This window comes from Staurois parvus, unplaced genomic scaffold, assembly GCF_062004578.1.
Source record: "Staurois parvus isolate SC_StPar_1 unplaced genomic scaffold, SC_StPar_1.0 ptg000221l, whole genome shotgun sequence".
NCBI lineage: Eukaryota > Metazoa > Chordata > Amphibia > Anura > Ranidae > Staurois > Staurois parvus.
In genome coordinates, this window is record NW_028318017.1 from 383527 (window position 1) to 455615 (window position 72089).

The window sequence follows — 72089 nt, forward strand, 5'->3', positions numbered from 1 at the left end:
TTGTTACTGAGGGCCACAGAACCGTTACTTAGGGCCACAGAATTGTTACTCAGGGACACAGAATTGTTACTGAGGGCCACAGAACTGTTACTTAGGGCCACAGAATTGTTACTCGGACAGACACAGAATTGTTACTCAGGGACACAGAATTGTTACTGAGGGCCACAGAACCGTTACTTAGGGCCAGATAAACGTTAATCAGGGACACAGAATTGTTACTGAGGGCCACAGAACCGTTACTTAGGGCCACATAAACGTTACTCAGGGACACAGAATTGTTACTGAGGGCCACAGAACCGTTACTTAGGGCCACAGAATTGTTACTCAGGGACACAGAATTGTTACTGAGGACCACAGAACTGTTACTTAAGGCCACAGAATTGTTACTCGGACAGACACAGAATTGTTACTCAGGGACACAGAATTGTTACTGAGGGCCACATAACCGTTACTTAGGGCCACAGAATTGTTACTCAGGGACAGACACAGAATTGTTACTCAGGGACACAGAATTGTTACTCAGGGACACAGAATCGTTGAATTAAAGAGTATGTCAGACAACACACAGAGGAGTGGCAGAGGAGGCAATGTTTTAGGAGCGAGCAGACGTGGCAGCAGAGGAAGGGGTCGAGGCAGCACTATTCGCAGCCAGAGGCCAGTGCTCCCGGTGTCATCCAGCGGTCGTGTCTCCACCGACAACCCTGCCGTCATCGATTGGTTGGCTCGGTCGTCTTCCTCTTCCCAGGTCACCTCTGACACCTACAGCCAACGGTCGGTGGGTACGTCAGACACAACCGTTAGTTGGCATGGCCCGGGAGCAAGCCCACTGAAATCACGTGTCCTCTACCTGCCCCTGTCCTTTGCTGTTCCCTCACCAAGCGAAGTATCGCATGCTGTGGGCTCAGCCCCACTGTACAGTGAGGAAGCGCTAACAGAGGGCGGTCAGGAACGGGGGGAGACATCGGCCTTTTCAGCAGCCAGGCGAACAAGTACTGGCAAGGAGAGTGGCTCGGTAGCCGGTCTAGAGACAGGTCTGTCTCCTGACCCAGACGCAGCCGAGGGGGCTAGTAGTGAGGCGGAGACCCTACTTGATGATGAGGAGGTTGATCGCACTTGGCAGCCTCGTCGTCATCAGGCTATTGCTTCCGCATCATCAGGAGAAGAGGGTGCCAGCTTGGCAGCGAGCGAAACAGTCGGTGGGTTGCCCAGGAGGCAGCAGGGTCGAATCAGTGTCAGTGGAGCCAAACGGCCACGGAGTAGAGCACCAGCTCCACTGCAGCCTACCACCAGTAGTGGTGCCGGTGCGCACGGAGGAAGTAGCAGTCAGCCAGTGAGGAGTAGCGGGGGCAAAGTTTCCTACTCGGTGGTGTGGCAATTTTTCGTCAAGCCGCCCGAGGAAGTAAACGTAGCCGTATGTCGACTATGTGGCCAGAAAGTCAAGCGTGGCCAGGGGGCCCATGTTGGGACTACAGCGTTGCGTCAGCATATGCAGCGTCGCCATTCGGTGGCCTGGGAAAACCGTGATAAAGATACGGCGGTTCTGCCTGCCCCAGCCCAGGGTTCCATTTTGTCATAGGGTGCTGGCAGATTACAGGCCTTCCATAGGTGCCGCCAGGCCCCAAATCGGCCATGGGCCCCCGTACCGCCTGGTCACGCTGCTGCTGGTCCCACAGTGTGACCTGGGTCCCTGTACGGCCTCCTATTGCTCCCACTCTACCATGTGCCACTTTGAGGTCTCCTCACACTCCTGCGGTTTTCCATTTTGTCATAGGTTGCTGGCAGATTAAAGGCCTCCCATAGGTGCCGCCAGGCCCCAAATCGGCCATGGGCCCCCGTACCGCCTGGTCACGCTGCTGCTGGGCCCACAGTGTGACCTGGGTCCCTGTACGGCCTCCCATTGCTTCCACTCTGCCATGTGCCACTTTGAGGTCTCCTCACACTCCTGCGGTTTTCCATTTTGTCATAGGTTGCTGGCAGATTACAGGCCTTCCATAGGTGCCGCCAGGCCCCAAATCGGCCATGGGCCCCCGTACCGCCTGGTCACGCTGCTGCTGGTCCCACAGTGTGACCTGGGTCCCTGTACGGCCTCCCATTGCTTCCACTCTGCCATGTGCCACTTTGAGGTCTCTTCACACTGCTGGTGTGTTCAATTTTTTGACATAGGGTGCTGGCAGATTACGGGCCTCCCATTGCTGCTGCCAGGCCCGTAATCTGCCATGGGCCCCTGTACCGCCTCTTCATGCTGCTGCCAGGTCCAGAGTGTGTCATGGGTCCCTGTACGGCCTCCCATTGCTGCTGCCAGGAGGCAGCAGGGTCGCAGCAGTGTCAGTGGAGGCAAACGGCCACGGAGTAGAGCACCAGCTCCACTGCAGCCTACCACCACGGCCAGTAGTGGTGCCGGTGCGCACGGAGGAAGTAGCAGTCAGCCAGTGAGGAGTAGCGGGTGCAAAGTTTCCTACTCGGCGGTGTGGCAATTTTTCGTCAAGCCGCCCGAGGAAGTAAACGTAGCCGTATGTCGACTATGTGGCCAGAAAGTCAAGCGTGGCCAGGGGGCCCATGTTGGGACTACAGCGTTGCGTCAGCATATGCAGCGTCGCCATTCGGTGGCCTGGGAAAACCGTGATAAAGATACGGCGGTTCTGCCTGCCCCAGCCCAGGGTTCCATTTTGTCATAGGGTGCTGGCAGATTACAGGCCTTCCATAGGTGCCGCCAGGCCCCAAATCGGCCATGGGCCCCCGTACCGCCTGGTCACGCTGCTGCTGGTCCCACAGTGTGACCTGGGTCCCTGTACGGCCTCCTATTGCTCCCACTCTACCATGTGCCACTTTGAGGTCTCCTCACACTCCTGCGGTTTTCCATTTTGTCATAGGTTGCTGGCAGATTAAAGGCCTCCCATAGGTGCCGCCAGGCCCCAAATCGGCCATGGGCCCCCGTACCGCCTGGTCACGCTGCTGCTGGGCCCACAGTGTGACCTGGGTCCCTGTACGGCCTCCCATTGCTCCGACTCTACCATGTGCCACTTTGAGGTCTCCTCACACTCCTGCGGTTTTCCATTTTGTCATAGGTTGCTGGCAGATTACAGGCCTTCCATAGGTGCCGCCAGGCCCCAAATCGGCCATGGGCCCCCGTACCGCCTGGTCACGCTGCTGCTGGTCCCACAGTGTGACCTGGGTCCCTGTACGGCCTCCCATTGCTTCCACTCTGCCATGTGCCACTTTGAGGTCTCCTCACACTCCTGCGGTTTTCCATTTTGTCATAGGTTGCTGGCAGATTACAGGCCTCCCATAGGTGCCGCCAGGCCCCAAATCGGCCATGGGCCCCCGTACCGCCTGGTCACGCTGCTGCTGGTCCCACAGTGTGACCTGGGTCCCTGTACGGCCTCCCATTGCTTCCACTCTGCCATGTGCCACTTTGAGGTCTCCTCACACTCCTGCGGTTTTCCATTTTGTCATAGGTTGCTGGCAGATTACAGGCCTCCCATAGGTGCCGCCAGGCCCTAAATCGGCCATGGGCCCCCGTACCGCCTGGTCACGCTGCTGCTGGGCCCACAGTGTGACCTGGGTCCCTGTACGGCCTCCCATTGCTTCCACTCTGCCATGTGCCACTTTGAGGTCTCCTCACACTCCTGCGGTTTTCCATTTTGTCATAGGTTGCTGGCAGATTACAGGCCTTCCATAGGTGCCGCCAGGCCCCAAATCGGCCATGGGCCCCCGTACCGCCTGGTCACGCTGCTGCTGGTCCCACAGTGTGACCTGGGTCCCTGTACGGCCTCCCATTGCTTCCACTCTGCCATGTGCCACTTTGAGGTCTCCTCACACTCCTGCGGTTTTCCATTTTGTCATAGGTTGCTGGCAGATTACAGGCCTCCCATAGGTGCCGCCAGGCCCCAAATCGGCCATGGGCCCCCGTACCGCCTGGTCACGCTGCTGCTGGTCCCACAGTGTGACCTGGGTCCCTGTACGGCCTCCCATTGCTTCCACTCTGCCATGTGCCACTTTGAGGTCTCCTCACACTCCTGCGGTTTTCCATTTTGTCATAGGTTGCTGGCAGATTACAGGCCTCCCATAGGTGCCGCCAGGCCCTAAATCGGCCATGGGCCCCCGTACCGCCTGGTCACGCTGCTGCTGGGCCCACAGTGTGACCTGGGTCCCTGTACGGCCTCCCATTGCTTCCACTCTGCCATGTGCCACTTTGAGGTCTCCTCACACTCCTGCGGTTTTCCATTTTGTCATAGGTTGCTGGCAGATTACAGGCCTTCCATAGGTGCCGCCAGGCCCCAAATCGGCCATGGGCCCCCGTACCGCCTGGTCACGCTGCTGCTGGTCCCACAGTGTGATCTGGGTCCCTGTACCGCCTCCCATTGCTCCCACTCTGCCATGTGCCACTTTCAGGTCTCCTCACACTCCTGCTGGTTTCCATTTTGTCATAGGGTGCTGTATGGCCTCCCATTGCTGCTGCCTCCACCGCCACACTGTGGCTCCAAACACTGGTTTTGGCCCCGTGACTGGCCAAATGAGTGAAATGTGCGGTGATTCTAAGATCGACGGCACTCATCTGCATGTCATACTGACTGACAGTATTATTTCTCTTCCCCAGCAGACTCCAAGGGCATTTAAATTAAAGGTACAGTGTTCTGCACTAATATTAAGTCTCTCTGAAGCCTAGAAACACCCTTTTTTAAGTTAAATTCACAGCGAATATATTCGACTCGAATCGAATATTGTCCACGAATTCGCCGAATCAGTCGAATCGAATTTTTGAATACTTCGCTCATCTCTAATCCTGACATTTGGGGGATATCTGTACTGTCCTGACATTTGGGGGATATCTGTACCGTCCTGACATTTGGGGGATATCTGTACCGTTCTGACATTTGGGGGATATCTGTACTGTTCTGACATTTGGGGGATATCTGTACCGTCCTGACATTTGGGGGATATCTGTACTGTTCTGACATTTTGGGGGGATATCTGTACCGTCCTGACATTTGGGGGATATCTGTACTGTCCTGACATTTGGGGGATATCTGTACCGTTCTGACATTTGGGGGATATCTGTACTGTCCTGACAATGGGGGGATCTGTACCGTCCTGACATTTGGGGGATATCTGTACCGTCCTGACATTTGGGGGATATCTGTATCGTCCTGACAATGGGGGATATGTACTGTCCTGACATTTGGGGGGGTATCTGTACTGTCCTGACATTTGGGGGATATCTGTACCTTCCTGACATTTGGGGGATATCTGTACCGTTCTGACATTTGGGGGATATTTGTACCGTTCTGACATTTGGGGGATATTTGTACTGTCCTGACATTTAGGGGGGATTTTTACTCTCTTGACATTTGGGGGGATTTGTACCGTCCTGACATTTGGGGGGATTTGTACCATCCTGACATTTGGGGGGATTTACACCGTCCTGACATTTCGGGGATTTATACTATTCCTGGCATATTAAGGGACTCAAGAAATGATGTGAGTACATTAGGATTGGTCAGTTGTCAGTGATCAGTTTTAGTGATTGGTACCATAGCATGTAGACTCTATAACTTTCTCACAGACTATATAATATACACAGATTTGGGGTATTTTACCAAAGAAATGAAGCAGTATAGATTTTGGCTAAATTTATGAAGAAAAAATACTTACAGTATTTGCAAAATTTTATTACAGAAACAGAAAAATGCATTTCTTGCAAAATTTTTAGTCTTTTTTGTTTATACCTAAAAAGAAAAACTAAAACAAAACACACAAGCAGTGATTAAATACCACCAAAAGAAAGATCAATTTGTGAGAAAAAAAATGATACAAATGTAATACGGGTGCAGCGTTGCATGACTGAGTAATTGTCATTCAAAGTGTGAAAGTGCTGACAGCTGAAAATTGTTCAGAGCAGGAAGAGAGTGAAAGTGATTGGTAATGAGAAAGGGATAATGAGGGAGGAGTCAATACCCCGATGATGGTGGTCTTCAGGATCAGTCCAGTCTTCATCTTGGTTGTTCTCCCCCCATCCTCACTCCCTGACCTCTGGTGGGGCTCAGCCCCGCTGTTCTTCATGACTAAATCATGGACTAAATAAGGAAGTGCAGTACTTCTTGTGTTGGGAAGATGGCGATGAGTGATAGAGGGGGTGGGGACCCTCGTCCTATAATCCCCTCATCACTGTCCCTCCTATAAAAGACAGTTCTGGTTGTTTCCTCACTCTCTGACTAAGGTCCATGAATAAAGAAATGACCTGGTAGGAGATCAGAGGAGCCATTTCCTAGTTCCCTTGAGGGTGGAATTGTAAGCTCCTTGGAGACCAAGCTGCCTGATGTGGGCGGAGTCCTGGTTTGGGGGAACCAATCAGCTCCTGTCTAGTAATCCTCTTTGTCTTTTAGTCCATGGCCGGGAGATGAGGAAAACCTCCGAGGATTGTCTCACTTTGTCTCCAGACTGGAAAGTAGAAGATGAGGACATCACACAGTATAGTCCAGGAGAAAACCCGGCTCCCTCCAATGTCCATCCGGCACCACCCAGTGTAGATGGACCATCGGATTCCTCGTATCCTGAGGAACCTCAGACTGTGCGGGACCGGGCCGGCCTTCCAACAAGAAAAAGCTTCTCCTGTCCTGAGTGCGGGAAGGGTTTCCATCTTGAATCCCGTCTTAATATGCATATAAGATCTCACACAGGTGAGAAGCCATATTCCTGTCCAGAGTGTGGGAAATGTTTTTCTGACAAGTCCAGTCTTCACACACATCAGAGATCTCATGTGGGGGAAAAGCCATATTCTTGTCTTGAGTGCGGGAAATGCTTTTTAGTGAAGTCCTATCTTTACAGACACCAGAAATCTCACACAGGGGAGAAGCCATATTTTTGTTCTGAGTGCGGGAAATGTTTTTCAGAGAAGTCAAGTCTGCACAAACATCAGAGATCTCACACAGGAGAGAAGCCATATTCTTGTCCTGAGTGCGGAAAATGTTTTTCACAGAAGTCCAGTCTGCACCAACATCAGAGATCTCACACAGGGGAGAAGCCATATTCTTGTCCTGAGTGTGGGAAATGTTTTTCACAGAAGTCCCATCTTCACAAACATCAGACATCTCACACAGGGGAGAAGCCGTATTCTTGTCCTGAGTGCGGGAAATGTTTTTCACAGAAGTCCAGTCTGCACAAACATCAGAGATTTCACACGGGGGAGAAGCCATATTCCTGTCCTGAGTGTGGGAAATGTTTTTCAGAGAAGTCCCATCTTCACACACATCAGAGATCTCACATTGGGGAGAAGCCGTATTCCTGTCCTGAGTGCGGGAAATGTTTTTCACAGAAGTCCCATCTTCACACACATCAGAGATCTCACATTGGGGAGAAGCCGTATTCTTGTCCTGAGTGTGGGAAATGTTTTTCACAGAAGGCCCATCTTCACAAACATCAGAGATCTCACACAGGGGAGAAGCCATATTCTTGTCCTGAGTGCGGGAAATGTTTTTCAGAGAAGTTTAGTCTTCACACACATCAGAGATTTCACATGGGGGTGAAACCGTATTCCTGCCCTGAGTGCAGGAAATGTTTTTCACAGAAGTCTGATCTTTTCAGACATCAGAGATCTCACACAGGGGAGAAGCCATATTCCTGTCCTGAGTGTGGGAAATGTTTTTCAGAGAAGTCCCATCTTTTCAGCCATCAGAGATCTCACACAGGGGAGAAGCCATATTCCTGTCCTGAGTGCGGGAAATGTTTTTCAGAGAAGTCCAGTCTGCACAAACATCAAAAATCTCACACGGGGGAAAAGCCATATTCCTGTCCTGAGTGTGGGAAATGTTTTTCACAGAAGTCCTATCTTTACACACATCAGAGATCTCACACGGGGGAAAAGCCATATTCCTGTCCTGAGTGTGGGAAATGTTTTTCACAGAAGTCTTATCTTTACAAGCATCAGAGATTTCACACGGGGGAGAAGCCATACTCCTGTCCTGAGTGTGGGAAATGTTTTGCACAGAAGTCCAATCTTTCAACACATCAGAGATCTCACACGGGGGAGAAGTCATATTCATGTTCTGAGTGTGGGAAATGTTTTGTACATAATTCAGGACTTGTCAAACATCAAAGTTTTCACATGGGAAAAAAAGCTGTATTCCTCTCCTGAGTGCGGGAAATTTTTTTCAGATAAGTCCAGTCTTTCCCAACATTAGAGATCTCACATGGGGGAGAAGCCACATTCCTGTCATAAATGAGGGAAATATTCCTCACTGAAGTCCTGTCTTCCTGTACATCAGGGGTCCGACACAACCCTGGAGGTGTATTAGTACCTTGAGTGCGGGAAATGTCTTCTAGATGAATGTTGCTGGACATCCCAGCTCTCATGTGGGGAAGAAGCACACCCTGATATACACCTCAGATATACTCCATGGCTGATCTTCATCATGGAAGAAACAGTTCATAAGGAGATCAGAGGTCCCCAAAGAAATGGATGAAGTGTGGAATCGGGTTGGCCATTGATAGCAGGAGAAGAATAAAAATGGAGTCCTGTCTTGTGATTGGCTGAGTACATTTTGTGGTGGGAGATTTCACAAACACTTGGAGGTCTATGGAGAACAATGTTGAACGGATGTGACCGGCATTCTCCAGCTGGGAGGAGTTTTGGCCGTATTTTATTTCTTATGATCATTGGCTCCATCTAGTGGCCATAATATCATATTGGGCTAATTTTACTGATGGAGATATTTCAGAAAAATCACCTCATTGTGGCCACTAGATGGAGCCGGCGATCATAGGAAATCACTGTGTTACTTAACATAGGCTGGATGTTGTCACAGCTGGAGGAATGATTGTCTCATTGGTCCAATGAATGTTCTATAAATAGAGCCCTTGGTTTCCTTCATCAGACACGCCCCCATACTAATCGCTGAGGTCACACTCCCGCACTCTGAGGTCACACTCCCGCACTCTGAGGTCACACTCCCGCACCCTGAGGTCACACTCCCGCACCCTGAGGTCACACTCCCGCACCCTGAGGTCACACTCCCGCACCCTGAGGTCACACTCCCGCACTCTGAGGTCACACTCCCGCTCTCTGAGGTCACACTCCCGCACCCTGAGGTCACACTCCCGCACCCTGAGGTCACACTCCCGCACTCTGAGGTCGTACTCCCGCTCTCTGAGGTCGTACTCCCACACCCTGAGGTCACACTCCCGCACTCTGAGGTCGTACTCCCGCTCTCTGAGGTCACACTCCCGCACCCTGAGGTCGTACTCCCGCTCTCTGAGGTCGTACTCCCGCTCTCTGAGGTCGTACTCCCGCTCTCTGAGGTCGTACTCCCGCTCTCTGAGGTCGTACTCCCGCTCTCTGAGGTCGTACTCCCGCTCTCTGAGGTCGTACTCCCGCTCTCTGAGGTCGTACTCCCGCTCTCTGAGGTCGTACTCCCGCTCTCTGAGGTCGTACTCCCGCTCTCTGAGGTCACACTCCCACTTTCTGAGGTCACACTCCCGGACTCTGAGGTTACACTCCCGCACCCTGAGGTCATACTCCTGCTCTCTGAGGTCACACTCCCGCACCCTGAGGTCACACTCCTGCACTATGAGGTCACACTCCCGCTCTCTGAGGTCACACTCCCGCACTCTGAGGTCACACTCTCGCTCTCTGAGGTCATACTCCCGCTCTCTGAGGTCGTACTCCCACTCTCTGAGGTCACACTCCCGCACCCTGAAGTCACACTCCCGCACCCTGAGGTCACACTCCCGCACTCTGAGGTCGTACTCCCGCACCCTGAGGACACACTCTGAGACAGATAAAACTTTATTTTGGTGGTATTTATTCACCGCTGGAATTTTTTTTTTTTTGCTATATAAATGAAAATGTCCAAACATTTTGAAAAAAAAGTGTTTTTCTTATAAAATTTTGCAAATAAATAATATTTCATCATAAATCTTGGCCAAAATGTATCTTTTTAGTAAAAAAAAAAATAAGCCAAATTAGTTTATAACCAAAAATTATAATTTGTAAACAATTTTTTTTAATTTTTATTTTATTTTTTTATATTATTATTTATTTATTTTACATACTGTCACCCTAGCAGTACAGTGTCACCATGGTGACACTGTACTACTTGTGGGAGGTGATGAAGATTTTTTTTTTTCTTTTTTTACATTGATTGCTTTTTACACCCATATAGGATGTAAAAGCAATCATTTCTCTTTCTCTCTGTCTGCATTCTTGCAGCCATTGAGAAATACTATGTGAGCTGTGATTGGTCACAGCTTGTCACATGGTACAAGGCTGTTGTGAATAGCCCTGTACCATGTGACCTCTGTGATCATTCACAGATTTCACACGTAGTAAGCAATGAAGTCACAAATGTCATCTTGCTTACTACTCTGGATGTGATCACTGATTGGCCAATCAGTGATCACATGATCGGGACCTCGTACAGAGGTCCCATCCAACGACCGGTGTTTCACTGTGTCCGGAGGACACAGCAGGCACCGGATCGTGGTGCTGCGCGCTTCCAGGGAGCGCGCACAAGCAGGGGGTGGGGAGGCCATTTATAAACAGCCACCCTACCCTGCAGTGCCACCGTCCGGCCGTTTATATAGAACAGCCGGACGGGAGGTGGTTAACAACCAGTAAACAACATGGTTGTTAGGGAGTGAGCGGGTGCCGCGTCCTAACCAACCGATAAATCTGAAAAAAAGAATTATCGGCAATGAAAAATTAAGAAAATGGCGTGGGGTCCCCCCCTCGGGTCTGGTATGGATTTTGAGGGGGACCCCTTGCCAAAATGAAAGAAATACATACCAGACCCCTATCTGAGCATGCAGCCCAGCAGGTCAGTAAACGGGGGATGAGCAAGTGACCCCCCCTCCTTAAACATACCAGGCCACATGCCCTTAACATAGAGTGCATGCTCTGCGGCAGGGGGGGCTTTGCTCACCCAAAGCACCTTGTCCATGTTGATGGGGACAAGGGACTCTTCCCCACAACCCAGTCTAGTGGCTGTGGGGGTTTGCGGGAAGAGGACTTACAAAATTTAACAAGGAGGCCCTCAGATCCTTCACCCCATGTGAATGAGTATGGGGTACGTGGTACCCCTAATTATTCACCCCAACAAAGTATTCTGTTATATAGACAGCAGGCAGGTGTAGATCCATCATCAATCACGATGCTCGCTGTCACCGCTGACTCAGAAAGAAAAGCTCCGCTCCCAATGAAGACTCCCCCCTGTCTGACAGCTCTGCTGCCTCCTGACACTAAATATACTAAGGGACGGTGTCACTCGGTGACGTCATTGACCAGGGAATGTTGTATTGGTGATGTCACAAGAGGGCAAGGCTACCCAGTGATGTCACAGGGTAGTAGCAGTCCTTCGTGTTTTCAGAAGTGGGAGGCGGCGGAGCTGTCAGATGGCAGGAGGGGAGCTTTGTTTTTTCTTCCAGCCAGCAATGACAGCGAGTATTGTGATTGGATCATCGATGGATCTACATCAGGGGAATATTGTTCTTTATTTTTGTTTTGTCAAAACTTTCCTACAGTTTTTTTTTACCCTTTTTTGGTAAATGAATAGGGGTACTATGTAATCTATACTCATTCACATTGTGGGGGGGCTGGCATCTGGGGGCCTCCATGTTAAAGGAGGCTTCCAGATTTCAATAAGTCCCCCACCCACAGCCCCCCACAACCACTGGCCAGGGATGTGGGTAAGGGACCCTTTTCCCCATCGACATGGGGACAAGGTGCTTTTGGGGTGGCAGAGCGCCGCTGCCCTGAAGCACCCACCCCATGTTGAGGATATGTGGTCTGATATGGTTCAGGAGGAAGGTGGGCACTCACTAAGGGGCTGGTATTGATTTTGGAGAGAAACCCACGCCATTTTTTTTTTATTGTTTTGGCATTGGGGGATTCCCTCAAAATCCATACCAGACCTGTCACAGCTGTCAGCGGGGAACTTGGTGGCCGTCCTCTCCTTGTTTACTGGTTGTTGGGGACACAGGCGGCTGCCCTCTCCTTAACAACAAGCTATTTACAAGTGTTAAATATCAAGATATTGGATGAAGCGCTCTGCTATAATAATGCTAAAAAAACAAAATTTTATACACAAATGTAAAAGTGACTAATACTTAAATAATATATGTGCTAAAATTATATAAAAAAATTTCATATAAGACCAGTCTGCCCCCAAATGGCTAAAACTGGTTATACATGTGCACACACAGCAAAAATAGAAAGTGACCAGGTGCTTGGGTACATAAATAGTGTCTTAATAAATACAAAAGTTTTAAAATCACAGTGAAAGGTGCCAAGTGTTTAAATAACAATAAATATACATATAATATAATCATGTGCAAAAAACATGCTATCACTCTTCTGTGAAGAAAATATATATATATTAAAGTGCTTTTGCATTCAGATAGTGCTCAGACCAAAGTGTCACTCCAGTGAATCAATCCTAAATATCCAGAGTGCCTCCTCACCTCCAACATTCGACCCCTAGAGGTCACAAATCATTTATTTAAATGATATTCCAAAAAAGCGACATCAGGATATAACTTGCCCCACGACTCAAAATCTCAATATATACGATGCCTCAGCCATATGTCCATGGACCATGGAAGATTTAAGCACAAAGAGAGATATGTTCTCAGAAGTGTACAAGCAGTTTCCCCATATCCTATGGGTGTAATAGGAAATCGTGTTTGCCGAAAACCGGAAATACGTCACCGGAAGTGCATCACCGAGCTCCACCCGGAAATGACGTCAATGAGCTCCACGCGTTACACCACTGTCACGTGGCTTCTTCCAGAAGAAGCCACGTGACAGTGGTGTAACGCGTGGAGCTCATTGACGTCATTTCCGGGTGGAGCTCGGTGATGCACTTCCGGTGACGTATTTCCGGTTTTCGGCAAACACGATTTCCTATTACACCCATAGGATATGGGGAAACTGCTTGTACACTTCTGAGAACATATCTCTCTTTGTGCTTAAATCTTCCATGGTCCATGGACATATGGCTGAGGCATCGTATATATTGAGATTTTGAGTCGTGGGGCAAGTTATATCCTGATGTCGCTTTTTTGGAATATCATTTAAATAAATGATTTGTGACCTCTAGGGGTCGAATGTTGGAGGTGAGGAGGCACTCTGGATATTTAGGATTGATTCACTGGAGTGACACTTTGGTCTGAGCACTATCTGAATGCAAAAGCACTTTAATATATATATATTTTCTTCACAGAAGAGTGATAGCATGTTTTTTGCACATGATTATATTATATGTATATTTATTGTTATTTAAACACTTGGCACCTTTCACTGTGATTTTAAAACTTTTGTATTTATTAAGACACTATTTATGTACCCAAGCACCTGGTCACTTTCTATTTTTGCTGTGTGTGCACATGTATAACCAGTTTTAGCCATTTGGGGGCAGACTGGTCTTATATGAAATTTTTTTATATAATTTTAGCACATATATTATTTAAGTATTAGTCACTTTTACATTTGTGTATAAAATTTTGTTTTTTTAGCATTATTATAGCAGAGCGCTTCATCCAATATCTTGATATTTAATTTATGTGTCCCATGGTATAGGGTGTAGATGATAGCAGCTAGTTATATATAAGGAGTCTGTGGAGCGCAGGTGGATATATATATTTTTTATTTACAAGTGTTGCTATGGACACCAGTGGTAAATTACCCGCAGGATTCACTACTAAAAAACAGAATGCAGCATCTTACTACATAGTGGGATACGGGAAGATACCGCTTTGTGATTGGAGCCCATAGTCTCTACAAGTCCATGTTCTAGATTCTCCATCCCACCAACCTTGTAATAGTGAGGGATGGTGTGACCTTCCTGTGTGAAATCCCGGGAATACAGAGGACGGGGACATCTCTCTGGTGGGTTCCTAGTATTAGGTGGCTCCATCATATCCTTGTGTCCTTCTGAAAACTCCTCCATCACTCCATACTCCTCATCCTCCTCTTTATACTCTTCTTTAACATCAATATTATCATCCCCGAGGATTCCACTCTGAAAGATATAATAAAACATTCATTGTAACAAACATGCTGTGTATAAATCACAACTACCAATAATTGTCATCATCTACCTGATGATGGTGAGGGATGGTGTGACCTTCCTGTGTGGAATCCCGGGAATACAGAGGACGGGGACATCTCTCTGGTGGGTTCCCATGACTGGATCCATCTGTAGGAAACACACACACTGACTGAATCCATTGTTTCTATGTGTTTATCAGATGATGGGGGATCTAGGTGGATCCTCCGTACTGCTCTCTCCTTTACAATAAAGTCTCCTCTTACCCGGTGATGTGAGGGGCGGCTGATTGTCCATCATGACGTCCTTGTAGAGATCCTTGTGTCCTTCTAAATACTCCCACTCCTCCATGGAGAAATAGACAGTGACACCCTGACACCTTATAGGAACCTGACACACACAATGATACAGTCACCATCCAGACACATCCCTTGTCTGTTACTGGAGAATGTCCCAGAATTCCCGGCACCGCTCACCTCTCCTGTCAGCAGCTCAGTGATCTCTCTGGTGACTTCTAGAATCTTCTTCTTCTTTCTCTCTTCTATCAGGGAGGGAGGTGGAGGCAATGTGATGTCATATGATCTCCAGACTTCACAGGAGGAAAACTCTACATCTGAACACAAATAGTCACATCAAATGATATTCCCAGAATCCTCCTCACCTCTCCATTCAGGTCTCCATTTTATTAAAGCCCCACTTCAGGCTGAGGTATAATTCCCCCCCCAGGACCCCCACACTACGCAGGGTATAGGCTTGTTGCAGCATTCTGATGTCATTACATACAACGCAGGACCAACAGTCCCACTTTACATGTGAGGATACCAAGGGACCCCCACATCCTAAGAGCATCAGGGAAAAAGCAAGATGGAGGGACATTGGGAGGAGGAGCTGTGAGGTCAGTGTGATGTCATAGGATTCTCTGACTCTGGATGGAGGGACATTGGGGGGAGGAGCTGTGAGGTCAGTGTGATGTCATAGGATTCTCTGACTCTGGATGGAGGGACATTGGGGGGAGGAGCTGTGAGGTCAGTGTGACGTCATAGGATTCTCTGACTCTGGATGGAGGGACATTGGGAGGAGGAGCTGTGAGGTCAGTGTGATGTCATAGGATTCTCTGACTCTGGATGGAGGGACATTGGGAGGAGGAGCTGTGAGGTCGGCATGATGTCATAGGATTCTCTGACTCTGGATGGAGGGACATTGGGAGGAGGAGCTGTGAGGTCAGTGTGATGTCATAGGATTCTCTGACTCTGGATGGAGGGACATTGGGGGGAGGAGCTGTGAGGTCAGTGTGATGTCATAAGACATATAGACTCTGGATGGAGGGACATTTGGATGGGGAGATTTGAGGGGTCCTCTATATGTGGCTCCTGTATAAACCAAATCCTTGTTCCTGGGCGTGTCCTACCTCTCCTAAACTGAAGAGTGACCTTTGACCTTTACCATCCAGAAATCTGTCCGGAATCTGTGGAAGTAAGCTGTCATGTGATCAGGTGACGTGCGGAGTAACGGAGTGTAAATAGCAGACAATTGTCTCCAGAGCCCCTAATGGTGGGGATGGATTTGGCGGCGTGCTGGTGCCAAGTTTCCTCCCCCCAGGGTCACTGCAGGTGTGGAGAAAAGCTGTGTAAGAGGATATGGAGGAGAGATGAGGAGGAGATCCAGGAATCAGGAGAAAGGTCAGGGCAAGCAACAGACGAGCGCATCCAAGAGACCAAGCCGGGGTCACTACACAGAAAATCAATCCAAGGAAACAACAGGCAGGACGAGGAATAGCAAGAAGGAGCTGAGAGACAAATGAGAATATTGCTCAGCCAATGGGAGATGATCTCAGCATGACTTCCATCATGAAGGAGATGAGGGGGAGGGGAGGAAGTCACTGAAGGTGACCATAGATCCATGGAAATTCAGCTGGTTCAGCAGGGATCGCTCACATTTCCATCCATGTGTGGCCACTGCCGGATAAAAGCCACTCCCCCAGCAGCTGCAGCCAATAGCTTCAGTGCTGATCCGTGTATTCTGAGAGCGGAGGATTCCCCCCATTGTCAGAATACAAGAGTGCAGCGGGGAGGATTCGCCCATCCACCTCCAATGTGTGGATGGGGGAATCCCTTCAGTTTTTCTGGTCATCCCGCTGGCTGAACGATAAAACTGAACCATGTAGGCCAGCTTTGGGAGCAAATATATTATCATCAACTCCTCCCCCTGAAGGGGTTCATCTACGTATTACCTCCTCTGCTGCCAGATCCAGGAATGTCAACTCTCCGCTTCCTCCTGATTTACCTCTCCTCTAAAATGTCCTGTCTGTATCTGACATCACTTCCTGTCTGTACCTGACATCACTTCCTGTCTTCCATAGAGACTTCCTGTCTGGGTAGAAGTGAGATCCCCACCTTGTGGAGCTCAGAGGAACTGCAGCCCTGAGAAGCGTCTGGTAGTGTGACCCCGGCCTTGTGCTGGGTGTGTATGGACTGTAGATCCTTATAGAGGGGTCACCTCCACTCCCACCAAGGGGGACAGAAATATATGACTGCTCGGGGGAGGGGTTTTGGCCCCTTTGATTTTGCAGTAACATTGAATGCAGATTTAGTCCTGTAGAACATCTGGTATATGGATACAAAGCCCCCCAGCCCAGAGTAAAGGGTGGAGAGTGATTGAAGTAGATGCAAAGTGGAAGCGGTGGACTTGCAAAGAACACTATACTGAGCACACAATATTGTCTGTCTCCATGGATTTGCACAAGATTTGAGATGATTTCCTATAGCAGCAAATCTGATGAGATGAATGAAGTGGGTGTAAAGTGGAAGCAGTGGATGTGCAGGGAGCAGCATCTTGAGCACAAAGCACTTTATGTTGTGGATGGATTTGCACACGGTTCCGTTTCCTTCATTTATTGATAAACCCCATAAGACCAATGAAGTGGGTGTAAAGTGGAAGCAGTGGATGTGCAGAGAATAGGATTTGGAGCCCCGAGCTCTTTATCTCTGAATGTCTCCACATATTTGTAGTGTATTTGTGATGATTTCTGTGCACACACAATAGGACAGCGCTGTGACACATAATGCTCTTCTAGATGACAGGGAATCCTTCCCTTTGTTACAGCAGCAGTCCGCTAGAAGGTTTTTGTAGGTTTGGAGTTGTTACACATAGCGCGGGTTTTATCCATTTATAGTGATGACATCATTGCCCAAATCTGGGGGTCACCAGCCATTTCCACCCTTTACTCCCAGCTGGGGGGCTTTGTATCCATATACCAGATGTTCTACAGGACTAAATCTGCAATCAATGTTACTGCAAAATCAAAGGAGCCAAAACCCCTCCCCCGAGGAGTCATATATTTCTGTCCCCCTTGGTGGGAGTGGAGGTGACCCCTCTATAAGGATCTACAGTCCATACACACCCAGCACAAGGCCGGGGTCACACTACCAGACGCTTCTCGGGCTGCAGTTCCTCTGAACTCCACAAGGTGGGGATCTCACTTCTACCCACACAGGAAGTCTCTATGGAAGACAGGAAGTGATGTCAGGTACAGACAGGAAGTGATGTCAGGTACAGGCAGGAAGTGATGTCAGGTACAGACTGGAAGTAGTGAGGAGAACTTGGTGGAAGTGGCAGCAGAGGAGGTAATAAGATGTTATTGTCTATTTACACCCAGTAACCCCCATCAAGTCCGTCCTCTTCTTCCATAGTCACATCTGTCCTCTTCCTCCATAGTCACGTGCGTCCTCTTCCTCCATAGTCACGTCCGTCCTCTGCCTCCATAGTCACGTCCGTCCTCTTCCTCCATAGTCACATCCGTCCTCTTCCTCCATAGTCACGTCCGTCCTCTTCCTCCATAGTCACGTCCGTCCTCTTTCTCCATAGTCACGTCCGTCCTCTTCCTCTATAGTCACGTCCGTCCTCTTCCTCCATAGTCACGTCCGTCCTCTTCCTCCATAGTCACGTCCGTCCTCTTTCTCCATAGTCACGTCCGTCCTCTTCCTCTATAGTCACGTCCGTCCTCTTCCCCTTACATTGCTGCTCAGGAGGAAGGAAACATTCCCCAGCCGGCCATGAAGAATATGTTCCATCATTGGTGTCAGAGGGAGGGAAATACTGAGGGGTCTGAGGGAAGTAGAGGAGCTGAGGGGTCTCTCAGGGGGTACTACAGATAAGGAACTTTGGGGCCCCTGAAGGGTAGTGGAGCTCAGGGCCAACCCTTTCAAGACCAAGGGACGTATTTGTCCCATGTTTTTAATTGCGTGTAGGATCTGATTAAGAACTTAAAACTTTTTTTTTTTTGGTTTGAGTCAAAATATTAGTTCTTATCAACAAACAACAAATGGATGAAACTTTTTGCCAATTATTTCATGAAATGGCTTAGTTACAGCAATTGAAGTGTACGAACTTTAAAAACAAAAAAATTGATTCTTTTGGCGTTCCAAAATCTTACGGTCCTCAAAGGGTTAAGGAGGTAGAGTAGTTGAAAGACTCTGGGCCCTTGGTGGGCACTTTTCTTAGAGGATGTCTGTTTTTGCAGCATTGCCTAAAAGGTAGTCAGGGGTCAGTGCTGAACATCTTCAGGAGACACTCCAATACCTCCCATGACACAGGCTCTGGCTGTGCCCGGTGCTGGAATTCAGAGCCCCAGGAACCCACCACCACTCTGTACAATGTCCTGGATTCCAGACAATACTTGGCAACCAAGAGAACCCCCTATTGTCCTCCTACTCACACTGGGCTGTCATTGGAGGGAAGAGAACAGACTCCTCCCCCACAGCTCTCTATGACACCAGCACCATCCTCCTGCTATGCAATCCAATCCCTTCTCTTACTGCAGAGAGTGACAGTGACATCACTCCTGTCAGTCAGCAGGCTGCCGGAGATTGGAGCCTTGCAGCCGGATATCGGGCAATTATCCAGCAACTCCAATTAAATGTCGACAAGTTCCCCTTCCTGGACCTCATGATGACCCAACATTGACCTCACAGCACGGCCTCAGAGCAAACAAGTCATAGGAAGGATCATATTTATCATTCCTTGTCTGCAGATCTAAAACTCATCAAAACCAGTTCAGAGACCAAACAAACCCAACAGAGAAAAGGGGATTTCTGATCTGGAAGGACAAGAGGGTCCCGGGACCTCAAATATGCATCAAACACTAAACACTCCAAAGTAAATGTGTTTCCAGGAGGACAGAAGTCCTGAACTGGTTCCCACCCGGCCTATTGTACAATGACGGCGGACAGGACCTCTCTCCTTCTGGAAGGACGTTGTATGATGTCCTCCCACTCTTGCTGTGCAGGTGGAGGGGGACGCAGCATGGTGATTGGTGGGGAGCTCAACGCATCGCTGATCAGGGAAAAGATCCAATGATGTTGTCTCTTTACCATGTGATCAGCTGTATCCAATCACAGCTGATCACATGTTAACAAAAGCCGGTTATTGGGATTTCCTGTCCTCAGCGCTGTCACTGTCTGAGGAAAGGAAAGGAAAACTGATAACTGGCTTTCCTGTGACAGGGGACATTTACTGTGATTATTAGTGCAGCCCAATCAGTGCCACCTATCAGTGCAGCATATCAGTGCCTCTTCATCAATGCAGCTTTTTCAGTGCCGTTCAGTGAAGGAGAAAAACTGCTTTTTTTACAAACAAAGAAAAAAGCTTTTTTTTCTTCAAAATTGTTGGTCTTTTTTTGTTTGTTTAGCAATAAATGACCCCCCCAGTGGTGAATAAATACTGCACCACCCAAAGAAAGCTCTATCTGTCTAAAAAATGATACAAATGTCATTTGGGTTCAGTGTTGCATGACCATGCAAGGCCGCGGGAGGAAACGGAGGTGACACCGGGTTAGGACAGGAAGGGGAAGTGGGCTCGGAGATATGGAGACACACAGTATAAATAAGACCATCTACCACCAGCAGCCAATCCTCTTACAGCCCCCTAGAGGAGGGGAAATGCGTCAGTGACGGCTGCGGTGATGTAATTCCCGAATGGTGGGACTCATGTGGATGGGACACTTTCAGTCGGACATTTTGCTTGTATATTATATACAAATGTGAGTGTATATGGTTTGCTGTAAAGGAAGTTTGTAATAAATGGAATGACACCATGTGGGTGATTGTTGTTATCTCCTCCCTGCATACATCATGAGATGAACCATCACTTGTATGATATATTGGGGGGGGAATTGTACACAATCATCCAGGAGGACTACAAGCTCCAGACTAACCAGGACCATGACACAGCACATAGGACTCCTATTCCAATGTAAGAGTCCACATCCTGTGGTGGGGGAGGAGAGCACTGGAGGGGGAGCACAGGAGGGGGAGCACTGGAGGGGAGTACTGGAGGGGAGCACTGGAGGGGGGGCACTGGAGGGGAGCACGAGATCTGCACTTTGATGAAAGGAGAAGCACAAGGCACATTATTCCGCACGGTTGGTTGGCGCAGTGTGATTGGAGGAGCACAAGGCACTTTATTCCGCACGGTTGGTTGGCGCAGTGTGATTGGAGGAGCACAAGGCACATTATTCCGCACGGTTGGTTGGCACAGTGTGATTGGAGAGGCACAAGGCACATTATTCCGCACGGTCGGTTGGCGCAGTGTGATTGGAGAGGCACAAGGCACTTTATTCCGCATGGTTGGTTGGCGCAGTGTGATTGGAGGAGCATAAGGCACATTATTCCGCACGGTTGGTTGGCGCAGTGTGATTGGAGAGGCACAAGCACATCAACTGATATAAAAGAACTATTAATATTGATGATTTTATTTTTCTATTCAGTATTTATGAGGGATTTATATTGAATTTGGATGGATTTTCATGCAGTTGGACACGTTGGGAATGGGCAGAGCCTAGAATAGTACTGTATATGACCGCACAATTGTCATCCAAACTGCGACAGCACTGACATCTGAAAAGTGTTCTGGTCAGGAAGGGGGTGGAAGTGTCCGGTATTGAGGTGATTAGATGTCCAGCAACCCTCCTATTCCCCCCTCACATCCACATCCTATTATTGTGTGACCAATACCATCCAAATACACTCACTGGCCACCCTATCAGGTCCACCTATTCAATTGCTGGGTAACACAAACTTCTAATCAGCCAATCACATGACAGCAACTCAATGCATTTGGGCATCTAGACGTGGTGAAGATGACTTGCTGAAGTTCAAACTGAGTATCAGAATGGGGAAGAAAGGGGATTTAAGTGACTTTGAATGTGGTGTGGTTGTTGGTGCCAGGCAGGCTGGTCTGGGTATTTCAAAAACTGCTGATCTCCTGGGATTTTCACCCACAACCATCTCTAGGGTTTCCAGTGAATGGTCCAAAAAAGGGAAAATATCCATCAAGCGGCAGTTGCATGGAGGAAAATGTTTTGTCTATGTCAGAGGAGAATGGGCAGATTGGTTGCTGTGACATTCAGATGGTAGTGTCAGAATTTGGCATAGACAACATGAAAGCATGGATCCATCCTGCCTTGTATTCATGGTTCAGGCTGGTGGTGTCATGGTGGGGGGGAGATTTTCTTGGCCCTAGTAAGGTGGACCTAATAAAGTGGCCGGTGAGTGTAATTCTTACTTTCATTTCCCAAAGTTATCCGTCTACAAAGAGACCTGTATAGATCACATGATGGCACCAATGAGGATGGAGGAGGACCGGAGTCACATGACTGAGAAGATACTAAACCTCACCCTGGAGATCATCTACCTGCTGACCGGAGAGGTGAGGAGGATTCTGGGAGGTCACATGACATCACTCTCATCTCTATAAATAAAACACAGACCTGACCGGAGAGGTGAGGAGGATTCTGGGAGGTCACATGACATCACTCTCATCTCTATTAATAAAACACAGACCTGACCGGAGAGGTGAGGAGGATTCTGGGTGGTCACATGACATCACTCTTATCTCTATTAATAAAACACAGACCTGACCGGAGAGGTGAGGAGGATTCTGGGAGGTCACATGACACCACTCCTATCTCTATTAATAACACAGACCTGACCGGAGAGGTGAGGAGGATTCTGGAGGTCACATGACATCACTCTTATTTCTATTAATAACACAGACCTGACCGAAGAGGTGAGGAGGATTCTGGGAGGTCACATGACATCACCCATCTCTATTAATAAAACACAGACCTGACCGGAGAGGTGAGGATTCTGGGAGGTCACATGACATCACACAGACCTGACCGGAGAGGTGAGGAGGATTCTGGGAGTCTAACATGATATTCCTATTGGTTCCTCAATACAGAGATTTCCTCTTCTGAAGTCAGGTGATCATATGACCATCAAAGTGCCTCCATGTGACTCCCTAAACCCTGAGAGACACAACATGCAGAAGATTCTAGAAGTCACCAAGAAGATGATGGAGCTGCTGACAGGAGAGGTGAGCGGTGCCGGGAATTCTGGGACATTCTCCAGTAACAGACAAGGGATGTGTCTGGATGGTGACTGTATCATTGTGTGTGTCAGGTTCCTATAAGGTGTCAGGGTGTCACTGTCTATTTCTCCATGGAGGAGTGGGAGTATTTAGAAGGACACAAGGATCTCTACAAGGACGTCATGATGGACAATTAGCCGCCCCTCACATCACCGGGTAAGAGGAGACTTTATTGTAAAGGAGAGAGCAGTACGGAGGATCCACCTAGATCCCCCATCATCTGATAAACACATAGAAACAATGGATTCAGTCAGTGTGTGTGTTTCCTACAGATGGATCCAGTCATGGGAACCCACCAGAGAGATGTCCCCGTCCTCTGTATTCCCGGGATTCCACACAGGAAGGTCACACCATCCCTCACCATCATCAGGTAGATGATGACAATTATTGGTAGTTGTGATTTATAAACAGCATGTTTGTTACAATGAATGGTTTATGTACATTATCTGCACTGTGTCAGGGCAGGATCTGAGGAACGGACAGGCAGGCCTAACAAAGTAATGCACTGACTGGCGACAACCACCACCCACAGACCAAAGTCCCTCAGGGCGCGGAGTCTAAGTCCCAGGCTGCCCTTCACCAGGGCCCCTGATGGTGGGGATGGACTTGACGCAGCCAGGAACCAGGTCGCGGCCCCCGAGACACCTCAGTTGCGGTAATGGCCACCGCCAATGGCGTGTAGCTGGTGGAAAAGACAAAAGAGTAGTCAGGCAGGCCGGGTCAACAACAACGGGACAAAACGGTACAGGACAGCAGACGAGAATCACAGGTCACAAGCCGGGTTCAGCAACAGAGGGTCAGATCAAAGGAGAACGCAAAGAATAGTCGAGTCACAAGCCGAGTCAGATTCCAGGACAGTCACGAGAGTCAGAACCGAGTAATAGCGACACAAGACACAAGTGCAAAGAGCATATGCGGACCACAGGCTTATATGTCATTAGCCACACCCCTCTGGGGGATGGACCTCAGAGACCTGAAGGCATAAAGGATTCCCACCATGCTCAGCAGAAATCCAAGATGGACGCCAGCACATGGAGTAATATAACCTCTGGGAAAAGGTAGGACCTTGACAGTACCTCCTCCTCAAGGGCCCCTCCCCCTCCGCGGCTCAACAAAAGGTTTCTGAGGAAAGCGGGTATGAAAAGCGCGGAGGAGAGCAGGAGCATGGATATCCGCGGAAGGAACCCAGGAACGCTCCTCGGGACCATAACCGCGCCAATGAACCAGGAACTGTAATCGACCGCGCACCAATCGAGAGTCCAGGATCCGGCTCACCTCATACTCCTCATGACCATCAACCTAGATGGGACGGGGCCGAGGCAGAGAGGTAGTGAAGCAATTGCAGATCAGAGGTTTCAACAGGGATACATGAAAGATATTGGAGATCCGCATCCCAGGCAGAAGGGCAAGGGCATAGGCCACCGGATTCACTTTGCGGAGAATGCGGAAAGGACCAACAAAACGGGGAGCTCGTTTGGGTGTGGGCACCCAAAGATTGAGGTTGCGAGTAGACAACCACACCCGATTGCCGACCTGGTATGAAGGAGCGGGCAACCGTCTGCGATCAGCCTGGAACTTCTGACACTGAGCCGAGTCCCTCAAGGCCCTCTGGATCTGCCCCCATGAAGAACGCAGGGCAGCAAGATGGTTCTCCACAGCCGGAATGTCCTGTGGTGAGAACCTCTCAGGTAATACTGCGGATTGGAACCCATAGTTGGCCATGAAGGGAGACATCCCGGAGGAGGAGTTGACCGCCGAGTTCCTGGCAAACTCTGCCCAAGGCAGGAGATCGGCCCAATCGTCCTGATGGTCCGAGATATAACACCGAAGGAATTGTTCTAAGGCCTGACTGGAACGCTCCGCAGCCCCATTGGACTGCGGGTGGTAGGCTGATGAAAAAGAGAGACTAATACCCAATTGGGAGCAGAAGGCGTGCCAGAATCTGGACACAAACTGACTCCCGCGGTCCGAGACAATCACCTTAGGCAACCCATGCAGGCGAAAAATCTCCCTGGAAAAGACCGTGGCCAGTTCTTGCGCTGTTGGTAATTTCCTGAGTGGAATGCAATGGCACATCTTGGAAAACCGATCGACGATTATGAGGATGACTGTATGACCCCGAGACACCGGGAGGTCTACAATAAAGTCCATACCTAGGTGTGACCAAGGACGCTCCCCATTGGGAAAGGGTTGCAGAAGACCCAAAGGGAGATGCCGTGGAGACTTATTCTGGGCACAGATCGAACATGCCGCTACATAAGAGGCAATGTCGGCACGGAGGGTTGGCCACTAGAATAAGCGAGAGACGACCCAGCACAGCTGGTTCTTCCCCTGATGCCCGGCAGTTTTGGCGTTATGGTAGGTACGCAGCAGGCGGATGCGCAATCCCTCGGGTACGAAACATCTACCCTCCGGCCTCCCAGGAGGAGCATCAGTTTGAGCCGCCAAAATCTGATCCCCAAGAGGAGAGGTCAGACTGGTGTGAATGGCAGCCAGGATCTGATCTGGAGGTATAACTGATATTGGCTCAGAGTCTTCCCTTGACAACTCAGAGTATTGCCGTGATATCGCATCAGCCCTGACATTCTTGGAACCAGGCAAATAGGAGACCACATAGTTGAAGTGTGACAAGAACAGAGCCAATCTGGCCTGGCGGGGTGTCAATCTCTTGGCCTCCGAAAGATAAGTCAGGTTCTTGTGATCGGTAAGAATGAGGACCAGAACCGCGGAGCCCTCGAGCAGGTGCCTCCATTCCTTGAGAGCCAGAATGATGACCAACAACTCCCTATCTCCAATCTGGTAGTTGCACTCTGCAGAGGAAAGCTTCCTAGAGTAGAACCCGCAGGGAAGTAGGGGTCCATCGTGCGACCGACGCTGAGACAGGAGAGCCCCTACTCCCGTCTCGGAAGCATCAACCTCGAGGACGAAGGGCAACCCAGGATTCTGATGCGAAAGAATCGGCCCGAAGCAAAGGCGGCTTTCAGAGCCTCGAAAGCTACGATGGCCTCGGATGGCCACTCGTGAGAGTTACTCCCCTTCTTGGTTAGGTCAGAGAGAGGCTTTGCCAATGTGGAGAAGTTCCTGATGAACTTCCGATAGTAGTTGGCAAAACCCAGAAAGCGCTGAATGGGCCGAAGACCATTGGGACGAGGCCACTGCAGAACCACCGCAACCTTCTGAGGGTCCATGGAGAATCCCTCCGCGGAAATGATGTAGCCCAAAAAGGCAACTTGGGATCGATGGAACTCGCACTTCTCGAGTTTACAAGAGAGTTTGTTCTCACGTAATCGTTCCAGCACCCGCTTGACATCCTGGACATGGGACTCCATGGAGGTAGAGTAAACCAAGATGTCATCCAGGTAAACCACTACGTACTGCTGCAACAAATCACAAAGGACATTGTTTATGAATGCATGAAAAACCGCGGGCGCGTTACACAACCCGAAGGGCATCACCAGGTATTCATAGTGCCCGGTTCTGGTGTTAAACGCGGTCTTCCACTCATCCCCCTGTCTGATCGGTACGAGGTTGTACGCCGCCCTAAGGTCGAGTTAGGTAAAGACTGTTGCTCCCTTTAGGCGGTCGAACAACTCAGTAATCAAGGGAATTGGGTATGCATTTTTAATGGTAATCCGATTGAGACCCCTATAATCGATGCAAGGCCTCAATTCCCCACCTTTCTTCTCTACGAAAAAAAAACCTGCTCCTGCTGGAGAAGTAGACTTACGAATGTGCCCCCGGGAAAGCGCATCCACAACGTACTCCTCCATGGCCTTATTCTCCGCAACCGAGAGAGGGTACACCCTGCCACGCGGAGGAGTGGCACCGGGTTGCAAGGACATGGCGCAGTCGTAAGGACGATGCGGCGGTAAGGCACCAGTGCGTACCTTATCAAACACGTCCCGGTACTCCCCATAGTCGGTGGGCAATGCAGAGTCCGAGGAGGCACACAACACCTTAACCGGCCCACGGATGCACCCGCCCCACACTGGAGACCATGAGAGAATCTCGGTTGTTTGCCAATTGAAGGTTGGATTGTGCTTCTGGAGCCAGGGATACCCCAAAACCACCGAATAGTGCGGAGAAGAAATCACCTGAAAACAGGCCAACTCCCTATGAACAGCCCCAATGGCTAAATCTATCGGCAGAGTCTCGTGGGTAACCTGCGGCGGTTGCAGGGGCCTGCCATCTATTGCTTCGAGAACCAATGGGGTAGCACGAGCCTGCAGGGGAATGGAGTGCTGTGCAGCAAACGAGCTGTCCAAGAACAACCCTCCGGCCCCAGAATCTACCAACGCCTGGGCCGTCACTGAGCCCTCCGTCCAAGAAAGGACCACGGTGATCAGTGGCTTATCCTTGCGGAACGCCAGGGACGAGGAAACTCCACCCAAGATCTGTCCCCGACATGATCTCAGGTGCGAGTGTTTCCCGGACAGACCGGACAAGACTGCTGAAAGTGCCCACTGAGGCCACAGTACAGGCAGCGACCCTCCCGACGCCGAGCGGCCCGATCTCCCTCGGAAAGGCGAGCAAACCCCAGCTGCATGGGCTCCCCACCAGACAAGCTATCCCCAGGAGGTGTGGGAGGAGAGGGAGGAACGGGTGGGACAGAAAACGCAGGTGCCAGTCGATTGGAAGGCCTCCGCAGGCGTTCCTTGAGTGAAGGCCTCTCCCTGAGCCTGGTGTCAATCAGGATCAGGAAAGAGATGAGCTCCAACAACTCCACAGGCAGTTCCTTAGCTGCAATCTCGTCCTTCAGTGTGTCAGAAAGACCATGGGAAAACGCAGCCACCAGAGCCTCATTGTTCCAACCCACCTCTGCCGCCAGGGTACGAAACTCTATGGCGTACTCGGCCACAGTCCGTGAACCCTGATGCATGGTCATGAGCAGCTTGGCAGCCGAGGCGGAACGAGACTGTACGTCGAATACTCTACGGAAGGCATCAACAAAACCGGAAAAATCTTGAATCACCGGGTCGTTCCTCTCCCATAAGGGATTTGCCCAGGCCAAGGCCTTGTCTGAGAGTAGTGAAATTAGGAACCCCACCTTTGACCTCTCAGACGGAAAGGCGTGGGGTATTAGTTCAAAATAAATACCTACCTGGTTGAGGAACCCACGACACTGACTCGGCTCACCCCCAAAGCGCTGTGAAAGAGGGGCAGAACCAGTCATACCTCTGGGCACCGCTGATGCAGCCGTCGAGGTGGTGGACGCAATAAGCGGAGAATCAGCGGGAGAGACCACCGGAGCGACTACCGACCTAATAGCACCAGGAGCAAGGTGTGCAGTGCGTGCAAGCAGAGTTTGCAACGCCTGAGCGAACTGATCCAACAGGTGATCCTGTTGATTGAGTCTGGCGACTAGCGTTGGGAGCGAAGGCGTGCCTGCACCGTCAGGATTCATGGCACTTGTGTAATGTCAGGGCAGGAGGTGAGGAACGGACAGGCAGGCCTAACAAAGTAACGCACTGGCTGACGACAACCACCACCCAAAGACCGAAGTCCCTCAGGGCGCGGAATCTAAGTCCCAGGCTGCCCTTCACCAGGGCCCCTGATGGTGGGGATGGACTTGACGCAGCCAGGAACCAGGTTGCGGCCCCTGAGACACCTCAGTTGCGGTAATGGCCGTCGCCAATGGCGTGTAGCTGGTGGAAAAGACAAAAGAGTAGTCAGGCAGGCCGGGTCAACAACAACGGGACAAAACGGTACAGGACAGCAGACGAGAATCACAGGTCACGAGCCGGGTTCAGTAACAGAGGGTCAGATCAAAGGAGAATACAAAGAATAGTCAAGTCACAAGCCGAATCAGAATACCAGGAGAGTCACAAGAGTCAGAACAGAGTAATAGCGACACAAGTGCAAAGAGCATGTGCGGACCACAGGCTTATATGTCATCAGCCACACCCCTCTGGGGGATGGACCTCAGAGACCTGAAGGCATAAAGGATTCCCACCATGCTCAGCAGAAATCCAAGATGGACGCCAGCACATGGAGTAACATAACCTCAGGGAAAAGGTAGGACCTTGACACACTGTTACCATTGATGTCATTTTTATTATATATTCAGAGTGGAATCCTCGGGGATGATAATATTGATGTTAAAGAAGAGTATAAAGAGGAGGATGAGGAGTATGGAGTGATGGAGGAGTTTTCAGAAGGACACAAGGATATGATGGAGCCACCTAATACCAGGAACCCACCAGAGAGATGTCCCCGTCCTCTGTATTCCCGGGATTCCACACAGGAAGGTCACACCATCCCTCACCATCATCAGGTAGATGATGACAATTATTGGTAGTTGTGATTTATACACAGCATGTTTGTTACAATGAATGTTTTATTATATCTTTCAGAGTGGAATCCTCGGGGATGATAATATTGATGTTAAAGAAGAGTATAAAGAGGAGGATGAGGAGTATGGAGTGATGGAGGAGTTTTCAGAAGGACACAAGGAGATGATGGAGCCACCTAATACCAGGAACCCACCAGAGAGATGTCCCCGTCCTCTGTATTCCCGGGATTCCACACAGGAAGGTCACACCATCCCTCACTATTACAAGGTTGATGGGATGGAGAATCTAGAACATGGACTTGTAGAGAGTATGGGCTCCAATCACAAAGCGGTATCTTCCCGTATCCCAGTATGTAGTAAGATGCTGCATGCTGTTTTTTAGTAGTGAAGCCTGCGGGTAATTTACCACTGGTGTCCATAGCAACACTTGTAAATAGCTTGTTGTTAAGGAGAGGGCAGCCGCCAGTGTCCTCGACAACCAGTAAACAAGGAGCAGACGGCTGCCAAGTTCCCCGCTGACAGCTGTGACAGGTCTGGTATGGATGTTGATGGGAACCCCGATGCCAAAATAATAAAAATAAAGGTGTCGGCTCCCCTCCAAAATCAATACCAGATGGTTAGTGAGTGCCCACCTTCCTCCTGAACCATACCAGGCCACATACTCTAAACATGGGGTGCATGCTTGGGGATAGGGGCGCTCTGCCCCCACAAAATTACCTTATCCCCATGTCGATGGGGACAAGGGTCCCTTCCCTGCAACCCTGGGCAGTAGTTGTGGGTGTGGGTGGGGGGCTTATTGGAATCTAGAAGCCACCTTTAACAAGGCGGCCCCCCACAATGTGAATGAGTATAGAGTACATAGTACCCCTATTCATTCACCAAAAAAAGTGTAATAGAACACTGGAAGAAATTTTTGACAAAACAAAAATAAAGAAAAATATCCCCCTGATGTAGATCCATCGATGATCCAATCACGATACTCGCTGTCATTGGCTGACTCGACGAAAAAACAAAGCTCCCCTCCTGCCATCTCACAGCTTCGCCGCCTCCCACTTCTAAATAAACTAAGGAGCGCTAATACCCTGTGACATCACTGGGTGGCCCTCTTGTGATGTCACCAATACAACATGCCCTGGTCAGTGACATCACCAATACAACATGCCCCAGTCAGTGACATCACCAATACAACATGCCCCGATCAGTGATGTCACCAATACAACATGCCCCGGTCAGTAACATCACCAATACAACATGCCCCAGTCAGTGACATCACCGAGTGGCACCGTCCCTTAGTATATTTAGTGGCAGGAGGCAGCAGAGCTGTCAGACAGAGGGGAGTCTTCATTGGGAGCGGAGCTTTTCTTTCCGAGTCAGCGGTGACAGCGAGCATCGTGATTGATGATGGATCTACACCGGGGGGGCATTTTGCTTTATTTTTGTTTTTTTAATAAAGGACTTGTCAAAAACTGTCATATATTTTGGGGTTAATAACTAGGGGTACCATGTACCCCATACTCATTCACATGGGGTGAGGGATCTGAGGGCCCCCTTGTTAAATTGTATAAGTCTCCTGCCTGCAAACCCCCACAGCCACTAGCCTGGGTTGTGGGGAAGATTCCCTTGTCCTCATCAACATGGACAAGGTGCTTTGGGGGAGCAAACCCCCCCCTGCAACAGAACATCCACTCCATGTTAAGGGCACGTGGCCTGGTATGTTTCAGGAGGGGGGGTCACTTGCTCATCCCCCCCCTTTCCTGACCTTCTGGGCTGCATGCTCAGATAGGGGTCTGGTATGTATTTCTTTCATTTTGACAAGGGGTCCCCCTCAAAATCCATACCAGACCCGGGAGGGGGACCCCACGCCATTTTCTTAATATTTTGTTGCCGGTAAATCTTTTTTTTTTTTTAATTTATCGGTTGGTTAAGACACAGCGGCCGTTTGCTCCCTAACAACCATGTTGTTTACTGGTTGTTAAGGATGCCAGCGGCCGCCCACTCTTTCCCAAGCAGTACACATTTCCTGAATGCCGCATGTCTCCACCACTAATTAATGACCGCATGCATTTCATTCTTTATTTCCTTCTGTGAATGTAACGCCTGTTCATGCGGTATTTACTGAGCGTGTTCAGTGTTTGTGGTCAATACCGCAACACGGGATAGGAAATGGACAGTTTCAGGATGGCATGCGGTATTTAGGGGAAATGTACCCACATATCACATGTGATCTGCTTCTGTGAAGGGAGACAATGTGTGGATTTTGTGTGTGATGTCACAATCATAAATCTTACATTTTACAGATGATATTTTCTCTCATTTCCTTGATTTAGAGTGGAGATCCAATCGATATAGAATTTGAGGTGAAAGCAGAAGAAGAAGAGGCGTATGTGAGGGATGATCAGCAGTCTATGGAGGAGGATGGAATAACGGGGACATTTATAGAGGAGGACACTCCTACAGAGATCAGCACAGGTGGGTCATGAACACTAAATCCATTCCTCCACCCATACTGCTCACTGATTGGTCCAGAGTAGGGCGGGGACTGGGTGATATCAGCCTGTAATCCCCTGGTCACTTTCCTGAGCTGTGTTCCCCGTCCTGTATTCCTGGATTTCTCTCAGATAATCTTCCTTCTCTGTGCTGCAGACACAATTTATGTATCTAGACTGGATTTATGGAGGTTCTGGGGATCAGCTGGCAGAAAAATGTTGATGTTCCACATAGGTGTTGGTTGACCTGGGACATGTGTATTGGGTCTTTTGCCACATGTCAGGTCTAGTAAAATCTGTGACCAATCATTTCTGCCAGGGTTACTTTGTTGTCTGCTGGCTGTGCCAGGTGGAGGGATATGTCTGTAGTGTCTCAGCCCCAAGTCACTGAGTGCAGACTCAGGAGATGGGAGGCAGCGGTGTGGGACCTCTGCAGCTTGTCTCATGTGGACATCTAGGCCACCACTGATTGCTGAATAACAATATTATGAGTCCTGACCCTTACACTGTATAATTTATATTATACATTACATACTCCTGACCCCTGCACTATATACTCTATGTTGTACATTACATACTCCTGACCCCTGCACTATATACGCTATGTTGTACATTACATACTCCTGACCCCTGCACTATATACTCTATGTTGTACATTACATACTCCTGACCCCTGCACTATATACGCTATGTTGTACATTACATACTCCTGACCCCTGCACTATATACTCTATGTTGTACATTACATACTCCTGACCTCTGCACTATATACGCTATGTTGTACATTACATACTCCTGACCCCTGCACTATATACTCTATGTTGTACATTACATACTCCTGACCCCTGCACTATATACGCTATGTTGTACATTACATACTCCTGACCCCTGCACTATATACTCTATGTTGTACATTACATACTCCTGACCCCTGCACTATATACTCTATGTTGTACATTACATACTCCTGACCCCTGCACTATATACTCTATGTTGTACATTACATACTCCTGACCCCTGCACTATATACGCTATGTTGTACATTACATACTCCTGACCCCTGCACTATATACTCTATGTTGTACATTACATACTCCTGACCCCTGCACTATATACGCTATTTTGTACATTACATACTCCTGACCCCTGCACTATATACGCTATGTTGTACATTACATACTCCTGACCCCTGCACTATATACTCTATGTTGTACATTACATACTCCTGACCCCTGCATTATATACTCTATGTTGTACATTCCATAGTCCTGACTTCTGCTCTCCCCCTCCCCCCACTGCTATATATATACACATAATATGGAGTCTCTTTTGTTCCCCCCATTTCCTCCCAGCTGGACATTTTATATCGGATGATGTGATTGGAGCACAGACTTTTACATGGTGATAATAATGTGATAACATCCTCCAACTTTGGACCCTTAAACAGAAAGTGATAATGAGGGAGGAGTCAATACCCCAATGATGGTGGTCTTCAGGATCAGTCCAGTCTTCATCTTGGTTGTTCTCCCCCCATCCTCACTCTCTGACCTCTGGTGGGGCTCAGCCCCGCTGTTCTTCATGACTAAATCATGGACTAAATAAGGAAGTGCAGTACTTCTTGTGTTGGGAAGATGGCGATGAGTGATAGAGGGGGTGGGGACCCTCGTCCTATAATCCCCTCATCACTGTCCCTCCTATAAAAGACAGTTCTGGTTGTTTCCTCACTCTCTGACTAAGGTCCATGAATAAAGAAATGACCTGGTAGGAGATCAGAGGAGCCATTTCCTAGTTCCCTTGAGGGTGGAATTGTAAGCTCCTCAGAGACCAAGCTGCCTCATGTGGGCGGAGTCCTGGTTGGGGGAACGGGGATTTGTCCCGTCCTGACATTTGGGGGTATTTGTACCGTCCTGACATTTGGAGGGATTTGTCCCGTCCTGACATTTGGGGGGATTTTTACCGTCCTGACATTTGGGGGGATTTGTCCCGTCCTGACATTTGGGGGTATTTGTACCGTCCTGACATTTGGGGGTATTTGTACCGTCCTGACATTTGGGGGGGATTTGTACCGTCCTGACATTTGGGGGGATTTGTCCCGTCCTGACATTTGGAGGGATCTGTCCCGTCCTGACATTTGGGGGGATTTGAACCAATCAGCTCCTGTCTAGTAATCCTCTTTGTCTTTGTATTTTAGTCCATGGTCGGGAGATGAGGAAAACCTCCGAGGATTGTCTCACTTTGTCTCCAGACTGGAAAGTAGAAGATGAGGACATCACACAGTATAGTCCAGGAGAAAACCCGGCTCCCTCCAATGTCCATCCGGCACCACCCAGTGTAGATGGACCATCGGATTCCTCGTATCCTGAGGGACCTCAGACTGTGCGGGACCGGGCCGGCCTTCCAACAGGGAAGAGGTTCTCCTGTACTGAGTGCGGGAAATGTTTCAGTTCTAAATCCCATCTTAATGTGCATAAAAGATTTCACATGGAGGAGAAGCCACATTCCTGTCCTGAGTGCGGGAAATGTTTTACAGACAAGTCCCATTTATACACACATCAGAGATCTCATACAGGGGAGAAGGCATATTCCTGTCCTGAGTGTGGGAAATGTTTTTCAGAGAAGTCCAGTCTTTACTCACATCAGAGATCTCACACAGGGGAAAAGCCGTATTCCTGTCCCGAGTGCGGGAAATGTTTTTCAAAGATGACCTATCTGTGCACGCATCAGAGATCTCACACGGGGAAGAAGCCGTATTCCTGTTCTGAGTGCGGGAAATGTTTTTTTACTGAAGTCCAGTCTTCACAGACATCAGAGATCTCACACAGGGGAGAAGCCGTATTCCTGTCCTGAGTGTGGGAAATGTTTTTCAGAGAAGTCCAGTATTTACACACATCAGAGATCTCACACAGGTGAGAAGCCGTATTCCTGTCCTGAGTGTGGGAAATGTTTTTCAGTGAAGTCCCATCTATACACGCATCAGAGATCTCACACGGGGGAGAAGCCGTATTCCTGTCCTGAGTGCGGGAAATGTTTTTCACTGAAGTCCAGTCTTTACAGACATCAGAGATCTCACACGGGGGGAGAAGCCGTATTCCTGTTCTGAGTGCGGGAAATGTTTTTCACTCAAGTCCAATCTTTACAGACATCAGAGATCTCACACGGGGGAGAAGCCGTATTCCTGTCCAGAGTGCGGGAAATGTTTTTCAGAGAAGTCCAATCTTTACTCACATCAGAGATCTCACACAGGGGAAAAGCCGTATTCCTGTCCCGAGTGCGGGAAATGTTTTTCAAAGATGACCTATCTGTGCACACATCAGAGATCTCACACGGGGAAGAAGCCGTATTCCTGTTCTGAGTGCGGGAAATGTTTTTTACTGAAGTCCAGTCTTCACAGACATCAGAGATCTCACACGGGGGAGAAGCCATATTCCTGTCCTGAGTGTGGGAAATGTTTTTCAGACAAGTCCCATCTATACAAACATCAGAGATCTCACACAGGGGAGAAGCCATATTCCTGTCCAGAATGTGGGAAATGTTTTTCAGACAAGTCCCATTTATACACACATCAGAGATCTCATACAGGGGAGAAGGCATATTCCTGTCCAGAATGTGGGAAATGTTTTTCAGACAAGTCCCATTTATACACACATCAGAGATCTCATACAGGGGAGAAGGCATATTCCTGTCCTGAGTGTGGGAAATGTTTTACAAGGAAGTCTAATCTTTACAAACATCAGAGATCTCACACAGGAAGAAGCCACTTTCTGTCCTAAGTGAGGGAAACTGAAGTCCTGTCTCCCTTTACATCAGGGGTCCCACACAACCCTGGAGGTGTATTAGTGCCATGAGTGCGGGAAATGTCTTCTAGATGAATGTTGCTGGACATCCCAGCTCTCATGTGCGGAAGAAGCCCCCCTGATATACACCTCAGATATACTCCATGGCTGATCTTCATCATGGAAGAAACAGTTGATAAGGAGATCAGAGGCCCCCAAAGACATGGATGAAGTGCAGTAAATGTCGGGGTGCAGAGTGGTCAGTAGATCCTGGAAATGAAGGACACAACTTCAGCCCTTCTTGGGTGTCGGAGTTGCGTTTCCTGATAATGATATAGCGGGTTACAGAGCTAGAAGCCGGGAGAGCCCAGATCTCGTTATCGGGGAACAGACAACAAGAACTTCTGAAGTTGATGTCCTTCATTTCAAGGCTCTACAGAACAGTGGTGACCCCGAAGCGTCTCTCTGTCTTCAGTCCATCCTTCTCCCATCCCCCAACAGGAGGGAAGGAGAACTCCGCCCCAAACTAGGGGGGAACTTTCCTCTCATTATTTCCCTTGGCTTCTGTGTGGGTTTGGGTGGTTGGAGGAGTGCGGCACGAGAGGGAACACGGCTTGTTGTTCTATGTCTACATATGGGGTCTGGGTAGAGGGGATCCACCGGAAAATATTTCTACTCTTTGATTTTGTGCAAATCATTTCTGTTTTCACTTTGAAGGGCGATATTATGTGTGGTTTGTAAAAGGGATTGGCCCAATAGATACCACCCCACTTAGAGAATAGATGAACTAATATGACCAGCATTCATTCAGCCATGTCACATGTTGGGATCTTTTCTACAATACTTTGTTATAATAATGGAACACGTTGTGTATTGTATTGTACACCAATAATAATGACTCCGCCCCCACATTCCAGACAAGGGATCTTCCTGACCAATCAGATTCCTTCCTTTACTATTTCCTGATTCTATGATTACAATCTTGTTAGAAGTAAAACTATAATAAAGAATTTATTGAGTGAAAAGAATTGTGTGTGTCGGGGCCACGATGGGGATCTTTGGGGCCCAAACATTTCTCACAGGAGACACTTCACAAGCCTTTACAGGTCATCCAGTTTCTGGTTCACCATGAATAATGGCCCAGAGTGCAGGGGTCAGGAGACTACTTCATACAGCCCTGCAAACAACGTGCAGTGGTCAGGAGTATGTGATTTACCTCCCAGAGTACAGAGTGTAGTGGTCAGGAGTATGTGATTTACATCCCAGAGTACAGAGTGTAGTGGTCAGGAGTATGTGATTTACATCCCAGAGTACAGAGTGTAGTGGTCAGGAGTTACATCCCAGAGTACAGAGTGTAGTGGTCAGGAGTTACATCCCAGAGTACAGAGTGCAGTGGTCAGGAGTTACATCCCAGAGTACAGAGTGTAGTGGTCAAGAGTATGTGATTTACATCCCAGAGTACAGAGTGTAGTGGTCAAGAGTATGTGATTTACATCCCAGAGTACAGAATGTAGTGGTCAGGAGTATGTGATTTACATCCCAGAGTACAGAGTGTAGTGGTCAGGAGTATGTGATTTACATCCCAGAGTACAGAGTGTAGTGGTCAGGAGTATGTGATTTCCATCCCAGAGTACAGAGTGCAGTGGTCAGGAGTATGTGATTTACATCCCAGAGTACAGAGTGTAGTGGTCAGGAGTATGTGATTTCCATCCCAGAGTACAGAGTGTAGTGGTCAGGAGTATGTGATTTACATCCCAGAGTACAGAGTGTAGTGGTCAGGAGTATGTGATTTACATCCCAGAGTACAGAGTGTAGTGGTCAGGAGTATGTGATTTACATCCCAGAGTACAGAGTGTAGTGGTCAGGAGTATGTGATTTACATCCCAGAGTACAGAGTGTAGTGGTCAGGAGTATGTGATTTACATCCCAGAGTACAGAGTGTAGTGGTCAGGAGTATGTGATTTACATCCCAGAGTACAGAGTGCAGTGGTCAGGAGTATGTGATTTACATCTCAGAGTACAGAGTGCAGTGGTCAGGAGTATGTGATTTCCATCCCAGAGTACAGAGTGTAGTGGTCAGGAGTATGTGATTTCCATCCCAGAGTACAGAGTGTAGTGGTCAGGAGTATGTGATTTCCATCCCAGAGTACAGAGTGCAGTGGTCAGGAGTATGTGATTTCCATCCCAGAGTACAGAGTGTAGTGGTCAGGAGTATGTGATTTACATCCCAGAGTGCAGAGTGTAGTGGTCAGGAGTATGTGATTTCCATCCCAGAGTACAGAGTGTAGTGGTCAGGAGTATGTGATTTACATCGAGGAGTGTAGTGGTCAGGAGTATATGATATACAGTCCCTATACAGAGTGAAGTAGTCAGAAGTAGTATGTCATGTATGTCACAGTGGGTAAGATCATGTCTTATACAGCCCAGCATTTAGAAGTGGTCATCGGTCAGGAGCATGTCATACATGGCTCAGAAAAAAAAGTGCAGTGGTTAGGAACATGTCATGTACAGCCCTTTGTACAGAGTGCAATGGTCAGGTTTATATCTTAGGTCTGTGTACAGAGTGCAATGTTCAGGAGTATATCATATACAGCCCTGTGTACAGAGTGCAGTGGTCAGTGTTATATCTTAGGCCTGTGTACAGAGTGCAGTGGTCAGGAGTATATCATATACAGCCCTGTGTACAGAGCACAGTGGCCATGAATATATCATATACAGCCTTGTGTACAGTGTGCAGTGGTCAGGATTATATCTTAGGCCTGTGTACAGAGCGCAGTGGTCAGGAGTATATCATATACAGCCCTGTGTGTAGAGTGCAGTGGTCAGGAAAATGTCATAAACTGCCCTGTGTATAGAGTGCAGTGGTCAGGAGTATATCATATACAGCCCTGTGTACAGAGCGCAGTGGTCAGGAACATGTCATATACTGCCCTGTGTACAGAGCGCAGTGGTCAGGAACATGTCATATACTGCCCTGTATATATTGTGCAGTGGTCAGGAGTATGTCATATACTGCCCAGCATGCATAGTACAATGGTCAGGATTTTGTGGAAGAACAAAAATATTTTCTTTCCAAGATAACACCTAAGAGGAGATCACCACGAGCCCTGAAGGAAGTTTGCCTCGTATGGACATGACCAATTAGAAGCGTATACGTAGCCCAGTAACACTGCTCACCACCCTTGCATTATCTTGCATATATAAACTCACTTTTTCATTCCAATAAACTAGAAGTTTTCACAGAATTAAACGTGTGTCAGTGTGGCTTTCTTCATGTGTGCGCACTAAAGAGCTAGCATGATTAATTAGGACAGGAACAGATAATCATCGGACACTTAGTCCGGCTAAATCACTCCCATAACAAGCTGCTTGCTGTGGGGGCACTCAACAGGAGGGAGGGGCTGGGAGCCCCTGTGGGGGACCCGAGAAGAGGAGGATCCAGGCTGCTCTGTGCAAACCCATCACACACAGCAGTAAGTATGACATGTTTGTTTTAAATGAAAAAAAATGTTGCCTTTACAATCACTTTAAGTCTCGTTTACTAATGGACACGACACCCACAGATCATAAACAAAGCAAAAGTGACACATAAATGTGACAGCAAATAACCAACCCAACAACCTGACTATAATACACTGTGTACAAATGGAGGGAAGCTGACATACACCGGGCAGACCCAGGACTAGTAATCAGGGGAGCAGAGATGGGGGAACAGGATGCAGGAAACCAGAATCAGGGGAAAGTATATAAGATACAGGATGCAGGATCCAGCAGGGAAGCGGCTCATAGGCAGAACACTGAGGAACTGATGAAAACTACGGGGGGATTATATACCTTCCCAGCAGCCAGCATCAGGTGGAGCCTCATTACTGACACCCTCTGTCTGCTGGGAGACAAAGCAATGTCTCCTCTCTACTTCCTCCTGACTCACCTCTCACCCAGAGCTTCCTGTCTGTACCTGACATCACTTCCTGTCTACCTGACATCACTTCCTGTCTGTACCTGACATCACTATCTGTTTATACCTATATCACTTCCCATCTGTACCTGACATCACTTCCTGTCTGTACCTGACATCACTTCCCATCTGTACCTGACACCACTTCCTGTATGTACCTGACATCATTTCCCATCTGTACCCGACATTATTTCTCGTCTGTACCCAACATCACTTTTCATCTGTACCTGACACCACTTCCCATCTGTACCTGACATCACTTTTCATCTGTACCTGACACCACTTCCCATCTGTACCTGACACCACTTCCTGTATGTACCTGACATCATTTCCCATCTGTACCCAACATTATTTCTCGTCTGTACCCGACATCACTTTTCATCTGTACCTGACACCACTTCCCATCTGTACCTGACATAATTTCCCGTCTGTACCTGATATCAGTTCCCGTCTGTACCTGACATCACTTCCCGTCTGTACCTGACATCACTTCCCGTCTGTACCTGACATCACTTACCATCTATACCTGACATCACTTCCCGTATGTACCTGACATCACTTTCTCTGTGTACCTGACATCACTTACCATCTGTACCTGACATCACTTCCCATCTGTACCTGACATCATTTCCCGTCTGTACTCGACATCACTTCCCATCTGTACCCGACATCACTTTCCATCTGTACCTGACATCACTTCCTGTATGTACCTGACATCACTTCTCATGTGTACCTGACATCACTTACCATCTATACCTGATATCACTTCCCGTCTATACCTGACATCACTTCCCATCTGTACCTGTCATCACTTCCCATCTGTACCTGTCATTACTTTCTGTCTGTACCTGACATCACTTCCTGTCTGTACCTGACATCACTTCCTGTCTGGGTAGAAGGGCACTCACCACCTGGTGGAGCTCAGAGGAACTGCAGCTCTAAGAAATGTCTCATAGTTTGAACCTTGTTGTTGTTTCAAAGCATTCTCCAATGATCATGTCCATGTCTGGCAGATTCCAGGACACTTCAAAGTGGCAGTGAGGTGACGACTCCGGAACACTCTCTGGGTTCCATCACCAGGGACTGCAATTATACCCGACTGCTGGGAGCCGGCATCTCCTTTCCTACAGTGAAAGTATAATTGTGACATCAGCAGAGAGGCAGCCGGAGGCTGGGATCAGGTAAGTACCACCACTGACCACCAATGCTGGGCTGGGGGTACACTTTATTCTCACTGACACCAACAATGGCATTTGTTTTATCTAACTGACACCAACAATGGAACTTATTTTATCTCACTGACACCAATGGGGCTTATTTATCTCACTGACACCAACAATGGGGCTTATTTTATCTCACTGACACCAATGATGGATGTCAAGGAAATCATGCCCACGGTGACTGGGTAACTGGAGTGAGATCCTTGATTGGTGGAGAATGAATGAGGGTGGAGCTTTCTCTGAATTCTCATCTGCTGTATTTTTAACTGAAATTTTGCCTTTCATAAATCATTGCACTAATATTGTGTAAAATAATAAAAATCATAAAACATCAGAACTAATAACAATTTATCCTCTAGTGTGTCTGCTGTTGTGAAGAAATATATATAATATTTGGGGGTTTTAAGTAATTTTAAGGTATAAATGGTCTTTAAAACATGTAAACAAAAAAAATGTAAAATGTCTCCAGGACTCCATGGACCCCTTCATTCCACACAGTCTCCAGGAACCGGGAAACCACAGAGAAACCAAGTGTCCCCTGACTTCCTCTCTAGGCTGGGATGTCCCCCTGGTTGGGTGCCCCCTACAGTAGAAGAAGCAGACTGCACCTGCCTACATCTTCTTTATGCTTTGTCTGATCAGGATGGCGGTCATTTCTCCCTGAACACGGAGCTCCCTAAACACGAGGTACAGGTGGTGCAGCATTGAGCCCCGTCCAGCTGTAGTGTAGACTTTGACAGGCTGCAGGCAGCGGGGCTGGACGCTGTACCTGTGCCTACCAGGTGTATTATAATGCCAGGATTGCACCCACAGGGGCTGGACCCCCCATGTACAAGGGGCCTAAGAGATACCATCAGCTGGTGTCCCATTCCATCAGACCCCTATAACTGGAAGAGGACATATTTGGGGGGATGTGTTGTAGAAGAACCCAGACCACAGTATTGTGTGATGAAATTATAATTCAACTTTATTAATCATATATATGTGACACTTTAACAGAAGAAAAGAGATAGATTGTTTACATTTCAAGGATCTATTTATACCATTTATATCATCTATGCTAAGAAACTCATTAACATATGACACACCCCTCATTAATACCAGCCCACTTATGTGACCCTCTGAACATCCAAATCCCTGTAAATTCCCAGAAAACACTTTCATGTTTTATCCATAACAAGCTGATTGAGTACAAGAGAACCCGGAGCCCCTCCTACTCATTCCCACACAAGTCCATGTCACCATCTACAAGGTGAGAGGACCTGAAGGAGAACAAGACCAGGACCACCAGGACCATCGCCTGACTGAAGCCAAGCTCACATTTCTTTCTAATGCTGCTTCTATGGTCTCCTCAGATACAGATTTGGCAGATGTACATTAGTGGAACCCTTTCACTCCGGCCAACGTAAGGTTTCCATCAGCAGCAGCACGGCCTTATAGCTATAGCACCCGGGGGTTGTCTACATTTGTTAGGCCATCTGTCAGCTTTCTGGTGGAAGTGATTCAGCCGCACTGAAGGTCCTCCCCCCGCCATATATACCGGGCTCAGCTGTCCTTCCTGCAAGCCCAAGACAGGCATGGTGGGTGTCAGTGGTGAGGGCAGAAGGAAATCAGCAAACATCTGATCTCTGATCTCCCCTTCAGTGAATGAATGTGGGAGGTGGGAGATTATGTCATTTCTGGGTTCAGCGCTGTCATTCTTCAGTCATTATGGTTTGGGAAGGAGCTGATTAGGCATGATCTGTGCTTGACCATCTTTCTTGGGGTACAGAGGTGACATTGGGGGTCTAATAATGTTCTGATGTCTCTTTAAAGAGGACCTGTGACCAGAAATATGTACCACAGGGGGGCTATCAACCCCCTATCTGATAGAAGCCATGTTAAGTGTAAAAAGAGATGAAAAAAATTTAAGTAACATTATAAAAATAAAAACCCACAAAACAAATCACACGACACATTTTACATATCATTGCACAAGCGAGAGTGAGAACAATCATTCTGAGGCCATCGTTCACGGATAACTATCTGAACTGATAACCTATAAAGGCTCTTAAAGCGTCAAACTGAAGTTTGTCACCATTTCACAAGTACGCACAGTTTATAAAGTTTGACATGTTTGGTATCTATATACTTGATGCTAACCCCATATTTTATAATTTCACCAAATTGGGTCATATATTGTGTTCTTTGTGCACTAACATTATCTATTTTACAGAAAATATGTATTTGATAAACAGCTGTGCTAATATTCTGTGACATGAAAAATGGCAACTACCACCATTATATTCTCCAGAGTCTCTGATTTCAGAAAATAAAATAAATGTTTGGGATTTTAACTAATCATATGGCCTAAAATGTGAATATAACTTAAAAAAGCAAAATAATCTCTGGCAGTAAAAGAAAAGACAGAAATGTATATTTCAAAATCAAAACTATGGTAGCAACTAATGGCTTAAGAAGCAAACCCACCATATTACTCAACCAGATTCCAACTAAACCCACCCAAAACATTGGATCCCACCTCCCCCCACCCAGGTTCCTGTTGGAACTCCTTTACCTTGTGTAGATATCCCCTTCTGAGATCCTCATTATCTAATATAAACATACAACACTCTCCATCTGACACCATTTGTAGACTCCACCTTGGTCTGCCAAGAGATAGTCAGCTGCCAAGCAGTTCTGTGACACCACCTTAGATGGTGGAGCCACTTCTGCTGTCAGCTCTGCTATAACATCAGTGGTGTCATTGGTTACCTGATCCATGACTCCAGTACACCGGTTCATCTTACTTATCTTAGATTCCCCATCCCGTCTATGAAGGGCTCACTGCATAAAGCAGCTCCAATCCAGAGAAAATGTTTCTTCTCACTGGAAGGCCAGGGGAGTATTAGGAGAAATTGAGGCTTTCCTTTACAGATATGGGGGGAGGGGCAACATAACCTAAAGTACAGCTATGGGTGGAATTGAAGGGAAGCCACTTTAGGGTGCTCCTTCCACACAAGAAGCAAATGTTATCTGGAAGGACTAGGAATCCATTGGACCAATGGGGATTAAACATTCTGCAATTACAGTGAGAAACCATGAAATGTTACTGGCCTGTGATTGGCTCTCCTATTGTTAGTAAAGTAAGTGAGACTCCCTTTGTCGGTGCCATTAATGGAAAGAAACTATGTGAAATGTTTCTTCCAAATCCAAAAAGGTGATCCCCTTGGGTAAGTACCCATCCTAATATTCCTGATATGAGTTTGTAGTCCCTGCCACTACAGAAAACATGGACAATCATTTACACCTTTTACAGCAGGACAGTAAATATCAGAACACAATTCAAACAGAAGACCAACAGCAGGAAGTCTGCTAACTGAATGTGTAATGCAATCTGTCATTAGCATTCCCAGAGTTCCCTCAGCAACATAGTTGTATCAGCTGTTGGTCCTGTCTGTAGATCTGTTATTTCCCCACCTTCTGTAACAGGGTGACAACCCTGATCATTCTGTAGGAACATTACACAGCAGCGTTGTCACCCTGTACAGGGAAGTCTTAGATAGATTATAAGTAAGACACACAACAAGTAAAGTCCAACTTCAGCTAACGCTTCTACAGCAGTTACAGCAACAGGATTTCTATAAGGTTCAACCCCCCATATGAATGGAAGATGACAGTTGTAAGCACCCCCAGCAGTCTTATATGGTGTTTCCCAACCATCCAACTTTCATTTTTGCCAAATAGCTTGGCCTTCTACAGGAAGCAGAAAAAAACTGGGAGGGTCAACAGGTAATAAAAAAGTTACAAGGGGAGATTCGGAAAAACAAAAACGTTTATGCTAATGACAGATTGCACCATTTATGTAATTATTGATTTTGCCCATTGTTACACTGTGGCGCCGATGTCTTAACTCGTCCATTCAGAGTCATTAAGGTGAACCCCAATAAGAGGAATTTCAGTCTCCCAGAAGAAGTGGTAGGAATATGACCGCACACTTAGCACTTTGTAAGTTCAGATCTCTTGCAGTTGTACCGTGTGAATAGTTTATGGAGATGAGCAATAGCTGGACAGAAAAAAAAAAGATAACAAAGACATCCAATCATCACCTGATAGAATCCCTTTTGAGAAAACCAGATGAAACACAAGTGGCCAGCTGGGATTAGGTGATACTGTTGAATATGTACCCTAAAACAGCATTAACTCCGTGTTGGAGGGCCTACAGCAGCTTAAGAAGTTACTCTCTAACCAGAGACCTCTATCTGGCTGGTATCTCAGCTACAGACCTGCCTGGAAAGATGTCATCCATGAGAGGATATAGAACATGGAAAGGAGGCATTGATCATGGGAGAGGAGGTGGAACATGTAATGGGAGGTGTGGACACGGTGGGCTTAGCTGGAACCCTCAAGCCTTGCTTATGATGTATTAATTCTCAAAAGAACATGGAATGGACTCTCCTAATGAGGTTTCAGAGGCTTGGCAAGAAGCCATTGGACCCCATCCTAGACTCTGGTACTGAGGCATTGTTGGTCATGTATTGGTTGGTCAGATTCTGTCAATGAAGAAAATGCATGGGAACATAGCTCAGTTAGTGAATGATGAAAATGAATTACATGCTCAGTCAATGCTCCATAAAAAAGGATAAAGATGAGGAAAACAGTTCAGTCATTGCTGCTTATCTGAAAAAAATGTCCATAGGTAAAATATTCACAGGCCTTCTAGGTGTGTTCCTGATGGACATAAGCACTAAACCCAATGCATCCGAACATTAAATTCCTGATTGTTCACAGATTTTTTTTCTAAGCAGCATTTTGTCTTTTTATGTCTTCCGTCGTTTGTGGGAAGACATTGGGGCTGTGAACCTAATGAGACAGCTTTAACTTCTTTAATATTGTCCAATCTTCTGGATTTTCATTTATGCAGCTCAAGCTTGTGAATCCTCTGGTGACAGATTAGCCCGGCATTACCTGTAAAAGCTTTGTCACATTCTGAACATTGATATGGCTTCTCTCGAGTGTGGAGGATCCTCTGGTGTGTGATAAGATGTGCCATCCGTGTAAAAGCTTTGTCACATTCAGAACACTGATATGGCTTCTCTCCGGTGTGGATCCTTTGGTGTGTGATAAGATATGACTTATGTGTAAAAGCTTTATCACATTCTGAACATTGATATGGCTTCTCTCCAGTGTGGACCCTCTCATGTATGACAAGGTGATCCCTCCGTTTAAAAGTTTTATCACATTCTGAACACTGATATGGCTTCTCTCCAGTATGAACCCTCTCATGTATGACAAGGTGTTCCCTCCGTTTAAAAGTTTTATCACATTCAGAACATTGATATGGCTTCTCTCCAGTATGAACCCTCTCATGTATGACAAGGTGTCTCCTCCGTTTAAAAGTTTTATCACATTTCAAACATTGATATGGCTTCTCCCCAGTGTGGACCCTCTGGTGTGCTATAAGCTCTGACTTCCGTGTAAAAGCTTTGTCACATTCTGAACACTGATATGGCTTCTCTCCAGTATGAATCCTCTCATGTATGACAAGGTGTCCCCTCCATTTAAAAGTTTTATCACATTCAGAACACTGATATGGCTTCTCTCCAGTATGAACCCTCTCATGTATGACAAGGTGTCTCCTCCGTTTAAAAGTTTTATCACATTCAGAACACTGATATGGCTTCTCTCCAGTGTGAACCCCATGGTGTGCAATAAGATCTGACTTCTGTGTAAAAGCTTTGTCACATTCTGAACACTGATATGGCTTCTCTCCAGTATGAATCATCTCATGTATGACAAGGTGTCCCCTCCATTTAAAAGTTTTATCACATTCAGAACATTGATATGGCTTCTCTCCAGTGTGATTCCTCTGGTGTATGATAAGATTTGACTTCTGTGTAAAAGCTTTGTCACATTCAGAACACTGATATGGCTTCTCTCCGGTGTGGATCCTTTGGTGTGTGATAAGATATGACTTATGTCTAAAAGCTTTATCACATTCTGAACATTGATATGGCTTCTCTCCAGTGTGGACCCTCTCATGTATGACAAGGTGATCCCTCCGTTTAAAAGTTTTATCACATTCTGAACACTGATATGGCTTCTCTTCAGTGTGGACCTTCTGGTGTGTGATATGTTTTGCCTCCATTGTAAAATCTTTGTCACGTTCCAAACAAGAAATCGCTTGAAATGACTCCTCTTATGTATACATGGGTTGGACTTTACTGTAAAGCAATTGTCACTTCCAGAACACTGAAATTACTTTTCTCATGTTGTCCTCTGAGGTTGGATCAGTGTTGAAGAAGACCCAAAGCACTTATGACATTTAGAACATGGATATGACTTGTGTCCTGTGTGACTCCTCCAGTGAACTGCAATAAAAACTTTCAGTCAATTACAACACCCAGATGTTTGGTTTCCCATGTGACTGAGTTGTATTCACGAAGACCAGCATGACCAAAAACGTGGTTCATCAATCCACCTGTACAGGAAAAAAAATAAAAATCAGAATTCTATATAAAAGGGCTAAAGTTGGTTTTTATTTTTAATGATCATTATTAAATATATCTTATATATCATCGCAGGCTGTGTCAGCATTATGGTTGTCCTCAAAGGGCCAGTTGTAACTGTAAGACTAGATGTCCAGAGCACCTCACCCCCCCATTAAATCAGATGCCAAGAACCCCACACCCTCTCTAACATCACCGTGCACCTCCTTTGGGGGCAGAGCTGGAAAGCAGAAAGCGCAGGGTCTGGAGGAGGACCAGAGGAGGAGTGGAGTCAATTACCAGAGTCTACTGAATTCTGAAATTCTGAGACCAAGGGAGGGGATACTGCAGCTGCACTGAGAGGTGCAGGATTTGGCAGAGGAGTCCTATTCTGCTCTCTGCTGCCGACTGCTGAGAAAAGGTGGGGGAGGAGACAAGGGGGTAACTGAAGGAGAGGTGCAAGGGCCACATGAAATAACTTAGAGGGCAGGATCTGGATACAGGTGTTTGACACCTGTGTTATATATATATATATAGAAAGCATATGTACATCATCATTTGTATATATATATATATATATATATATATATATAAAAATTTAATTAAACTAAATTGTATTAAGTTTTTAAGTGCACACAGTATATCCAACATTCAGCCCAGACAATGGAGTCATACATTCTCATGTATAAGCAGTTGTGGCAATGTTACAGATCATACAGAACAATAACTTGCTTTGTCTCTGGTTTCACTGTTACCTTCTATAAACAAATGAAAAGAGAATAAAGAAGCAACGTAGAACAATTCACCTGTACATGGCAAGTAACTCTCTCCAGTACATACATAGATAGCTGACACCGTTCAAGTAGGCCTGTGTCTACAGGATCATACACCAAGTATCGGCCTCCAATGTAGTCACCATTTAGTAGGGTACAATTGGCCGGGTCCATTTTTAGGGGCCTAAAAAAGTTAAACCTATAAAAACCTATGACAAATGAAGTATGGGGAGTGAGTACCGGAGTATCCAGCCAGTTCTGCCAGAGAGCCATAAGTCTCCTAGGAGAAGTTAGGTTTTCATGTATTATTATGGGGTTCACCTGCTCAATCCATGCCTGGTGGGAGTATGAGTTGATAACCAGAATGCTTGGATTCGATTTGCAGGTACGTTCAGAAAGTACATCTAAGGATCCAAAAATTGCAAGCTTAATCTCAGCTAGGGAGAGACTTTCATCAATCAATAAGCTCCTATATTATAACCCTTCACACAAAATCACAACTTTCTCCCTAGAAAGTATACAATCTAATAAATCCTTTTGTGGTACACATAAATCCCCAAAGTTATATTTACATAAATCCACACTCAATTCTATTTAAAAAATAAAATAAACCCAAAAAAATCAAAATTATATATATATAAAAATTATATATAAAAAAAATTATATATGAAAATTGTGTTCAATAAACCCAAAGTGTCCAAGTTCCAAAAAAATGTTTTTCTTTCAATCCAATAAAGCAGAAATTGGTTCTAAGACTCCATGATCACCTCAAAGAAAAATAGAAAAAAAGAAAATTCATAGTGTATTACCCTTTCACAAAATGTATATATATACTTCACTCTGTGCACAACACAAAAACACACTCAAAATCATTTTGTGCAAAATAAATCCAATATATATCACAATCCAAATAGGTGAATAAAATTAAATAAATAAAGTAAGTAAAACCCAAAACGTGAAAAAAACGTGATCACTCCAATCACAAGTGAATAGTGATACTCGATTTCTCAATCCTTCATTTTCTTAGGTTTTCCTCCCAACTCCTCATAAAAGCATAAAAAGGCTCTTTTCATCTGATGAAGTCCGGAAGTGACGAAACGCGTTAGAGGAGTGACGTCATCACGCACGCACGCTAACCGGAAGTGTCGCCGTGGCCATTTTGTTGGTTGGAAACATGTGGTTTTCAACCTGAAACTTGAAAGAGGAATATAGGAAGCTGGATATCCCTGTTTTATATGTGAGTTGCTATTAAAATTTGTCCATTTTTATGGATTCTGCCTAAAGAGCCTTTTTATGCTTTTATGAGGAGTTGGGAGGAAAACCTAAGAAAATGAAGGATTGAGAAATACGGATCTCCTATGTCAGTTCATGCTTTAAAATACTGCAAGAGGGTAAAAGTACCTAGCATCGATTTTTGGCTGGAGTTTAGAGGGTACTAGTACCTAGTATCACTATTCACTTGTGATTGGAGTGATCACGTTTTTTTCACGTTTTGGGTTTTACTTACTTTATTTATTTATTTAATTTTATTCACCTATTTGGATTGTGATATATATTGGATTTATTTTGCACAAAATGATTTTGAGTGTGTTTTTGTGTTGAGCACAGAGTGAAGTATATATATACATTTTGTGAAAGGGTAATACACTATGAATTTTCTTTTTTTCTATTTTTCTTTGAGGTGATCATGGAGTCTTAGAACCAATTTCTGCTTTATTGGATTGAAAGAAAAACATTTTTTTTGGAACTTGGACACTTTGGGTTTATTGAACACAATTTTCATATATAATTTTTTTTATATATAATTTTTATATATATATAATTTTGATTTTTTTGGGTTTATTTTATTTTTTAGATAGAATTGAGTGTGGATTTATGTAAATATAACTTTGGGGATTTATGTGTACCACAAAAGGATTTATTAGGGAGAGACTTTGTTCAATTAAAAGAAAAATGTCAAAGACAAGTGAGAAAATGTAAATGAGAAGCTGAGAGAAGAGCTAAAAACACAAACCCCCCCCCAGAGATCTATCCTAAAAATTCAATCTAAAATGTAACAATTACACCAAGAAAACCCTCAACTGAGGGAAGAGATAATGACACCAAAGATACAAATGGAGCTCAACAATCAGGAAAGAGAATCAAAGAGGATGATTTATACAAAGTACCCATCAAGGAACAACAGACCGGTGAGACCAATCAGCTTCCGAAATGTAACAAGACAAAGACCAGCAATAGCCAAGACAACTCTACTAATCCTGAGACCACAAATAGTGATGGCCGAACACCCCCCTGTTCAGGTCGCGGTCAAACATCCGAACCTACAGAATGTTCTACAATGAACGTCGAAGAGGAGGAACTGAGAGGTGTCTTACCGCATCTGAGTATGAAGATACCGCTCAGTTACTAATATCCGGCATGAGTTCTATGATGAAGTCACGCGGTATTTTAGTAGTGAGACATTCATTCATGTTCCTGGTGTCAGTGGGGTTTCCTGCTGACAGCTGAATGTCAAAAGAATTGTCAGCATTGCCCAGCAATTAAAAAAAACCCAGCTTGTTGTCCCCCTCTCATCCATACCAAGCACTTCGAGACTGGTATGGATTTTGAGAAGAACCCTCTATGCCAATTATTTTTTTATAAATGGCATGGGGGTCCCCCAAAAATCCATATCAGGAGGTGAGCACCCCCTCTCCTGAACCATACCAGGCCACATGCCCGCAACATGGTGGGGTGCCTTGGGTCGGGAGCCCCCCAAAGCACCTTGTCCACATATTGATGGGGACAAGGGCCTCTTTCCCACAACTGTAGCCTGTGGTTGCAGGGGTCTGTAGCCTGGGGGGCTTATTGGAATCTGGAAGCCCCCTTTAACAAGGGGGCCCAAAGATCCTGGCCCCCCCGCCTATGTAAATGAGTAGGCGGTATATGGTACTGCTACCCATTCACAAAAAAAGTGTAGAAAATGACAGGAGACAGTCTTTAACAAGTCCTTTATTGAAAATAAACATTTTAAAAAATGTCCCCCAAAGTAGATTCAACGTCAATCACGATCCTGCCACCATCGCTACCCAAAAAAGGGGAAAAAAGCTCTGCTTGCTATGCTGGCTCCTAGCTGTCTGACAGCTGCACCTGTGACAACAGTTTTTATATACCCCGCCCCCTTGTGACATCACCACGCACTGTGATTGGTCAAAGTATTACACCTGACTTGTGGTTAGGTGCATTGCTTTGTCCTATCACAATGCACTATCAGGGCGCAGTGCATTGTGGGGCATGGTGGGCAAACAGCCCACTGAATGCCCATACTGTTTGTGTTTGCTGAACACACGAACGGCCCATGTTCAAATCAAACTTAGGTTCAACTCGAACATGAAGCCCATCCCTACAAACAAACATCAAACCACAAGAACAGCCAACAGACTCCGGATTCTTATTGTTATTAATAGACTCCAATGGGAAATATCTAAACACCAAACGGCTCTTCCCAGGAACAAGAGACAACAAAATTCAAGTCCAACAACTGAACAAGCGACAGGAGTCATCAATGATCCGTATTTCACCAACCCCAAACGTATCATCATACACACCGACCCAAACGTATCATCATACACACCGACCCAAACGTATCATCATACACACCGACCCAAACGTATCATCATACACACCGACCCAAACGTATCATCATACACACCGACCCAAACGTATCATCATACACACCGACCCAAACGTATCATCATACACACAGACCCAAACGTATCATCATACACACCGACCCAAACGTATCATCATACACACAGACCCAAACGTATCATCATACACACCGACCCAAACGTATCATCATACACACCGACCCAAACGTATCATCATACACACCGACCCAAACGTATCATCATACACACCGACCCAAACGTATCATCATACACACCGACCCAAACGTATCATCATACACACCGACCCAAACGTATCATCATACACACCGACCCAAACGTATCATCATACACACCGACCCAAACATATCATCATACACACCGACCCAAACATATCATCATACACACCGACCCAAACATATCATCATACACACAGACCCAAACGTATCATCATACACACCGACCCAAACGTATCATCATACACACCGACCCAAACGTATCATCATACACACCGACCCAAACGTATCATCATACACACCGACCCAAACGTATCATCATACACACCGACCCAAACGTATCATCATACACACCGACCCAAACGTATCATCATACACACCGACCCAAACGTATCATCATACACACCGACCCAAACGTATCATCATACACACCGACCCAAACGTATCATCATACACACAGACCCAAACGTATCATCATACACACAGACCCAAACGTATCATCATACACACAGACCCAAACGTATCATCATACACACCGACCCAAACGTATCATCATACACACCGACCCAAACGTATCATCATACACACAGACCCAAACGTATCATCATACACACAGACCCAAACGTATCATCATACACACAGACCCAAACGTATCATCATACACACCGACCCAAACGTATCATCATACACACAGACCCAAACGTATCATCATACACACAGACCCAAACGTATCATCATACACACAGACCCAAACGTATCATCATACACACCGACCCAAACGTATCATCATACACACCGACCCAAACGTATCATCATACACACCGACCCAAACGTATCATCATACACACCGACCCAAACATATCATCATACACACCGACCCAAACATATCATCATACACACCGACCCAAACATATCATCATACACACCGACCCAAACATATCATCATACACACCGACCCAAACATCCTCCAGGGACAAAAGGAAGCCTCTGAGAATAAACTATTACAACTAACAGAGACCGCACAACAGAAATGTCCTCACTCCAACATCATACTGTCCTCCCTAATTCCAAGGATGGACATAACAAACAATAGAAAACTCAGCGAATCAACACAGAGCTGGCAGATAAAACCAGGTCAGAGCCTACCATTCACCTGACACATCATTCCATCATGACCCAACACCTCTATGACTACAAACACCTCAACTAACAAGGGGGCAGTCAACTAGCAAGAGAACCCAAAGACATTGTACTGAATGGAACTCACAACCCGGGATCTGGCACAAACCATCTCAGATGGACACAATGGGGCTGATTTACTAAAACTGGAGTGTGCAAAATCTGGGGCAGCTGTGCATGGGAGCCAATCAGGTTCTGACTTCAGCTTGTTCAATTAAGCTTTGACATAAAACCTGGAAGCTGATTGGTTCCCATGCAGAGCTGCACCAGACTTTGCTCTCTCCAGTATCTTATTGTCATCATAGGCTGTGTCCATAATGACCACCCATCCCCCCTTATCAGCTGACTTCAATGTTACATCTCACCTTGCTGCTAATGATGGCAATGCACCTTTCTCTTCAATGGTCCCATTATTAGGATATGACCCCAGAGTTCCTGATTATAGACTGTCATTAGAGATGAGCGAATCGAAGTAGGCGAAGTGGAATTCGAGTCGAATATCGGAAAATTTTCGATTCGCGCCGAATCCGAAAAATAGCCTACTTCGGACGCGCGAATCGAAATTTTTCCTAAAATGGCGGCGGACATGTGCGGCGACGGAGCGGGGATGTCTGGGAAGGCGCGCAGACAAGGCGCGCTGACCCATAATGCATTCCTTAATGACATGTGATCGCATCAGCCAATCAGCAGCCAGCCAGCCAGCACTGTGTAATGGTCGAGCTATAAATAGCGGCCATTTTAGAATTCTTCATTTGCCTCCAGTCATTCAAGAGAGGCAGACCGCTCTGTATTAGGGACAGAGTTAGGGCCACAGAAACGTTACTTGGGGACAGAGAAACGTTACTTAGGGACAGAGAAGCATTACTCAGGGACACAGAATTGTTAATGAGGGCCACAGAATCGTTACTTAGGGACAAAGAAACGCTAGTTAGGGCCACAGAATTGTTACTTAGGGACAGACACAGAATTGTTACTGAGGGCCACAGAACTGTTACTTAGGGCCACAGAAACGTTATTAGGGCCACAGAATTGTTACTCAGGGACAGACAGAATTGTTACTGAGGGACACAGAATTGTTACTTAGGGCCACAGAAACGTTATTAGGGCCACAGAATTGTTACTCAGGGACACAGAATTGTTACTGAGGGCCACAGAACTGTTACTTAGGGCCACAGAAACGTTAGTTAGGGCCACAGAATTGTTACTCAGGGACAGACACAGAATTGTTACTGAGGGCCACAGAACTGTTACTTAGGGCCACAGAAACGTTATTAGGGCCACAGAATTGTTACTCAGGGACAGACACAGAACTGTTACTGAGGGCCACAGAACTGTTACTTAGGGCCACAGAAACGTTACTCAGGGACACAGAATTGTTACTGAGGGCCACAGAACCGTTACTTAGGGCCACAGAATTGTTACTCAGGGACAGACACAGAATTGTTACTGAGGGCCACAGAACTGTTACTTAGGGCCACAGAAACGTTATTAGGGCCACAGAATTGTTACTCAGGGACAGACACAGAATTGTTACTGAGGGCCACAGAACTGTTAGTTAGGGCCACAGAATTGTTACTCAGGGACAGACACAGAATTGTTACTGAGGGCCACAGAACTGTTACTTAGGGCCACAGAAACGTTATTAGGGCCACAGAATTGTTACTCAGGGACAGACACAGAATTGTTACTGAGGGCCACAGAACTGTTACTTAGGGCCACAGAAACGTTACTCAGGGACACAGAATTGTTACTGAGGGCCACAGAACCGTTACTTAGGGCCACAGAATTGTTACTCAGGGACAGACACAGAATTGTTACTCAGGGACACAGAATTGTTACCGAGGGCAACAGAACCGTTACTTAGGGCCACAGAAACGTTACTCAGGGACACAGAATTGTTACTGAGGGCCACAGAACCGTTACTTAGGGCCACAGAATTGTTACTCAGGGACAGACAGAATTGTTACTGAGGGCCACAGAACTGTTACTTAGGGCCACAGAATTGTTACTCGGACAGACACAGAATTGTTACTCAGGGACAGACACAGAATTGTTACTGAGGGCCACAGAACCGTTACTTAGGGCCACATAAACATTACTCAGGGACACAGAATTGTTACTGAGGGCCACAGAACCGTTACTTAGGGCCACAGAATTGTTACTCAGGGACAGACACAGAATTGTTACTGAGGGACACAGAATTCTTACTGAGGGCCACAGAACCGTTACTTAGGGCCACATAAACGTTAATCAGGGACACAGAATTGTTACTGAGGGCCACAGAACCGTTACTTAGGGCCACATAAACGTTAATCAGGGACACAGAATTGTTACTGAGGGCCACAGAACCGTTACTTAGGGCCACAGAATTGTTACTCAGGGACAGACACAGAATTGTTTCTTGAGGGACACAGAATTGTTACTGAGGGCCACAGAACCGTTACTTAGGGCCACAGAATTGTTACTCAGGGACACAGAATTGTTACTGAGGGCCACAGAACTGTTACTTAAGGCCACAGAATTGTTACTCAGGGACAGACACAGAATTGTTACTGAGGGACACAGAATTGTTACTGAGGGCCACAACCGTTACTTAGGGCCACAGAATTGTTACTCAGGGACACAGAATTGTTACTTAGGGCCACAGAATTGTTACTCGGACAGAAACAGAATTGTTACTCAGGGACACAGAATTGTTACTGAGGGCCACAGAACCGTTACTTAGGGCCACATAAACGTTAATCAGGGACACAGAATTGTTACTGAGGGCCACAGAATTGTTACTCAGGGACACAGAATTGTTACTGAGGGCCACAGAACTGTTACTTAGGGCCACAGAATTGTTACTCGGACAGACAGAATTGTTACTCAGGGACACAGAATTGTTACTGAGGGCCACATAAACGTTAATCAGGGACACAGAATTGTTACTGAGGGCCACAGAACCGTTACTTAGGGCCACAGAATTGTTACTCAGGGACAGACACAGAATTGTTACTGAGGGACACAGAATTCTTACTGAGGGCCACAGAACCGTTACTTAGGGCCACATAAACGTTAATCAGGGACACAGAATTGTTACTGAGGGCCACAGAACCGTTACTTAGGGCCACAGAAACGTTAATCAGGGACACAGAATTGTTACTGAGGGCCACAGAACCGTTACTTAGGGCCACAGAATTGTTACTCAGGGACACAGAATTGTTACTGAGGGCCACAGAACTGTTAGTTAGGGCCACAGAATTGTTACTCGGACAGACACAGAATTGTTACTCAGGGACACAGAATTGTTACTGAGGGCCACAGAACCGTTACTTAGGGCCACAGAATTGTTACTCAGGGACACAGAATTGTTACTGAGGGCCACAGAACTGTTACTTAAGGCCACAGAATTGTTACTCGGACAGACACAGAATTGTTACTCAGGGACACAGAATTGTTACTGAGGGCCACAGAACCGTTACTTAGGGCCACAGAATTGTTACTCAGGGACAGACACAGAATTGTTACTCAGGGACACAGAATTGTTACTCAGGGACACAGAATCGTTGAATTAAAGAGTATGTCAGACAACACGCAGAGGAGTGGCAGAGGAGGCAATGTTTTAGGAGCGAGCAGACGTGGCAGCAGAGGAAGGGGTCGAGGCAGCACTATTCGCAGCCAGAGGCCAGTGCTCCCGGTGTCATCCAGCGGTCGTGTCTCCACCGACAACCCTGCCGTCATCGATTGGTTGGCTCGGTCGTCTTCCTCTTCCCAGGTCACCTCTGACACCTACAGCCAATGGTCGGTGGGTACGTCAGACACAACCGTTAGTTGGCATGGCCCGGGAGCAAGCCCACTGAAATCACGTGTCCTCTACCTGCCCCTGTCCTTTGCTGTTCCCTCACCAAGCGAAGTATCGCATGCTGTGGGCTCAGCCCCACTGTACAGTGAGGAAGAGCTAACAGAGGGCGGTCAGGAACGGGGGGAGACATCGGCCTTTTCAGCAGCCAGGCGAACAAGTACTGGCGAGGAGAGTGGCTCGGTAGCCGGTCTAGAGACAGGTCTGTCTCCTGACCCACACGCAGCCGAGGGGGCTAGTAGTGAGGCGGAGACCCTACTTGATGATGAGGAGGTTGATCGCACTTGGCTGCCTCGTCGTCATCAGGCAATTTCTTCTGCATCATCAGGAGAAGAGGGTGCCAGCTTGGCAGCGAGCGAAACAGTCGGTGGGTTGCCCAGGAGGCAGCAGGGTCGCATCAGTGTCAGTGGAGCCAAACGGCCACGGAGTAGAGCACCAGCTCCACTGCAGCCTACCACCATGGCCAGTAGTGGTGCCGGTGCGCACGGAGGAAGTAGCAGTCAGCCAGTGAGGAGTAGCGGGGGCAAAGTTTCCTACTCGGTGGTGTGGCAATTTTTCGTCAAGCCGCCCGAGGAAGTATACGTAGCCATATGTCGACTATGTGGCCAGAAATGCAAGCGTGGCCAGGGGGCCCATGTTGGGACTACAGCGTTGCGTCAGCATATGCAGCGTCACCATTCGGTGGCCTGGGAAAACCGTGATAAAGATACGGCGGTTCTGCCTGCCCCAGCCCCCGCTCCATCACCTGCTCCGTTACTTGCTCCGTCACCCGACGTCGTCAATCGCCCTCTATCAGCCAGTCAAGGCTCCAACACCTCTGCTGAGGGGAGTTGTCGCTCGTTGGCATCTTCCGCTCGTTCAGATGCTCCTTCTCCTGCTACTCCTCTTCTCGGATTCCGTCAACAGTCTTTCTTGGAATCCGTTTCCAAGAGACAACAGTTTGCGAGCACGCACCCGACGGTGCAAAAGCTGAACGTCCTCCTGTCCAAGTTGCTGGTGCTGCAGTCCCTCCCTTTCCAACTGGTGGACTCAGCACCTTTCCGAGAAATGATGGCTTGTGCCGCGCCGCGGTGGAGAGTGCCAAGCCGTCATTTCTTCGCCATAAAGGCAGTGCCAGCCCTGCATTCACATGTAGAAGAGATGGTGGGCCAGTCTTTGAGCATGTCGGTCTCTGCCAAAGTGCACGGCAGCGCCGACGTGTGGAGCTGTAACTACGGTCAGGGACAGTACATGTCATTTACGGCCCACTGGGTGAACGTGGTGCCGGCACAGCCGCACCAGCAACTTGGACAGGTCACGACGCTTTTGCCTCCACGTTTGCACGTCCTTGGTCCAGCAAACATGTCCGCCTCTACCACCTCTTTTTCCGCCGTGTCCTCAGCCGCCACCCCCGTGCCAAGTCCCATTACCCGACCGGCATATCACATGTGCAGGGCGCAACGGTGTCACGCTGTGCTGCACCTGGTATGCCTTGGCGAACGTAGTCACACAGGGGAGGAACTTCTGAGTGTAATGAACAGAGAAATCGACAGATGGCTGTCTCCGCGCAAACTGAAAATCGGAACCATGTTGACCGACAACGGAAAGAACATGGTGTCTGCTCTGCGTCAAGGAAGGTTGTACCATGCGCCATGCATGGCTCACGTGTTCAATCTGGTTGTCAAGCGGTTCCTAAAATCCACCATCCCACTGCAAGACATCCTTAAAATGTCACGTAAACTGTGCATGCATTTCAGCCATTCCTACACCGCAAAGAACACCCTCCTTGAGCTGCAGCGGCAGAACGGAATTCCACAGCATCGCCTGATCTGCGACGTTGCAACAAGGTGGAATTCAACCCTACACATGTTAGACCGCCTTTACGAGCAGCGAAAGGCCATCACCGATTTCCTGATGTTACAAGCGGATAAAGGTACTCCCCTGTGTAACTTCGATGTCAGCCATTGGCAGCTCATGCGTGACACCTGCCGCTTGCTCAGGCCCTTTGAGGAGGCCACGCTATTCGTGAGTCGGCAGGACTATGGGATGAACGACGTCATTCCTCTGTTGCACGTCCTTGAACAAATGCTGTTAACAATGGCTGGTCAGGGTGCGGTAGACGTGGCGCACAGATCTCAACGCCACATGACCCCTGTGGGGCCAGGACAGGAAGAAGAGGAGGAGGTAGAGGAGGACATTTGTGCTCAGGAATTATTGAGTGAAATGGGTGGTTTTTCCACTCAGCGGACAGGAGAGGAGGAGCAGGAGCATCTGGGAGAGGAGGAGGAAGAGGAGACAGAGGACCCAGACGCACCATGGCAGTATGCTGTGGAGATGGAGGCAGGGAGTCCCTCGCATTCCTTGGCGCAAATGGCCCATAGCATGCTCGGTTGCTTGCGTAGCGACAGCCGAATAATAACCATCAGACAGAGGGATGACTTTTGGCTGTCCACCTTGTTGGACCCTCGCTATCGTTCCAAAATGGTGGCCTTTTTCACACCTGCTGAGAGGGAGGCCAAAATTACGTACTATAAAAACCACCTATGTAGTCAGTTGGTCTCTGCCTTTGTGCGCCAACGTCCATCCTCAGACACTGTGGGCCCTGTGCGCTCGCGTTCTGCTGCCATGGCAGCAGGGGAGGGGTGGGGTGGTAGGAGCATTGGCAGCTCCACCAGCAGCGGCTGCCTCAGTCTGCAGTCGATGATGAGTAGCTTTCTTCACCAGCGCAGTGAGGAAACTACTAACCAGCCGCAGCAGCAGCAGCATCAGGTGGACCTGGAGCAGGAGCTCAAACAACAGGCTTGGGCCTACTTGGACAGCACCCTGCCAACCGAGGTAGACAATCCCCTTGACTATTGGGCAACGAAACTTGACCTTTGGCCCCAACTAGCTGAATTTGCCCTTGAAAGGCTGTCATGCCCGGCCAGTAGCGTGGCATCGGAGCGCGTGTTTAGTGCGGCAGGAGGTATTGTAACTCCGCGGAGGACACGACTGTCCACCCAAAGTGTGGAGAGACTCACGTTTGTGAAAATGAATCAGGCGTGGATTAGTCTGGATTTCAAACCACCAGTTCCTGACACAACTGACTAAATCCGCCATGAATCATGCCACAAACATGTGCCACTTTCAGGTCTCCTCACACACTGCTGGTGTGTTCCATTTTTTGTCATAGGGTGCTGGCAGATTATGGGCCTCCCATTGCTGCTGTCTCCATCGCCACACTCTGCCATGTGCCACATTCAGGTCTCTTCACACTGCTGGTGTGTTGAATTTTTTGACATAGGGTGCTGGCAGATTACGGGCCTCCCGTAGCTGCTGCCAGGCCCCTAATCTGCCATGGGCCCCTGTACCGCCTCCTCATGCTGCTGCCAGGTCCACAGTCTCTCATGCCATGTGCCACTTTCAGGTCTCCTCACACTGCTGGTGTGTTGAATTTTTTGACATAGGGTACTGGCAGATTACGGGCCTCCCATAGCTGCTGCCAGGCCCCTAATCTGCCATGGGCCCCTATACCGCCTCCTCATGCTGCTGCCAAGTCCAGAGTCTGTCATGGGTCCCTGTACGGCCTCCCATTGCTGCTGTCTACATCGCCACACTCTGCCATGTGCCACATTCAGGTCTCTTCACACTGCTGGTGTGTTGAATTTTTTGACATAGGGTGCTGGCAGATTACGGGCCTCCCATAGCTGCTGCCAGGCCCCTAATCTGCCATGGGCCCCTATATACCGCCTCCTCATGCTGCTGCCAAGTCCAGAGTCTCTCATGGGTCCCTGTACGGCCTCCCATTGCTGCTGTCTCCATCGCCACACTCTGCCATGTGCCACTTTCAGGTCTCCACACACACTGCTGTTGTGTTGAATTTTTTGACATAGGGTGCTGGCAGATTACGGGCCTCCCATAGCTGCTGCCAGGCCCCTAATCTGCCATGGGCCACTATATACCGCCTCCTCATGCTGCTGCCAAGTCCAGAGTCTCTCATGGGTCCCTGTACGGCCTCCCATTGCTGCTGTCTCCATCGCCACACTCTGCCATGTGCCACATTCAGGTCTCTTCACACTGCTGGTGTGTTGAATTTTTTGACATAGGGTGCTGGCAGATTACGGGCCTCCCATAGCTGCTGCCAGGCCCCTAATCTGCCATGGGCCCCTATATACCGCCTCCTCATGCTGCTGCCAAGTCCAGAGTCTCTCATGGGTCCCTGTACGGCCTCCCATTGCTGCTGTCTCCATCGCCACACTCTGCCATGTGCCACTTTCAGGTCTCCTCACACACTGCTGTTGTGTTGAATTTTTTGACATAGGGTGCTGGCAGATTACAGGCCTCCCATAGCTGCTGCCAGGCCCCTAATCTGCCATGGGCCACTATATACCGCCTCCTCATGCTGCTGCCAAGTCCAGAGTCTCTCATGGGTCCCTGTACGGCCTCCCATTGCTGCTGTCTCCATCGCCACACTCTGCCATGTGCCACATTCAGGTCTCTTCACACTGCTGGTGTGTTGAATTTTTTGACATAGGGTGCTGGCAGATTACGGGCCTCCCATAGCTGCTGCCAGGCCCCTAATCTGCCATGGGCCCCTATATACCGCCTCCTCATGCTGCTGCCAAGTCCAGAGTCTCTCATGGGTCCCTGTACGGCCTCCCATTGCTGCTGTCTCCATCGCCACACTCTGCCATGTGCCACATTCATGTCTCTTCACACTGCTGGTGTGTTGAATTTTTTGACATAGGGTGCTGGCAGATTACGGGCCTCCCATAGCTGCTGCCAGGCCCCTAATCTGCCATGGGCCCCTATACCGCCTCCTCATGCTGCTGCCAAGTCCAGAGTCTCTCATGGGTCCCTGTACGGCCTCCCATTGCTGCTGTCTCCATCGCCACACTCTGCCATGTGCCACATTCAGGTCTCTTCACACTGCTGGTGTGTTGAATTTTTTGACATAGGGTGCTGGCAGATTACGGGCCTCCCATAGCTGCTGCCAGGCCCCTAATCTGCCATGGGCCCCTATATACCGCCTCCTCCGTGATTACTGGATGCCATTTTGATATAAAATATATGTTTGACAAAGTGTACAAATATACAATCACCAGTACGTTTTGTGTTATGGTACGATTTCTATGGATCTCAGCAGTGCCTCCAAATTTATCCTGTGGTGGTTTATGTAAGGATATATATTATTTATAAAGGGCGTGTCCCTTTCCCTTAGATGAAATATTACAGTGCCTCCAGCCGTTAAAATACGGCAAATATTTAGTAAACCAATAATTTGGACACCTTGATAATTTGATCACCACTTATTATTATACCTTGAATTCTTTTAGCCAATATGATTTCGTACCATACACACAAAATTTGCCTTATAATAGATAAATATAAAAATTTATTTATGTACAAAAATTATATATATATTAACACAAAACGTAAAAGACTGGTGATAAATGAATATTGGTACACACAATCAAAAATATATCCTACCAATGTAAGACACAATAATAAGGTCTCTAACTAATTACATCAATATCACAATTTTTAAATGATATGATTATTTATTAAATTTATTAATAATTAATAATTTCGAATATCTCAAAGGTTATATTCTCACAAGCCGTGGCCATAGGATTGCAAGAAGCAAGCCCTTGATATATGATACTCTGGTTATTAATATTCAATAAATTATGAATTATGAAAAAAAAAAATTATAATATGGCAACAAACAATTTTTTAACAGTAAAACAGGATCTCTCTACATATATCTAACTACCCAATATTGTTGTGATACACTAAGATAATTTTATGATTCCACACAACGGAGAAAATAGGTAATACAAAATCAAATAAACATCTCACCACACCCGGAATTCAGACTAGGCAACTCTCCCGTGGATTTAGCTGGCAGTGGAACGCCTTTAGACTGATATTATAGGACAAGTGATAGATATTCAGTAGGGGAGAATGTAGGAAGTTATAAGGTTAGAGGTTTAGAAATTTAGTTAAAGTTTTAGGAGGTTTGAAAGTATGAAAGAGTAGTTATTCAGCAGAGATCTTCTTCAGATGTCAGGGTCTTCTTGTGATGAGGTCTCTTCTTGAGCTTTTTCTTGATGAGCTTTTTCTTGTTAAAGGTACAAAGGCTTTTATATCCACTAATCCATTGTTCTAAGATACCTTCCCACCAGGCTTCCTGATTGGCTAGTTGAGAAATGTGTGTACATAAGCTATTTCTCACCTGCCCGCCAGGTGGCGGTCATGTATCATAGAACAATTTGAGTATTTGAGATGACCCATACCTTGGGTGGAATCTTAAGGTAATTTCAGGAATCAAATATACGTCTTTTTCCAGATATAAGTGATCATACCTATGATATTCTAAATAGGGACCATGGAATATAGGTGTATATTCAGTTATTCCTTCTTGAAATACCATCCTGTTTGTTTCCTGATAAGACATGTAACTAATGCTAGTTTATAATACATCTTACTTCCCATCATCTCAATACTCAAGTTAGTGATATATAGTTCCCATTTCTGAATATTTAGTGGTGTGTAAAATCCATAACATCTCATTTATAATATGTTTTTGTAATATATTTTTGTAATTATATACAGTCAACTTTTAGACTTTATATACAGTCAACTTTTAGACTTAAATGTCCTAAATTTCACCCCTTTGTTTTAGAATCAACATTTTCTCTGTGTAGAAAAAAAAACTTTCTGTTTGCCTGGCCCTTGTGTTGGACTCATGGTAAACAACTGTTAATGCTTTCACCCTTGGTGAACAATAGTATATTTCAGAGGTCTGTTGGTTCATCACACTCTGCACGTTTTGGTTAAGCTTTCAACCAGTTGAGTTCCCGTCTCATTATTGTTAAAATGTTTGAAAGTCGAAGTCCTATCTGGCTATTTGTTTGACTTTCTGTATCTGCATTCTTCTCAACCTCAATATACAAATAGTCCTTGTTGACAGTCCAAACAGTCTTATTGTCTTGGAAAAGACTCACTTCCCCCATTCTCCATTTCTTAACTAGAATCCTTGATGGTTCAACCAAGACAAAATTAACTCTTAGCATCCGGCTATACTGAGCTGTTTGCCATATAATATTATGTCTTGATAAAGTCATATTTTTGAGACATAATTCAAAAGGTCCACAACATCATGCTGCTGCCAAGTCCAGAGTCTCTCATGGGTCCCTGTACGGCCTCCCATTGCTGCTGTCTCCATCGCCACACTCTGCCATGTGCCACATTCAGGTCTCTTCACACTGCTGGTGTGTTGAATTTTTTGACATAGGGTGCTGGCAGATTACGGGCCTCCCATAGCTGCTGCCAGGCCCCTAATCTGCCATGGGCCCCTATACCACCTCCTCATGCTGCTCCCAAGTCCAGAGTCTCTCATGGGTCCCTGTACAGCCTCCCATTGCTGCTGTCTCCATTGCCACACTCTGCCATGTGCCACATTCAGGTCTCTTCACACTGCTGGTGTGTTGAATTTTTTGACATAGGGTGCTGGCAGATTACGGGCCTCCCATTGCTGCTGCCAGGCCCGTAATCTGCCATGGGCCCCTGTACCGCCTCTTCATGCTGCTGCCAGGTCCAGAGTGTGTCATGGGTCCCTGTACGGCCTCCCATTGCTGCTGCCAGGAGGCAGCAGGGTTGCAGCAGTGTCAGTGGAGGCAAACGGCCACGGAGTAGAGCACCAGCTCCACTGCAGCCTACCACCACGGCCAGTAGTGGTGCCGGTGTGCACGGAGGAAGTAGCAGTCAGCCAGTGAGGAGTAGCGGGTGCAAAGTTTCCTACTCGGCGGTGTGGCAATTTTTCGTCAAGCCGCCCGAGGAAGTAAACGTAGCCGTATGTCGACTATGTGGCCAGAAAGTCAAGCGTGGCCAGGGGGCCCATGTTGGGACTACAGCGTTGCGTCAGCATATGCAGCGTCGCCATTCGGTGGCCTGGGAAAACCGTGATAAAGATACGGCGGTTCTGCCTGCCCCAGCCCAGGGTTCCATTTTGTCATAGGGTGCTGGCAGATTACAGGCCTCCCATAGGTGCCGCCAGGCCCCAAATCGGCCATGGGCCCCCGTACCGCCTGGTCACGCTGCTGCTGGGCCCACAGTGTGACCTGGGTCCCTGTACGGCCTCCCATTGCTCCCACTCTACCATGTGCCACTTTGAGATCTCCTCACACTCCTGCGGTTTTCCATTTTGTCATAGGTTGCTGGCAGATTAAAGGCCTCCCATAGGTGCCGCCAGGCCCCAAATCGGCCATGGGCCCCCGTACCGCCTGGTCACGCTGCTGCTGGTCCCACAGTGTGACCTGGGTCCCTGTACGGCCTCCCATTGCTTCCACTCTGCCATGTGCCACTTTGAGGTCTCCTCACACTCCTGCTGTTTTCCATTTTGTCATAGGTTGCTGGCAGATTACAGGCCTTCCATAGGTGCCGCCAGGCCCCAAATCGGCCATGGGCCCCCGTACCGCCTGGTCACGCTGCTGCTCGTCCCACAGTGTGACCTGGGTCCCTGTACGGCCTCCCATTGCTTCCACTCTGCCATGTGCCACTTTGAGGTCTCCTCACACTCCTGCGGTTTTCCATTTTGTCATAGGTTGCTGGCAGATTACAGGCCTCCCATAGGTGCCGCCAGGCCCCAAATCGGCCATGGGCCCCCGTACCGCCTGGTCACGCTGCTGCTGGTCCCACAGTGTGACCTGGGTCCCTGTACGGCCTCCCATTGCTTCCACTCTGCCATGTGCCACTTTGAGGTCTCCTCACACTCCTGCGGTTTTCCATTTTGTCATAGGTTGCTGGCAGATTACAGGCCTTCCATAGGTGCCGCCAGGCCCCAAATCGGCCATGGGCCCCCGTACCGCCTGGTCACGCTGCTGCTGGTCCCACAGTGTGACCTGGGTCCCTGTACGGCCTCCCATTGCTTCCACTCTGCCATGTGCCACTTTGAGGTCTCCTTACACTCCTGCGGTTTTCCATTTTGTCATAGGTTGCTGGCAGATTAAAGGCCTCCCATAGGTGCCGCCAGGCCCCAAATCGGCCATGGGCCCCCGTACCGCCTGGTCACGCTGCTGCTGGTCCCACAGTGTGACCTGGGTCCCTGTACGGCCTCCCATTGCTTCCACTCTGCCATGTGCCACTTTGAGGTCTCCTCACACTCCTGCGGTTTTCCATTTTGTCATAGGTTGCTGGCAGATTAAAGGCCTCCCATAAGTGCCGCCAGGCCCCAAATCGGCCATGGGCCCCCGTACCGCCTGGTCACGCTGCTGCTGGTCCCACAGTGTGACCTGGGTCCCTGTACGGCCTCCCATTGCTTCCACTCTTCCATGTGCCACTTTGTGGTCTCCTCACACTCCTGCGGTTTTCCATTTTGTCATAGGTTGCTGGCAGATTACAGGCCTTCCATAGGTGCCGCCAGGCCCCAAATCGGCCATGGGCCCCCGTACCACCTGGTCACGCTGCTGCTGAGCCCACAGTGTGACCTGGGTCCCTGTACGGCCTCCCATTGCTCCCACTCTACCATGTGCCACTTTGAGGTTTCCTCACACGCCTGCGGTTTTCCATTTTGTCATAGGTTGCTGGCAGATTAAAGGCCTCCCATAGGTGCCGCCAGGCCCCAAATCGGCCATGGGCCCCCGTACCACCTGGTCACGCTGCTGCTGGTCCCACAGTGTGACCTGGGTCCCTGTACGGCCTCCCATTGCTCCCACTCTACCATGTGCCACTTTGAGATCTCCTCACACTCCTGCGGTTTTCCATTTTGTCATAGGTTGCTGGCAGATTAAAGGCCTCCCATAGGTGCCGCCAGGCCCCAAATCGGCCATGGGCCCCCGTACCGCCTGGTCACGCTGCTGCTGGTCCCACAGTGTGACCTGGGTCCCTGTACGGCCTCCCATTGCTTCCACTCTGCCATGTGCCACTTTGAGGTCTCCTCACACTCCTGCGGTTTTCCATTTTGTCATAGGTTGCTGGCAGATTAAAGGCCTCCCATAAGTGCCGCCAGACCCCAAATCGGCCATGGGCCCCCGTACCGCCTGGTCACGCTGCTGCTGGTCCCACAGTGTGACCTGGGTCCCTGTACGGCCTCCCATTGCTTCCACTCTTCCATGTGCCACTTTGTGGTCTCCTCACACTCCTGCGGTTTTCCATTTTGTCATAGGTTGCTGGCAGATTACAGGCCTTCCATAGGTGCCGCCAGGCCCCAAATCGGCCATGGGCCCCCATACCGCCTGGTCACGCTGCTGCTGGTCCCACAGTGTGACCTGGGTCCCTGTACGGCCTCCCATTGCTCCCACTCTGCCATGTGCCACTTTGAGGTCTCCTCACACTCCTGCGGTTTTCCATTTTGTCATAGGTTGCTGGCAGATTACAGGCCTTCCATAGGTGCCGCCAGGCCCCAAATCGGCCCTGGGCCCCCGTACCGCCTGGTCACGCTGCTGCTGGTCCCACAGTGTGACCTGGGTCCCTGTACGGCCTCCCATTGCTTCCACTCTGCCATGTGCCACTTTGAGGTCTCCTCACACTCCTGCGGTTTTCCATTTTGTCATAGGTTGCTGGCAGATTACAGGCCTCCCATAGGTGCCGCCAGGCCCCAAATCGGCCATGGGCCCCCGTACCGCCTGGTCACGCTGCTGCTGGGCCCACAGTGTGACCTGGGTCCCTGTACGGCCTCCCATTGCTTCCACTCTGCCATGTGCCACTTTGAGGTCTCCTTACACTCCTGCGGTTTTCCATTTTGTCATAGGTTGCTGGCAGATTAAAGGCCTCCCATAGGTGCCGCCAGGCCCCAAATCGGCCATGGGCACCCGTACCGCCTGGTCACGCTGCTGCTGGTCCCACAGTGTGACCTGGGTCCCTGTACGGCCTCCCATTGCTTCCACTCTGCCATGTGCCACTTTGAGGTCTCCTCACACTCCTGCGGTTTTCCATTTTGTCATAGGTTGCTGGCAGATTAAAGGCCTCCCATAAGTGCCGCCAGGCCCCAAATAGGCCATGGGCCCCCGTACCGCCTGGTCACGCTGCTGCTGGTCCCACAGTGTGACCTGGGTCCCTGTACGGCCTCCCATTGCTCCCACTCTACCATGTGCCACTTTGAGATCTCCTCACACTCCTGCGGTTTTCCATTTTGTCATAGGTTGCTGGCAGATTACAGGCCTTCCATAGGTGCCGCCAGGCCCCAAATCGGCCCTGGGCCCCCGTACCGCCTGGTCACGATGCTGCTGGTCCCACAGTGTGACCTGGGTCCCTGTACGGCCTCCCATTGCTTCCACTCTGCCATGTGCCACTTTGAGGTCTCCTCACACTCCTGCGGTTTTCCATTTTGTCATAGGTTGCTGGCAGATTACAGGCCTCCCATAGGTGCCGCCAGGCCCCAAATCGGCCATGGGCCCCCGTACCGCCTGGTCACGCTGCTGCTGGGCCCACAGTGTGACCTGGGTCCCTGTACGGCCTCCCATTGCTTCCACTCTGCCATGTGCCACTTTGAGGTCTCCTTACACTCCTGCGGTTTTCCATTTTGTCATAGGTTGCTGGCAGATTAAAGGCCTCCCATAGGTGCCGCCAGGCCCCAAATCGGCCATGGGCCCCCGTACCGCCTGGTCACACTGCTGCTGGGCCCACAGTGTGACCTGGGTCCCTGTACGGCCTCCTATTGCTCCCACTCTACCATGTGCCACTTTGAGGTCTCCTCACACTCCTGCGGTTTTCCATTTTGTCATAGGTTGCTGGCAGATTAAAGGCCTCCCATAGGTGCCGCCAGGCCCCAAATCGGCCATGGGCCCCCGTACCGCCTGGTCACGCTGCTGCTGAGCCCACAGTGTGACCTGGGTCCCTGTACCGCCTCCCATTGCTCCCACTCTGCCATGTGCCACTTTGAGGTCTCCTCACACTCCTGCGGTTTTCCATTTTGTCATAGGTTGCTGGCAGATTACAGGCCTTCCATAGGTGCCGCCAGGCCCCAAATCGGCCCTGGGCCCCCGTACCGCCTGGTCACGCTTCTGCTGGTCCCACAGTGTGACCTGGGTCCCTGTACGGCCTCCCATTGCTTCCACTCTGCTATGTGCCACTTTGAGGTCTCCTTACACTCCTGCGGTTTTCCATTTTGTCATAGGTTGCTGGCAGATTAAAGGCCTCCCATAGGTGCCGCCAGGCCCCAAATCGGCCATGGGCCCCCGTACCGCCTGGTCACACTGCTGCTGGGCCCACAGTGTGACCTGGGTCCCTGTACGGCTTCCTATTGCTCCCACTCTACCATGTGCCACTTTGAGGTCTCCTCACACTCCTGCGGTTTTCCATTTTGTCATAGGTTGCTGGCAGATTAAAGGCCTCCCATAGGTGCCGCCAGGCCCCAAATCGGCCATGGGCCCCCGTACCGCCTGGTCACGCTGCTGCTGAGCCCACAGTGTGACCTGGGTCCCTGTACCGCCTCCCATTGCTCCCACTCTGCCATGTGCCACTTTGAGGTCTCCTCACACTGCTGGTGTGTTCAATTTTTTGACATAGGGTGCTGGCAGATTACGGGCCTCCCATTGCTGCTGCCAGGCACGTAATCTGCCATGGGCCCCCGTACCGACTCCTCATGCTGTGACGTTGCAACAAGGTGGAATTCAACACTACATATGTTAGACCGCCTTTACGAACAGCGAAAGGCCATCACAGATTTCCTGATGTTAAAAGCGGATAAAGGTACTCCCTGTGTAACTTAGATGTCAGCCATTGGCAGCTCATGCGTGACACCTGCGCTTGCTCAGGCCCTTTGAGGAGGCCACGCTATTCGTGAGTCGGCAGGACTATGGGATGAACGAGGTCAAATCGGCCATGGGCCCCCGTACCGCCTGGTCACGCTGATGCTGGTCCCACAGTGTGATCTGGGTCCCTGTACCGCCTCCCATTGCTCCCACTCTGCCATGTGCCACTTTGAGGTCTCCTCACACTCCTGCGGTTTTCCATTTTGTCATAGGTTGCTGGCAGATTACAGGCCTCCCATAGGTGCTGCCAGGCCCCAAATCTGCCATGGGCCCCCGTACCGCCTGGTCACGCTGCTGCTGGGCCCACAGTGTGACCTGGGTCCCTTTACCGCCTCCCATTGCTCCCACTCTGCCATGTGCCACTTTCAGGTCTCCTCACACTCCTGCTGGTTTCCATTTTGTCATAGGTTGCTGTATGGCCTCCCATTGCTGCTGCCTCCACCGCCACACTGTGGCTCCAAACACTGGTTTTGGCCCCGTGACTGGCCAAATGAGTGAAATGTGCGGTGATTCTAAGATCGACGGCACTCATCTGCATGTCATACTGACTGACAGTATTATTTCTCATCCCCAGCAGACTCCAAGGGCATTTAAATTAAAGGTACAGTGTTCAGCACTAATATTAAGTCTCTCTGAAGCCTAGAAACACCCTTTTTTAAGTTAAATTCACAGCGAATATATTCGACTCGAATCAAATATTGTCCACGAATTCGCCGAATCAGTCGAATCGAATTTTTGAATACTTCGCTCATCTCTAACTGTCATACTTCACCATCTTTATCATCCAAATGAAGGAACATTTCTGCTGCTGCATATGTAGTGGGTGGTGGAAACTTGTATATTTTGTCTGTCAACCTCAGACAGACCTACTCAGTGATGTGACTACAGATGATCCCTCAATATCGCCTCTCCAAGAATAATGTCCCTTCAATCTAATATTCCTAAAACATCTATACAAGTCCTGAGCCAACTAAAACTTCTTCATGATACCTTTAGGGCTAAAGCCCAAACCTTTCCCCAGAAGGTCCATCTTACCCGATGTCAGTCCAGCTGAGGAGAAGGTGACAATTCCGTCTATTTCTGTTGATGATGAATCATCTGTTGGGATGGTTGGATGAGTGGGAGATCCCTTGTTGCAGCGTTGATGTTTCCTAGCTCCCCTGTGGCCGGATCTCTGCTGTTTCCTTGATTCTGATGTACAATACGAGGTCGGTGTTGTCCCTCTATAGATCCTAATAAAGTGCCTCCAGCAGAGGAGGGAAGTGATGGGTCAGAGGCTGTAGAAGAAGCTCTAGTGAGCAGTCTAGATGGACGAGGTGAGTCTTGTGTAGGTGGTGCTCCAAGAGTACGCCTGATTAGTAGACGGTTAGATGTTGGACTCCTTCAGCTGCTCGGCTGACAATGCAGACTGCAGTGTAGACTCCACCTGTGTGATCTGTACAGCCAGAACAGGTTCTTCCTTCTGGAGAAATGAAACTCAGAGAACAATGGAGCTTTTGTTTAGGACTTGTGTAAACAGACCACTGGACTCCTCCCTGTCCACAAACAGACCACTGGACTCCTCCCTGTCCACAAACAGACCATTGAACTCCTCCCTGTCCACAAACAGACCATTGAACTCCTCCCTGTCCACAAACAAAGCCGGGGTCAGTTTATCCCATAGACCCCTTGGAATACGCTGTGCTTTCTAATGTTCAGCTAAAGTTATCTTTTTACATAGACAAGACAGTTGTCTTTTTAGGAACTTCTCAGGAGGACTTTGATCTGGTGTCATTTACCCAAAAAAAACCCTTCCCCTCCTCCACTAAGAACACCCCCTTCTCCCCCCCACAGAGGACACCCCTCCCCCACTAAAGACACCCTCTCCACTGAGGATACTCCATTCCCCTCTTTTCCTCCTCTGAAGACACCCCTCCCTCTCCTTTCCTGCACTAGGGACACCCTTCCCCCTCCCCTTCTGAGGACACTCTCTCCCCTAGTGTTGTCACCCCTTCCCCACTCAAGACACTCTTTCCACTGAGATCATCCCCTCCAGTTTAACATGTTGCCACCCAGCCTATAGCCAGATGGCAGCCGGGCGAAAAGCTCGTCCCTCCGGGTTTACGCCATATGGCAAAAATAAAATAAAATTATCAAATTTTTTTTTTGTGCTGTCACCAGTCAGTGTCCCTGATCACCGCCATGCCAGTTATATGATAATTCTGTACTGCACTGGTGACAGTATGTAAAAAAATAGTGAAAATATTTTTTTTTAATTTCTTCATTTTCCAAAAAATTATGACAAAAAAGTTACAACTTCAAAAAACTTGGCATGCCTCTTATGAAATATGTCACACTGTCTACTTTGCAAAAAGAGGTAATTTGGGGGATATTTGTACTCTCCTGACATTTGGGGGATATCTGTACCGTCCTGACATTTGGGGGATATCTGTACCGTTCTGACATTTGGGGGATATTTGTACCGTCCTGACATTTGGGGGATATCTGTACCGTCCTGACATTGGGGGATATCTGTACCGTCCTGACATTTGGGGGATATCTGTACCGTCCTGTCATTTGTGGTATATATGTACCGTCATAACATTTGGGGGATATCTGTATCGTTCTAACATTTGGGGGATATCTGTACCGTCCTGACATTTGGGGGATATCTGTACCGTCCTGTCATTTGTGGTATATATGTACCGTCATAACATTTGGGGGATATCTGTATCGTTCTAACATTTGGGGGATATCTGTACCGTCCTGACATTTGGGGGATATCTGTACCGTTCTGACATTTGGGGGATATCTGTACCATCCTGACATTTGGGGGATATCTGTACCGTCCTGACATTTGGGGGATATCTGTACCGTCCTGACATTTGGGGGATATCTGTACTGTTCTGACATTTTGGGGGGATATCTGTACCGTCCTGACATTTGGGGGATATCTGTACCGTCCTGACATTTGGGGGATATCTGTACCGTCCTGACATTTGGGGGATATCTGTACTGTCCTGACATTTTGGGGGGATATCTGTACCGTCCTGACATTT

The 72089-nt window shown here is 48.1% G+C and overlaps 2 protein-coding genes across 2 annotated transcripts; one reads left to right on the forward strand and one right to left on the reverse strand.

Moving 5' to 3' along the window:
• Positions 1-6110: 6110 nt before the first annotated feature.
• On the forward strand, positions 6111-35733 carry LOC149460710 (uncharacterized). Its single transcript, XM_089679220.1, is given in 4 exon segments — positions 6111-8116; positions 33441-34028; positions 34030-34317; positions 34319-35733. Coding segments are annotated over 4 exon segments (3372 nt in total). The 5' UTR covers positions 6111-6316; the 3' UTR covers positions 35015-35733.
• Positions 35734-44397: 8664 nt separating this feature from the next.
• Positions 44398-46651, reverse strand: LOC149460711 (uncharacterized). The gene has a single exon (XM_089679286.1). The coding sequence runs from the start codon at positions 46320-46322 to the stop codon at positions 45087-45089; it is 1236 nt and encodes a 411-aa protein (XP_089535412.1). The 5' UTR covers positions 46323-46651; the 3' UTR covers positions 44398-45086.
• Between the last annotated feature and the right edge of the window lie 25438 nt (positions 46652-72089).

Coding starts and splice junctions, on each gene's coding strand:
- LOC149460711 (XM_089679286.1), bottom strand. CDS start 46,322: ATGGAGGCAAAACATATCACACACCAGAAGGTCCACACTGAAGAGAAG.